Consider the following 71921-nt stretch of genomic DNA (forward strand, 5'->3'; position numbering starts at 1 on the left):
CTTGAGACTTGCTTGTTAGGCACCAACTAGGAATTTCTACATGTGTGTTTGACACTGTGTGGTGATTCTGTATGTATCAGTTGTACTGTCCTGACTTCATGCAGCAGCTCCATACGGTGGGGTACTCAACCGTAAAATACCCGAGTTGTCCTGATGTCCCTGGAGGCTCACAGCATTTGTAGGAGCTTACGAAGAGAAAATGAGGGTTGAAAATAGTACTGGGCACATGACATTCACCAACTTTGAGTATGAGAACCAGTTTATTTTTGCTAGCTACTATTCATCAATAGGCTACAGAATTTCTTGTATTCAAATACGTTTACAAAAAGGTGAATCTTTTTCAGAGTGAATAATCATTGTCCTTTCCCTCAGGAATTTTTAAGAATATCCCTGGAAGCACCACATTCCCTAGAAGCTGTTTTTATGGACACTGACATTAAAAAAAACAAAACAAAACAAAAATGCAGCCATAACGTGGGACTCTCCTCTTATCAATTGCTTTACTGCATTTCTGAAAATGTTCATTTCATATGCTTATATACATCGCATACGTTCATGAAATATATGAGGTGTGAGCCACTTAAGTCATAGGTCCAGCCAAAAAAAGCCTCAAGAAAACAAGTGAGCTCTCAAGGCGTTGCCCTCCGCGCTCAGGCGGTACCGAGCTCACAACCCATCAGCGGCGCCCAAGATGCACTCACAGGCCCCAGCCTAGCACTCAACGCGGCAACACCTCCCGTTCGGCTGGCCCCGCCCCCGCCTCCCGCGGCCGCCAGACACGGGCAGGCGTTTTCCTCACGTTTGCTTCCCGTGTCTCTCCTGCCCCCCTTTCCTTCTTAGCCAATGGCAGTGGTCGCTACTTCTGTCTAGCCAATGGCAGCGTGCTGCTGAGCTATTCCGGCCCTTCCGGCTGCTCCCCCTCGGCGGTGCTGGGTAGCAACGATGGACGCTGAGGTGCAGCAGGTGGGCGCTGGAGCTCCGGGTCTCTCCGCGGGTGTGGGGCTGCAGCCAGCGGGGTGGAGCCTGGGACAGGAGGGCGAGTGGCTAGACGAGGCTGTTCTGGGCTGCTTGGCGCGGGCTCCTGTCGTTCCGGGGTGAGACGTTTGTACGAGTAAACCGAGGCTGCCTTTTCCGCAGGCCCTGCTCAATTACTATTGCCAAGAAGGCTACTTCCACCACGTCCAAGATGCGGCGGATGCGGCGCTGGCTCGGCTGGGCAGCGATCCGGTGTTTCTTTTCTATCGGGCCTACGGCACCCTGAGGGCAGGTACTGCGGGGCTGGGGAGCCCGTTTTTCCAGTCAGTTCCTCCGCCCCGTCCCAAAAGGCTGATGGTCCTTCTGCCCCAAACATCAGTCCTTAGTCTGCTGCACGGAAAGAAAACAGTGTTAGGGAGTCTGAATGTTTCCGTGTTGAGGTTACCATTCTTTTGTTCTATCACTGTCTTCTCCTCCTCCCACCCGCCGTTGGAATTAAGCTGATCTAGACCACATAGTGCTAAAGTGAAAAAATAATTTTGTTGGGTTTTGGTTGGTTGGGTTTGTTGTGTTTTTTGAGGTTTTTTTAATGGTTACACGAATGTATGTTAGATAAACGGATTCCTTGGAGGGAGTTTGGGCCAGATCAAACACCTGTTGCATTGTATCACAACAATAAATTAGTTTGTTCTAGCTACTATCTCTTCCCTTCAATGCAGCTATATCTGGCTTTGTGGTATCCATCTGCCTCAGAGGAGCTGACAGCTAATACCTATTGGGAGGACCTTTGTCTACATTAAACTGTTTTGGAAAATTCATTTAGCTGAACCCATGTTTTAAGAATGTCACAGAATATTCACAATTAAACCAAAGTCTGGGAGGACTGTGGCAGTGAGTTAGGAAGATTTAAAAGATTTTGAGGGGATGTATCTTTTCTCAGACTCCCTGACTTTTGTTTGTTTTACAATCATACATTCCTGTTTTTCAGGATTCTGTCTCCATTGATGTTCAAAAGATTTCCACAAAACAGGCAAAAATCCTGGCTATATAAAGAAATAGGAACAAAAGGAGCTGCTTAATGTCCTGTATAAAATAAATAATAAAGATGTTTTTATCTTTATGGCAGTTGGCAGAACTAGCACATAACTCCTTTCAAGTTCTCTGCATTGAGATGCTTTTTTTCTTTCTTGTGTCTGTTTGAAAGACTTGCACAAACAAGTGAAAATGAATGTATGAATAATGAAGAAAGTTAGAAAGAAGGAATTATCAAAAACAGAGAAGAAAAAATAGAGTGAAAAAATGAAGTCAGATTGAGGTTTGCTGCTGATATTCTCTGTCTTAAAAAATGTTACATCCTATTGTGTGCTTGTTTTCACTAGGTGACATCCAAGAGGGTATTCGACAGTTGGAGTCTATTAAAAATAAACAGGAAGTGTCACTTTGTACAATGATGGCTCTGATTTATGCCCACAAAAAGAGCCCAAATCCAGGTATGGTCATTAAGACAATACTGCTTCATGTTTTAAAAACCTCTGTGTGAAGATCTGAGAGTTGTAGACTAATTCTGCCTAATTTAGAAAGATACACTCCAGCTTTGCATTTTATGTAGTATCCAGTACTGAACTGAATGAAGCCATGATTGAAAAAAAAAAATAACCAAAACATAAAATTAGAAAAGCAAGAATGAATGGTAAGTTAAAACACTAAACCCCCCCAAAATCTGTTTCATCTACCATGAAGAAAATATCTCCTGTGGGAAAAAAAAAATCAAGCTTCTTGTGACTGTTGTTCACTCTTGTCTGATAACTGGCACTTTGAGCAGAACTGTAAATTCAGAAATCATTAAAGCTGCTTCATTTCTGTCTTTGAAGTTAGCCTAACCTTAGAGATGGAGAAAAGAATTTTGTGAATGTTGTTATTCCTTTCTTCAATCTGAAAACTGGGGTTATTTTGCTGAGAATTATATTCCTTAAACCACAGTTTATCTGGTAAAATGAGTTGTCATTAACCTGTTGCCCTTCCTCACTGTGCAGATTTATAGTTGCACCTGATAGTTTTGCTAGGCAGTGTGATGTGAAACAGCTCTGACTAATGATGGCGCTCTTAATTGAGTCCCTGAGGAATAATACTTGAGGGCAGTGAAATCATGTATTTCAGGAGAAAGTCAGTTTGCTAGAACTGGACCAGAAACAAATGTGGGTAAATGAAAATATTTGGCAGCAAGATTTACACATCAAATGAAATTTTCACATGGGATTAAGCCAATGAGATCAACTGACAATAACAGTGAGGATGTTAAGATAACGAGTCTCAGTGTTAAGAAACACCACATGCATTTTCCAGGGATTCTGAAGTTAAATAGGCTTGTGTTCAGTATTTTAGGGCTTCTGTATAGTTAGCTGTTTACTTATTTGGCAGACACTGGTATAGGTGTGAGAAAGCCTTATTGTCAGATTTCCATTTGTCTATTTGATCTCAGCTACAAACCTAAGGTTTAACAAATAGTATTCTTGCACAAATAGCCATGTTGATAGGAACCCTTTTCTGTCTTCTATGTCTTTACCTTATTAAAAATTATAATTGGGAGCAATTGTCTGTGTGCCTGGCAGTGTGTAATACAGAAAACAAGCTTTGGAAGCCTTTGGCTTATGTACTGCTCTTTGGTAATATTTTGAGATGCTATCAACAAAACCTCTGAACAAATTCTTTTCAGATCGAGATGCTATTCTAGAGTTGGATGCGAAAATGAAGGAGCAACGTAAAACAGCAGGACAGCAGGCTCTGTACTTTGCTGGCTTGTTTTTGTGGCATCTGGGTCGTGAGGACAAAGCCCGTGAATATGTGGATAGAATGATCAAAGCATCTGGTGGTTGTAAAGAGGTAATATTTTTTCCCTTCTGTAAAATAGCAATAGTAATGTGTATGCTGTGTAGCTAGATTTATTGCATCAGTGCTATTTGGAGGTTTCCTTTTTAGCTGTTTTGTGTTGAATGTGTCCTTTCTTAATGTCCTAAATTGATTTAACAGTACCAAGTAGAATTCCCATAATGATTTAATTTTTGTCAGCTAAGTATTTATTTTCACTTAATAAATGTGAGGTCTGCATTTACCAATGGAAATAATATGAAGTTATGCCAGTTTTGCTACTTGATCCTGAGCATCATAATTCCTAGCAAAAAAAAAATCAACAGTGTAGTCTCACTAGAGAAGGAGACATCTGTTCTGAATATGAAGACTCAAAAATACCCAGAGGATCAGGGATTTACATTTTCAGAAGTTGTTAAAGGCAAAATTTGCCTATGTTTTCATTGAGTAATCAGTTTTAAAATTTGTATGTTCAATGTGGTAATGTCTTCTGCTTTTCTATACAGACATCAACATTCATGAGAGTCTTTAAAGAGGTTTCTGTTTTATTTTTAGGTTATTTCTACCTAATACTGTATCTGGTATATCTGTTTTACTACCTAGTTAGAGAAGAATTCCAATTTCTATCTCGTTTACAGGGCTTAATTTTGAAAGCATGGCTTGATGTCACCTGTGGGAAAGAAACTCACATTAAAAAAGCTGTGAAATATTTTGATGAAGCACTGCAGGAAGGCAATGATGTTTTTGCTCTGCTTGGTAAAGTAGGTTTAATTCATGAGTTTAATGCTTCCTGAATGTTGCTTTAGTCTTATGGAGTGATTAGAGAGGTGCTGAGAGGAGTTGTTTGTGAGTGAGCTTGTCTAAGGAGTGTAAATCCAACTTAGTCGTACTTTTTGTTCAAAGTAGAAGTGTAGTCTTTAGCAGAAACTATATTTGAAAATATTTATGAAATTAGGTAAGGTGTAAGGAATATAGAACAGGTATTGCACAAATTGATTACCAGCACAAAAAAATATACTGACACTTCTGTTTCTTATGGTAGACAGCCCATTTTAAAAACTAGTAGTTAGTTTTAACAAGTAGCTGAGGTTCGTTGGACTTCTCACTTTCTTTGTAGATTGAGACAGTATTGGTAGACTGTCTCTGTTAGCATATACATAGTAATGATTTTTTTTGCAGTATTCTTGTTGTATGATTACTTTTCTCTAGTATAAATACTGCTGCAGTGGGATATTGATTTACTAAATACAGTTTCCAACTTTTTCTTATGAACTGAGCTTGTAACTATTTCTTCCTGCATGTCTGTATTTTTTTGAAGTATGTTATAGTGATGCACTTTTTCTCTATCTCTTTTTCCTGGTTTCTGTATGAAAGTGCTTCTGAATCTTCTCACCTGCATGAGTGTGCAGGCTTTTGATGTAACTTCCCTTTCTTCTATTAGGTACAGTATTTTGAGGTCCGACAGAATTATTCAGGAGCCCTGGAAACTGTGAACCAGATCATTGCAAACTTTCCAAACTTCATTCCTGCTTTGATAAAGAAAATGAAGCTGCAGCTAGCCTTGCAGGACTGGGAGCAGACAGTTGAAACAGCACATAGGTTGAGTATGAAGTAGTGCGCCACTAATTGTATTGCTCCGATTACACTGTAAGAAAATTTGAAACAAAAGCAGATACATTTCCATTAATTTGTCATGAATTTGAATTAGCTAAAATCAGATGCCTCCACACACATTAAGCACCTGTGCAATACAAGTTATTTTTTTCCCCTTTTAGAATAAAACATGAATGAACAAATGTTTTGTTTTTCGTGTATTCACCTTTTATTTGGCTTTAGGCTATTGCAGAAAGATACCTTCAATTTAGAAGCCATAAGAATGGAGGCCCTGTATTACCTGTGCAGAGAAGGAAATATATCTGTGGTGAGTCTTTTTTAGTAGCAAAGTGTTAAGCATGACCCAGCCTTTGTAGTGACTAGGTACCACATACACTGTCATCGTTAGGTCTTCCCATACACTTTTTCTGGTCCTGTGCTACACTAATTATCTGCAGGAAGAGGTATATTCACCTGTTCTGGCTTAGATGATTTCTCTGGTTTATTATTGGGGTGTTTAACATTACCAAGGGACGCCGATGTGATTTTTTTTTTTTTTTTTTACCTCTATCTTTCTAGAGAATAGGAATCAAATGAAAGAGAAGTCTCTTCTTAAAAGTTAATTAAATTATGTTGACTGAATCATGAAAGCAATGTTCTAGTTTTTAAACGGTCTTTTGGTAAATTCTTAAGTTACTGTAAGCTTTCCATTAAAGTATTTTATTAATTGAAATAAGGGAAATAATGAGGTCTTGTATTGATAAATTTTTGGAAGGGTGTCATAGTCACTTCACAGTCTGTGATGTTAGGTTGCATAAGCTGCTTTGTTAACCCTTTCTTGCCAATTACTGAGAGGTTTTTTTAACTCCTAAGAATTCTCCTCTTCTGCTCCCAAGATCTATGCCTGTAGTTTGTACATACAGTGCTTGTATACATTTTCAGGACATTTTAAAATACAGTATCTAAATTGTCACCAAAAATCAAAAAGATAATAAAAAATACTTATTAAGCACAAAAATGCTGGTATAATGTAAGTAGAATTTTATAAAAAACAAAAAGTAAAGTGTTTTCAGTGTTCCATACGATTTTTTTTCAAGTTCTGGAAGGAAAGATATTTTAGGTTTTTTAATGCATTTTTAGTTAATGTGAAGAACTGTTAAGTCATTAGTGTATTTATAATCAAATTTAAGTCTTGCTTACGCAAATTCATAGGAAATATGGAGATGCAGTAATAATTTCAAGCTCCAATTCAGTAATACCATCCAGGAATGAAACTTGCTGGATGTGGGAAGGTTTAAACAAAAGATTCTGGGTTAAAATGTCATGTGTGACTAAGACCCATGTCTAGGAAAAAATTGTAAAATCTGATGAGTTGATACATGATCCAAGTGTCTACATTTAAAATGGTATTAAAAGAAAACCCCATGTACCTAGTTATTGTAACCCCAGAAGTATCTGAAGCATCTTATGTGGTTTGAGAATCCATTATGTTAAAAGTGGGAGCAGTTGGAAGTGCTTTGGTTTTGAGCCCATGTATCTGTATCACACTGAAGCTTGAGCAAGATTCACAGATCATATTCCTCAGACTGTCTTGGTTTATGGGACTTCTTTTATATCAGATTCAGCTCAAGTCTTTCATGTTTTTAGAAGATGTATGGAGGACACGGGATCTACTATATTGTCACTTTACAATTCCAAAATATTTTTCTAGGAATTCTAAACCAAATCTAACTTCTAGTCCTGACAACTTCTGAGTTTAAGTTTGAAGAGAATATTGCATAGTAAAATACGTGATTAGTTTTTACTTAAATCTGTTCATTCTTTCTGTTACTTACTGTGTTACTCCTTTATCTCCAAGGCTTCTGCAAGACTGGCAGACCTAATTAAAGCACTGGACATGTTAGAACCACGTAATTCGCAGCTCTTCTGTAAAATGGCTTTAGCTTTCAGTAGAACAGTAAGTATGTTTTTTTTTTTCTTAAGCAGCATACAACTATCTATATATCCTCTTTTATTTTCTAGTGGACAGGTGTTAAAAGCCTACTAAAAAATAAAGATTGCAGGCAATTGAAATAGATTACCTTGTGAAGCCTTTAGTAATGACATTTCAAAAGTTTTACATTCAGTGTGAATTACACTACTTAAGCTGTCTCATTCCAAAAATATTTTTACTGCTTGCTTTTAAATGAAAATGCAGTGTCCACCAAACTGGTTCCAACGAAAATACAAACTGTCCACCAACTTTGTTCTTAATATAGGAAAGTGACAAAGTTAATCATATAGCCTTGAAACTGAAGGTCTTTGTATTTTTCATAGCATTCAAAGTAACTATCAACTATTCCATATTGTGTATTTATGTTTAAATCCAGCATGCTTTAATGTTACATTTGTTTAAAGAATTATTGCAGGTTGTATTAGTCTGATGTGAGATGTTGTTTCAACTGCTGTAGTGTGTTTTGCTATTTCTGAAAAACAAGAACTTACGGTTTTAAGATTATTCCTGCCATTAGTGTGGCCGTAACCAGCTCATCCTTCAACATACGCAAACCTTGGTTGAAAGAGCAGCTGACTTGGCACCAGATGATTCAGAAATTGCTACTGAACTTGGCTACCAAATGATTTTACAAGGGAAAATGAAGGAAGCTTTAATGCACTACAAGAATGCTATGACCCTTGATGAAACAAATATTTCTGCTCTAACTGGTAAGGTGTTATACTTTCTTTTGGTTTTACTGGTCTTAAGACATAGACCATGCTTTTTTGATCAAATCCTTCTACTACTGCTGCTAGGAAAATCCAAAACTGTTAAACAAAAGCACTGGGCAGTACTTCTTGCTTCACAATATGCTGTCTTTCTTGTAGCAACAGTTTATTCTCTCTGGATGTGTATTTTGGTCTTCTTTTGAAAAGTGAAAATTTTCTCTTCTAAATTAGAACTCTCAAAATAACGGTAGGGATAGGGATATAGCTGTTGTTTTGTTTTCATTTTTTAAGAATTTATTATATTTCTGTAATGCCTAAGAACTGGAAAACTCTTAGGCAACACAAAAATTAAAAAATCAAGCACATTTGAAATAACAAGCTGTCCATTGCTGCATATGTCTAAATTAGATTGAAAAACATAATCAGGTCAACACATCTGATACTTTTGATGTACATCCTAAATTTTTTTTGGAAAATAAGAAAAATAAAAAAAGCAAAAATACTTGTGATGAAGTCTTACTGCTGCGAAGAACAAAGAGAGTGAATATGGCATACATACGTCATAGATTTTTCCCTGCATTCTTTCTCCTTCTAATCTGCCTTCAAAAAATTTTTGTTCTTGTGTGTGGTTGGAGAGTGTGTGGGTTTTTTAATTTCATTTTATTTCTTGCACTTGTTCTGAATTTAAGAGTCAAACTTTATGCTGGTTCTGCTTAGTCTAAAAGCAGTTGAAGAGGTACTGTTTCAAACTTTGTAGTGTAAGGGAGGTTCTTCCATGAAACTGCTTTATAGCATTGAACCTGTTAATGTACCAATCAGGTATTGCCTAACCTAAGTACATAAAATCTGTATTAGCGTAAGTCTTGATCTATTCTTTGTTCTCATATCACTTTATGAAGAGGTTGAAAAGGGAAAAAGTTGATTCTGAAAAGCATGTACTTGAGTAAGAAGATGAATTTGCAGTAAACTGGTTTAATATGTTACAGGAATTATCCGCTGTCAGCTAATACAAGGGCAGTTAGAAGATGCAGAGCAGCAGTTGGAGTTTCTTAATCAAATTCAACAGGCCATTGAGGAATCTGGGGTAGGAGACATCTTTCGTTAAAATGCTTTGTTTACAATATGAATTGTGGTCTCCTAGCTGCTTCCTATTCTGTATTTCCGTCAATGCAGAGCATTCTTACTAAATACCAGTAAATCTAAGTTTCAGTTTTCCTTCCTATCAATCTAAGTTAGCATGTTGCTTAACTTTGTAACATGAGGCTGTTTGCTTGCAGAGAAAAAGCATCCTTGCCTTCCTGCAGAGCTTTCTCTCTAAAGATAAATTTGAGATGTCAAGAAGGGAGGGATATTAATTATTTTCAGGGTTTTGTATTCAAAAAAACTTAGAGCTTCGAGCAGAAATGAAAGCAATGCATTGCTATTATAATAATCAGTATTATTTACAGTGAACATAATAAATGTCTTGCAGTATCTTTAAATGTAAAGAAGAAAGGGCTAACATTAATAATTGTAGTTTTGTATGAGTAACAGATTAATGTGTCCAGAATAGGGAGAGTGTTTCCTTTCTTTTCTTTTGTTTTTGTTTTTTTCTTTTTTTTTTTTCCTGTAGGAATTGTCTTTCTTGCATGCACTCCTGGCTATGAAAAAATACAAGAAGCAAGAAGAAGTTATTGCCTTGTTGAATGGTGTTCTGGATACTCACTTTTCTTCTTTGCGGGGTTTTCCTCTTGGTGTGGAATATTTTGAAAAACTAAACCCTGATTTCTTGCTAGAAATCATTAGGGAATACCTTAATTTTTGCCCAGCACAGGTAAGCAGCTATATACTACATCTGTCTGAAAGTGGAAGATATTCTTGGATTTCATTTTGAGACTGTTTAATCCTGAATCAATAAATTTAGAAGATTTTACCTCTTAAAATGTGAAATAAAATTGTTTTAAGATATTATGCCAGTCATTAATTAAAATAACTATGAAAATGCATCTTTTTTGAACTGAACAAGTTGCAATGCTGACACCCAAGGAAACTTGGGATATTTGTTTAATGCACTGTGTGTGTATACTTATACTTTCTTAAGTATCTCTTTTGATCAGGAAATTGTAACAATGAACAGAGCTGTCTCTTACTTAGAAAACTAATTTTCTGTAGCTGAATTTCCTTGAGCTAATTTTGGCAGCAAGGTTGTATAGAACTTGAATAAATTGAATGGGAACCTGACATCTGTACAGTGGAAGAAATAAATTTAAAGTTTCTTTAAATAGTGTCTTCTTTAAGTAGATTATTCATCTGAAATATCAGTGAGGCAACTTTTGTTATCCTGTCATTAGCAATTTCTCATCTAATTGCAGAGGCTTCCCATAAATACTTGTTTATATACAGCCTTAAAACAGACAAGCAAGTAGTTTTCCCTTGTTGTGATCTGTCATGCCATCTACAATGAAATGGTTATGTCTGAAAGTCTAAAACGTCTGTAAAAATGCCAATTTCATGTCACAGAGGGAGATAGATAAGAAGAGTCATTTAATGAAGTAGTGTCTTGTCTAAAAATTTCCCTGGGATATATTCTTATCCCTATATACTTACTGGCAATGGTGGTTTTTAATTTGGAGTGAAAACTGTTTTTCCCTGAACTGTTGTCCATAGAAAGATCTGTAAAAGAAAAGATAGGCTTTTCTTGAAGTATCATTAGCTCTTTATTGCTAAAAGAAGTTTGAGGTGTTAGAAAGTGAGGAGTTTAGCCAAGTAGTGGAGCCTTCCAGTTTGATAATGGGTCCTGTAGCAATGTTAGCTGTAAACAGAAGAATCTCTAGATTGCCTTTTCCTTTTTTATGTGTAGCAGTTAGCAACTAGCTGAAATAATAGAGGGAAATAAACAGTTATGATGATGAGCAACTAAAACATTTTACCAGAAGTTTACATGAAAGTAGCTGTTTCTCAGCTGCTACTTGCAGCTAGCAGTGTGATCGTATTCTATGGCATGGAATGAGGGTAGGAGGCACAGGACGAGAATTTTTTCATCTTGTCCTTCTGGTAATTCATTCCAATTTCAGCTCTCATGAAATTTAGTTCAGGTAACCAGTGTATTAGGTGAGTTGGCATGGTAATTCAGAGAATGTCACCAAATACTTAGGGACTGACTTCAGCTTATATGAGGTCTGAAGTGTTTTATCATCTTTGAAGTCCACAAGGCTGTCTTCTGTTCCTGCTGATATCAAGTTGCCCTGTTAAATTAAAAACATATTTTTTTATTTCTTCACAGTGACAGCTTTCGGCTTTTTGGGGTGAATAACAATGCTTTGCTATTGCTCTTTTGACTTTAAAGTGAAGATCAGACTTAATATGAAATCTGAATATGTTAACCAAAGTGTTGGGTTTTGTTTGGGTTTGTTCAGTTTGTTGGCTATTTTGTTTGTTTGTTTGTTTAAACTCACAGCCTGCAAGTCCTGGGCAGTCATCTTCACCTCTTCTCAACCACTGCGCTTCTGTTCTTGAAACTGTGGTAAAAACTGTGCCTGGTCTCCAGCAAGCTGTCTTTTTAATTGCAAAAGTGAAGTACTTGTCAGGTAACAGCTGTGTGAATAGTCTGCTATCCACCTCTGTAGTTTTTTTTAGTATAGAAAAATTACTTTCGCACTTTTCATAATAAATACCTTCTTCTGCTGCAGAGTACTGCATTGCAGATAAGCAAAGAATATTTGCACTGCCTTTGTGATTTGTATGTGATTTTAATTGTACAGACATATAAATACGGTATTGTTTTTATCTCTTGTTCCTGCAAAAAATCACTTTCTGAATGATTACAGATGGAACAATGAGAAAATAGCTTAGCTTTGGCCTTGTTTGGTTTGATTTCATAGTCACATAATATTTTGTATATGCTTTTATTCACTAAAAACTCACTATTTAAAAAATACTAAAGTATAAAATTGGTGAATAATTAATAAACGCTGCATTTCTAGCCTCTCTATATAAACTTTTTCACTTTCCCTTTTTATGTTTCCTAGGGGATATTGAAGCAGCCCATAATTGTCTACGTTACTGTCTTGAAAGGAATCCATCTTATGCTGATGCACACTTACTGATGGCCCAGGTGTATTTGGCTCAAAACAATACTAAATTATGTTCTCAGTCCTTGGAACTTTGTCTAAGCTACAATTTTGAGGTGAGTTGGACAAAAGAATGAAACTTATTCAGTCAATTTTCTGAACTTGTATGTCTTTTAGATAATAATTTCTGCACTTAACATTTTACGACTCTTCCGCTATCATTTTAATATCTAAATGTTTACATGAACATGGTATCTGAATTTTCATCAAAAAAATTACCATAATGGCAAAGCTAATACCTTATTCCAATATATTGAAATTGTTTTGAAATACAGAAGAAAGAAATGGTAGCTTTTCCTCAAATCCTTAAGTAAATATTAAGAACCTGTTACATGGAAAGAATTTGGAATTCCAGATGAACTTTGCAACAGTCTTTAAAAGCCACCATAGAAGGGCTTTAAGAGTGATGCAGTGTTGTTTCTGGACATTTTGCACAGATGTGCAATGATTATATGTACACCTGCACAAGATGATCTGAAAGGATCTGGAGTTGCCTCTTGATGATTCATGTTGCTTTAAGCACTCTTAAGTGTTAAGATCATAGGCATATGCTGTGCTCTCTTCCACTAATGTTACATCTTTGTCCGTCTTTTTTGTCCTTTCAGGAGCAATTCCCTGTTTTTGCAGTGGTCCTCACCAGTTTTATTTCTTGTGGCTAACACATTACAGTATGGGATTTTTGATTGTTGACACTGTGAAGTTTATGTAGGATTAACACTGAGTTGGTAGCCCTTTACACAGCACTCAGTAGGTCTTGAGTTGTGCTGTCTCTTGGCAGCGATTGATTAAAAAGTGACAAACTACCATGTCCTTGCAAGTGTGCTCCCATCTTGGTTCCTTCAACCAAGTGATGCAAGAAAGTTGAAGATTAACTACCTGCTTAGGAGACCCTTACATGCTTACAACTTTATACACAGTTACATTTCCCATATTGACCTTTCATTTTTATGTGAAGTATGTTTGGAGAAAGTAGAGAAATGACAGACAAAACCTGTGCCAAAAAAAATAATTGTATACATATTCCATTAAGAGCCTGATGAAGTGTGTGTTAAGCAGTGTGGGTGATACTCAAAATCCCTAAACATTCAATATAGGTTTCAATAATGCTGCAGTGAATGTGTTTCTGTCCCGAAGTCACATCTCATGTAATAGTTTTTCTCTTTCGATTAAAAACTTACTCAATAACTAGTTTGCATATTCTTTGAAAATTCTGGTATTTTCATAAGTAAATTACTGAAATTGAAATTGTATGTATTTGAAGGAAAGAAGAAACCAAGGTCAGAGCTTTTAAAAAAGTAAATTAAAAAACTCTTCTTTCATGCATAAAGTAAAATTTGGAAACTCCTTATCTCATTATATTTTGTTTTTTAGGTGAGAGAGCATCCTCTTTATCATTTAATTAAGGCCCAAACCCAGAAGAAGATGGGAGAATTATCAGAAGCTATTAAGACCTTGCAGATGGCAAGGAATTTGCCTGGAATGAGAAAACCTACAGCTTCCTCCAAAAGTAAAGGAAAAATAATTGGGATTGATGCAAATGATCGCATGTCTATCTTCCTAGAGTTAGTAGAAGCTCATCGTTTGAATGGTGAACAGGTAACACAGCAGACTTGTTTACATACCTAAAAGCAATTTCCTCTTCACATTAAGAGAAATGTCTATTCTCATTAGTTCAGAATAGAAACCCATCATTTCTTTTACTGAGAAAAATTTGCCACATGCTCATCTATAGTAATAGTTTGTACCTTAAATTGTACAGGAGAGAAGGGACTGGAGAAGCAAACCAGATGGAAAAAAAAAAAACACAAACTGGAAAGACAAACCTGCTTACAGGTGCTCAATTACGAGTCTCTAAAACCTCTTTTCATTTTGCGGAGGAGATGCTATTGGTGTTCATTTGCCAGCATGTAGATATCTGTTTTGCTGTCAGAATACCATTAGAAATATTTTTTGATCATGTCCTTGTTTCTGTGTAGCAACATCCTTACTACCACTACACGGTAGGACACTGCCATATGTGTAAGAATGTAAGAGAAGCCATCATACGATTCTGTTAGTTGGAAGCGACCTCTGGAGGTCATCCTGCTTAAAGCAGGGCCTGTTAGAGCAAAATGCTTAAGGCATCATCCAGTTGAATTTTGAGCGTCTCCTTGTACATATGCATTGCAAATGTTATTTTCTCCGCTGAAACTTTTTCTGGTCGTTCATATCACACAAAATCCAGAAAAAAAATCCCAAAAAACACTTGAAAAGACAAAGGGATACTATGTTTTTTCTTGGTTGATCTGAGTAATACTGACAAACATTCATTTGCTTATGAAGTCTTTATTTTTGAGTGTTCAGCAACAGGAAATACATTAATTCTAATGACTTTATTTGTAGCATGAAGCTGCTATAATACTGCAAGACGCCATTAATGAATTTTCTGGAACTCCTGAGGAACTAAGAGTTACGATTGCAAATGCAGATCTGACAATTGCTCAAGGAGATGTTGAACAAGCCTTGACTATGCTCCGAAATATCACACCTGAACAGCCTTATTTTGTGCAAGCTAAACAAAAAATGGCAGATATTTATCTTCAGTACAGGAAAGATAAGAAGTTATATGCTGGCTGCTATAGGTAAAAGTTTGTTGTATGTATGTATTTTCCTAGATGTTTAATGAGAGCACTGTGAGCTCTTTTTTTCACTTCCTACTACAATAAGTCAAATATTTGGTGACATAACGAACCAATTTGTGTAAGTATTGTAACATTTAAAACAGTAATTGGAAGTCCTATTTTTGAAAGGTGGGTTTTATTTTCAGAAAAAAAGAAAAACTAAAACCTAGAGAGGTTAAAATTGTTGTACCCTGTTTGTTGTTGTTTACGTACCAGTATTGACATGTTAAATACTGAGGAAGTTTCTGTCTTCTTTTTCCAGAGACCTAGTAGAAAAACTGCCAAGTGCTCATACTTTTCTTCTTCTTGGTGATGCATACATGAATATTCAAGAGGTAAGTGTTTGCTAGAGATGAATAGAATAATTGAGTAATTTGTTGACTTTGGCTTGTTGAGACAGTGTAGCATGCTGACTCTTATTGATTGGTAGTTGGCAAACAAAGTACTTTAAGACCTATAAAAAAGACATAATTACTAGTTGAGAATGTAACTGTTCTATGTTCAGATTAAAAATGTTGAAAATGCATTTATTCTAATAACTGACCCAGTGAAAGTCAAGAAGAGAATTTTATCTAAACACTGATCCAGCAGACTAACAAAAATCTAAAGTTAGGGCTAAATTAAGTTCAAAAAGTGCTGGAGATGTTCAGAAGAGTTTTGAAGCTTAGAATAATTCTAAGTAACTCAATTCTCTTATTGCCAGTTTTATTGAAAATTTTTAAGTTATTGAATTCCTGTACCTTTTTTACATCCTTTGCTTTCTTGATAAACTGGAAACGTTGCTCGGTGTTTGTAAAGACAGTGTAGTAAACATAGGAATTTTCAAGATACACATTTAAATTCATATTTAGAGTTCATTGGGTTAGGACACACAATAGTTCAGATTACTGGTTTGGGGATCTGTAGATGATTAAGAGTTGTTTACTTATCAACATTTTTGTAGCTTTCTCTTTAATGAAGAATTATAAAGCAAAAGGCAATGTGTTTATATGTGCTAGAGGAAAGCTATGATCATCCAGCACAGTAATAAGTTTGTGTAAGTTTGGTAACTACTGAAAGTAATAAAGAAATTTCAGTGGAAAAGGAATCAGATAAATTCAAACTCATTTGTTTGCCGAATTCTTTCCATGTTATGTTTTAGCATGGGAATATAAATTTATATTGGCTTTATACTTCCTGCAATTTCATAGTGACCATTGTAACTTACAAACCAATAGTACCTGGCAGTCAGTCATCCAGGTTACCAGACCCATTACCCAATTTTGTTTTCTTCGTATACTTTCTACCTTAATCCCTGACTTCTTTTATCTTTTACTGTTAAAGCCTGATGAAGCTATAGAAGCCTACGAGCAGGCTTTGAAGAAAAATCCAAAAGATCCAGCTTTAGCAAGTAAAATTGGAAAAGCCCTAATCAAAACGCACAACTATTCAAAGGTATTCTATAAATACCCTATTAGGTTAAATAAGGGTTGTGTTCATTATTGTCAACATGTGGGCTTTGCCTGATTTCGTTTTCAGGTTGGGTAGAAAATGCATTTAACATTTAAGGACTACACAGACTTTTTGTTGTGAAAGTAAGTTTGTAGATCCCCCTCAAAGTATCTGGTCAGTCAACTCTGTGGCCATTGCACAGGACAGAGAAGAGAAGTGAAGTGTTTTGGGACAGCCATGGAAGGAAGCAAACAGGACTGTAGCACTGGGGAAGTGGTATGACTGGAGCCTTAGTGCTTATGTACAGGAATCTTGAACTTGGGTCTTTTATGTTTTGTTTATATCTCTCAGCCTTTTAACACAGTGTTCTTAAATAGTCTTCACGTTGCCAAAAAAATGTTTTGTGCTTACGGTATTCTGCATATGTGCTGTGAAAGAAGCTGAGTGTTTCTCATTTTTTTTCTTGGAGGAAGCCAACATCTTCCCAAGCTGATGTGGACATTCTATACAAGTGGCTTTGATGTGGATTGATAGACAAGTTTAAATTGCAGAGAAATCAGTGCCAACTTCCTGACTTTCAGTATCTGCTCTTTTATTCTAGTCACTTGTATCAAAATAACAAACAGTAAATGGGTACAGAAAGTACTTGTTTCAGCAGCACCTCCTCAATAAATGCCTAGTGAAATCTTGCTCTGTACTTAAAGTTATTTCAAACAGTGCTGTCTGTCTCTTGGACCTGGAAGAAGTTAGGAGGAGAATTCTGAAGATGTGCTGGAGCATTTCCCCTATGAGGACAGGATGAGAGGGTTGGAGTTGCTTAGCCTAGAGAAGAGAACACTCTTGGGAGAGCAGCCTTCCAGTACTTAAAGGGGACCTACAGGAAGGCTAGGCAGGGACTCTTTCTCAGGGAGTGTAGTGATAAGGAAAGGGGTAATGGTTTTAGACTATAAGAAGGTAGATTTGTATGAGCGATTAGGAAGAAATTCTTTACTGTGAGGGTGGTGAAGGACTGGAACAGATTGTCCAGAGAAGTTGTCGATGTCTTCTTGGTAGTTTATTGATCCAGAGTATTGCTTCTTTTTTTCTTGAGTAAATATTTTACTTTTAGTTGATATTATTGTCAGTTGTTATGATTATGCTTAGTGGGTGTTTTTAAACTTTTCATTACTTCTTTTATGTTTATGTTTTGCAGGTGGGCTTGGAGAAAATATTTGTCCTTTGTGTAGCGTAAAATGTAACTTTATAACTTCAAAATGACTGAAATTATACAATTTTAGTAGCTAATGGAAATGCAATTTAACTGGCAGTGATCCTGTCAAAGATAGAATGTGATTATGTGGTTAAGCTGCATAAATGCACATTTAACAAAATGGGGGCACTACTTACTCTATTTATCTTTAATTTGGCATTATATTTTTGGATGCCTGAACATGCAATTCAATAATATCTTTTTTTAATTAGAAATTAATTGATTCCAAGAGAAGTGGAGGAAGTGGAAAAATAGAGAATGCCCTAAGCCACATGTTGTTACATACCTTAGTAGAAAGGTTCTTGTCTTTTAAGATGTGTCTTTCAGTGATACTCTCTAATTTTTGTTTTGTCCTTTTAGGCAATCAGTTACTATGAGGCTGCATTGAAAAGTGGTCAACAGAATTTCCTTCGCTATGATTTAGCTGAGCTTTTAATGAAACTGAAGCAGTATGAAAAAGCAGGAAAAGTACTTCAGCAAGCTTTGGATCATGAACCTGGTAAGAATGTTACTAACTTACAGCAAAACATACAATTTCTGCTATTGATTGTGTTTTCTTTGTGATTCTAAAGAATAAACAAGTCCCATACATTTAAATTTTTTTTTCAACTGTGAAATGCAGGAAGCTATTAAATGATACATGGGAAATGCACTCTTAAATAAACTTAAATGCCAGGACTTTAAAACCTGGAAGATCTATGATAAAGTCAGTAAATACTGTAGCAGAACTCCACAGATGCAAGGTTCTTTCTTTTCTGTGCTAATAAATGTTGTTTTTCTGAATTGATAAAGTATAGATGAGTCATTCCTGCTGTCAGGGAATGGTTGTTTAGATGGTAATTGCTACCCAGTATCCTTCAGAGCAGAGATTAGACTGGTTGAAGCTGTCTCTTAAGAGCCTCTTTTAACTATTAGGAATATGCAGTTGCGGAGCTGAAATTTCGGAAATTCTTTTAATTATTTTTGTTAAAAGTCAGTTAACTGTTAAGGTGTTTAGTGTGAGCTATTGAACTATACCCTTAATTAAGGAAATATTTTTGCAGTAGTTTAATTATATTTGTTATCTTGTGGCTATCTGAATACAGAAGCAGCTATTACTATCAGTTGTTTCTGTAAGTTTTTCTTGTGTCATTATTTTACTAGCTTTTCATAATGTGCAGGAGAGTTTTGTATTCATGTCTGTTCCAGACTCTAGCAAAGGAGAAGTGCTTTGAGGTCTGACTAGAAATTTCATCAATCTACCTTGTGCTTTCTGGGTGTACAGTCATGCACTCATAGAATCCGTTTGGACATGTCAGGAGTGGCTTTATTTCCTGTCATGTCAAAAGCTTTTTTCCTCTCTTTCTGATAATACAAATAAACTAGGCAGTCAATTTTTTTTCCGTTCCTTTCTATCTTTCAATGTTTTTTGTCTTAAACCTCACTCTGTTTGTAGATTGTAATGTTTACTCTGACCACTAACAGCACCCCATATCAAATTGCATTCCTAAATACTTAAGATCAATCTGTGAACTTTTCACTTAAGCTCTTGCCTGAAGTATATGGAGAGCTTCTCCTTTTCTTTGACTTTGCCAGGATTGGTGCTTACAAGAATCATGCTTTTTAAATGTAATTTTTACAGTTAATGAATTGTCCTCTCTAATGGAAGATGGACGTTATCAGGTGCTTCTGGCAAAAATCTACAGCAAAATGGAGAGGATTGATGAAGCTATTGTCTCATTACAACAGGTAAAGAAGAAAGCAAAAAAAACGTAGGAAAACTTGAAGTGTCCTCACCTTTATTCCTGGTTTCACTTTCATTCCAGATTCACAAAAACGTTATGGTTAGAATGAGCAAAATGCATATATGGTTGGTATAAGGCACCAGCGGCTGGTGCAAAATGTAAAGAACAGAATTGGTTAGAAAGTCTGATCTTTTTGTGAGCAGTATTACCTGAATTTTTGATTATTTCAGTAGGACTAATGGTTAGTCTTGTTATCACCTCTTCTTAAACAGGTTTCTTCCCTTGGTTTTCAGAATCATAGAATGGTTTGGGTTGGAAGGGACCTCCAAAGGTTATCTAGTTTGACTTTGTTTTGATCCTTCTCTGCTAGGTGAAATGGGGGGATGGTGAGAATAAGCAGAATAGTATTTGTGCTTCCTTCTCTTCCACTTGTGAACTTTGAAATGAGCAAAACAACTTTTCTGAGATTTGATTTCACTTTTAGGATAGTTACAAAACTACTTGAGCAGAAAGAAGGAATCTATGGTGTGATAATTTTAGAATGCCAGTTGAAATCAAAGAAAACTGATCAGGCACAATCAGAATTTAGCATAGCTGTTTCCTTACCTGCCTTTTGGGGCATCTCCTTTTGCCAGAGAGCTCTCTGAGCTTTCTGTGCTTAATAAAGGAGTTAAGAACATACACTTTCTAGGTTCTGACCCTTGAGGTCTTGTTTATACACCTTATTAAAAGCTTAATTTTAAGGAAAAAAAAAAAAAAAAGGCTTGTAACATTTCTATTGATTTTTTTCATGTAGGCTAAGGATGTTCTTTACAGGAGTATGGACACTAAGGAAAGTCTTAACAGGAAATCACGGAGGTGATGATAAAATTATTCTAAGCAAAACTGTGGAACTTGTGTACACAAAACACTGCTTTTTCTCTTCAATAATGAGGCTTTATTCGATTATGTCCTGCACCAGCATGTTTTATGGTTACAACTCCACTAATAGTTATAAACTGTAACATACCCATTTGAATTAGGGAAGAGATTAATTATAAATAATGCAAGGCATGGAAATGTGAGGGAAATTTCGACCAATAAAAATGTGTCCTATTTATTCAAATGAATGCGTTTGACCTAAATATTCCTTAGATAAATAGATGGAGTACTAAATAAGCTTGTTCATACCACCATTTTCTTCAAGTATACAGTGGACAAACTGGATTCCTCCATGTGTTTTTACTTTAATATCCTGATCCATACGGGATTCATGATTATCTCAAAATTGAGTTCTTAAAGAGTGTGTTATACATTATTGGATTAGCATGCAGTTATGCAGTATTTTAGAGAAAATGTGCTCGAATTCTATTTTCTTGAAAGTATTGAAGACTAGGTTGCTTGTCAGTATATTTTTAATGTGAATTCTGAGGAGGCAAGGCAGTTTGAGACAGGTTGTTGAGGGAGAGGTAGTCAGGGTTTGTTTTGCTCATTTTCATTGATGGTATTTGTTATCAGAGACATTTTTACCTGCTTTTGTATTATTTGGGGGCTTTAATCTATAAAATACATGTCATGCTTATGGAACCTTTAAAAAAATTAATTACATTATATAAAAGTAGATAATACAGAATTCATTCCTGTGGAAAGTTTAGACTGTTATCTCGTTTACTCACACCAGGCTCGAGAATTACAAGCCAGAGTGCTTAAACGTGTTCAGATAGAACAGCTGGATGCAGTTCCTGCACAGAAACAGTTCGCAGCTGAGATTTGTGCTGAGATTGCAAAACATTCAACAGCCCAGCGAAACTATGAAAAAGCAATTAAATTTTACAAAGAAGCTCTTGTTCACTGTGAAACAAATAACAAGGTCAGTTCTCCTTCTGACTATTTTGCATTGGTTTTCCATTCAGTTTTGATATCTAGCAATACTTATTTTTTCCAGTTATCCCCCGTGTAGAAGCGTATTTGCAATTATTTCTGCTTTATGATATGCATAGAGCCTTGAACTTTCTACTCTTCATTGATTATCATGATAAAATTGTTGAATGTAGTGCTGATTTCTGTCTTTCCTGATTCAAGTGGTGATCTGTGCACACTCTGAGTGGTGTATTAGATCATACAGTGAGCCTGTCTTCATGTAACGGTTGATGACATTAGGCTATAGCATGGTAATAGTGGAGATTGTTTCAATTTGGCATGTTGCTTGTCCTCTGGAATGAATTCCTAATGATTTCACTGCAAGTGCCTATTGATGAATACTTGTAAATTTGAGCTTATTTTTATTCTCCTCTTGCTTGTTCTCTTTTTCTGGGTTTTATAGACATGCAAAGTAAAAGTGAAAGGCTAAGACATTTATAATTAGCACCAAATCAAGTGTCAGCCTTAGTGGGGGTTTTAGATTAAAAATAAATAGATACAATTTTTGTCAAATTTCCACAATTTTCTAGCATGTGTATTGTATATTTAGGTGTATTCTTATTTTGCTACTTCTTACTGCACAGCTGTCAGATTTACCAGTTGCTAAGTTACCAGTATGTCACCTGGTTTTAATACTTGAAGTCCTGTGTTGTGGTTTCAAGAGTCCAGATACTCCCTAAAGCTGCAACTTCAGCATCTTTGATACAGACTTTCTTCAAGGCATCTTGTAAGAATGATGAAGGAGAAGAAAAATAAATTGAGAGATGAATAAAAACATCCTTAATCTTTAAAGGAAGGTGACTTACCCCATTCTACCTTTAAGAGCAAGGAGACTGCCTGTCATAGTACAGGTACAGCTATGGTATGCCATATGCTTTTGTGGTATGCCACTCCAGTAATTCAGTATCAAACCCTTAGTTTCATTTTTCTTTCACATCACTACTGATGAAATAGCAGCATTCCATTTCTTTTCAATTCCTGCTAAAATCATATTATTAAGAGATTTCTGTTGTTACTAAATCTACTGTGCACTGATATTTGTACTGAATATCTGTTAGATGCACTTACCAGAGATTTTTATTTTAATCCTACTTCAATAACAACACAGAATACAATGACATCTTAGATAATCTAAGACATAATTTCTGTTTAAGAACTTGTTCTCTGCTTAGAGTAGTGAAAGGAAATACTTCTGGTTACCCACAACTAATATAAATCACAGAATCAATAAGGAAAAGACCTCAAGGATCATCAAGTCCAACCTGTCACCAAAGACCTCATGACTACTAAATCATGGCACCAAGTGCCACATCCAGTCCCCTCTTGAACACCTCCAGGGAGGGTGACTCCACCACCTCCCTGGGCAGCACATTCCAAGGGCTAACAACTCTGTCTGTGAAGAACTTTCTCCTCACCTGGAGCCTAAACTTTCTCTGGCACAGCTTGAGACTGTGTCCTCTTGTTCTGGTGCTCGTTGCCTGGAAGAAGAGACCAAACCCCTCCTGGCTACAACCTCCCTTCAGGTAGTTGTAGACAGCAATGAGGTCACCCCTGAGCCTCCTCTTCTCCAGGCTAAACAGTCCCAGCTCCCTCAGCCTCTCCTCATAGGGCTTGTGCTCAAGGCCTCTCACCAGCCTCGTTGTCCTTCTCTGGACATGTTCAAGTATCTCAATGTCCTTCTTAAATTGAGGGGCCCAGAACTGGACAAAGTACTTGAGGTGTGGCCTAACCAGTGCTCAGTACAGGGGCACAATGACCTCCCTGCTCCTGCTGGCCACACTATTCTTGATGCAGGCTAGGATGCCATTGGCCTGCATCATTGAGTCATTCCACTCTGTTTCTATAGAAATAGGCTTGAACTTGGTTTCTTCTCTTAAAAACATTGCTAGTAAAGGTTGGAAATGAAGTCTTTTAGATTACAAAATAGAAATTTGAGCTGTTTCTTGATGTCTTCAGAATTTTAAATTTAAAATTATATATGGAAATACTGGAAATTCCGTTATTTCGTAAGAACAAGATCTCCCACATCATAGCCAAAGTAACCCAAACCAAATTTAAAATGTTGCACTAAACAAATAATTCAGTCAGACATGAAGAGATTGCAGTCCATGCAATCCCTTATAAGGGGTTTGGGTTGTTTTGCTTTGCACAGTTAGATCTAGGTACATAATACCTCACATCATTTGTCTGACCAGTTGAGTCAATGCAGTTTCCAGATGCAGGCTTGAAGTGGATCACAGATGGCATCAAGTGTGTCATTTCACAGTAAGATTGCATTTTGGGTTTAAAATTTAGTGACATCTTCCAGTCCCTAGAAATCAGTGTAGAAGTCCAACTTAACTGTCATTCTTCTCTGACTTTCCCAAGGGTGGGAGGTATTCCTTGACTAGCAGACTGATTTTCTTCTTCCACTGTACTAAGCACATAAGAGCAATGGCTTGAACAAAGCTCTCAGAATTTAAATTTGTACAAGCATGCTCTGTCCATACCATTTTAGTGCTTATCCACCTGCCTTTCTGTTTCAGAATGATATGGTACCTATTTGACTATGTAAATAAAAGAAAGTAGGAGGAGAGCAGTTGTTAAATATTATGCAAGTAGCCTTCCTATCTGTAACAAGATGTTTAGAACACGATTTTGAGTCAGAAGTGCCTTTTACAAGTGTAATGATAGAGGGAACGCAATTATAAATGCCTCCTTTAGAAAACAAAATCAAAACACCACATAAAATTCAGAAGGAGTGACATTGCTTACTGTTTGATTTCACTTTTTGAAGCAAACTCCTGTTTTCTTCATTGGGAACTTGATTAAATCCATGGTAACTCTTATGTTTATAAACTCTCCTGTGGCATTTTATTCAGAATAGTCTATAATAGAAACTCAGACATAAGGATGTTTTCTTTGTACATTTCGGTTTGTTAATATTTATTCTGTGATTACTTCTCAGAAATGGATTCACACACAGTCTTGATATGGTAGGTTTGGAAATGCAAATAAGAAAATTGTTTCTGCTGGAATTTGCTTATACTCCAAAACTAATGTTAATGAGGCTTTTGCTTCTTTCAATGAGATGCACTACTTGCATTTCCATTATTTTTTCCCAAGAAAATTATTCTTCCCAAAATACTGCAGTCTTCAGAACAGTACTGTCACAGCAGTTCTGTTTTCAAGGTACCTTCAGAATATCCCCTTGAAAAAGAAAATATTTTATCTATTTTAAAGTAAAGGGAATAGAAATTAATTAGATTACTTGACCAAGAGCTCACAGGAAGCAACAAAGAAGGAGTACGTTTTCCCAGAGGCTTTGAAAATCTCAGATTAATACTTATATAAACGAACCAGTTTTATTATTGATCGTTAAATTTACACAGTTACGTATTTTCATGTACAGGCAATGTTGGAACTTGCACGTTTATATCTTGCACAAGATGATACTGATGCCTGTCAACATCAGTGTGCCTTACTACTAAAGAATGACCAAGATAATGAAGCAGCAACAATGGTATGTACTATTACATTTATCCTTTTTCAGAATTTTTTTTTTACGTTGTTTGCAATGTAACGGATCCATGAAAGAAAGCCTACAGCTTCTGATTTAAAGAAAAAAAAGTGAGAAATCTATTGCAACAAACTGTTTTTCTCTTTATGCTGGATAATGATTCAGTATGAAGTTTCTAGCAATCATAGCATTTGTTCTATCTCAGTGCAAAGAACTGTAAGGAAACAGTAGTAGTTATAAGATTGACTGAAGTATATCTTGATAAATGTTCTATTAACAATTGACTAATGCTTGGGGAAGAAGTAATTTTCAAAGCCCACTAATATTAAAGCAAGTATCTAAAAAATACTTACAGAAGAACTGTCTACTTAAGGTGATTTTACATCCTTATACAATCATAGTTAATCATATTCCTACTTAACCATTTTTAATCATAGCTGCAGATTCTCCATACGTGATTTGCATACTTATTGGCTCTGTAGAGCAACTTTTAACACATTAAACACATGAGGATCAAAATGATTTTAAGACTGGAATAATTTATTTTCCCACAGCAGTCTAAAATCTAGAATTTATTGTAGCATGGTGCAATAACAAGGGTAATAGCACTTTTAATATATGTTATTAAATCTACACTTTATTAGCTACTTCTTAGTGGAGATAAACTGAAATTAAATCATTTTAGTTTACTTCCACTGCTGAAGTGGGCCATCATCTTTCCTTTAAACTTTAAACTAGCTTTGCTTTTCTATGTGCTTAATCTACCTTTATGGGAAATAAAATTTGGAGTAAAACTACGCAAGTAAATCTGGACATATTTGAAAGGTACCTCAATGTTTTTCATTCTCTTTTAATTTCTACATTAAGTGAAAAATTGGGTATGATGTTGTACCTACTCATTTTTATCTTGTGTGTCTGTATATAGAGTGTTTATTTTCCAGGGAGTAATAACAAAATCCAGTTTTCTTTGCTTCTTATGCAATTCCTGCAGCACTTTAATGCTGTAGTTTTAGTTCCCCACTTTCCAGAACTAGAGTTAATTATAAAACACAATTGATAATATTTGTTTTGTTTTCTCTTAATTTGTCAATATTGTAGATGATGGCTGATCTCATGTTTAGGAAACAAGATTATGAACAAGCTGTCTTTCATTTCCAGCAGCTTCTGGAACGCAAGCCAGGTGAATATTTAGCTGTGATAATTTTAATTCCTTCTGATACATAGTTTTGAAGAGACAGGGGAATAAATACCTAAAAAATACCCTGTATGATTAAAAATAAATGTGCTATTTTTAACATAGTGGATACTAAAACTAATGACCATTGCTTTTTTTCCTTTTTTTTTCCTTATTTTTCTCCTCAAAATTATTAAAGGAATTTGGTTTCAGACAGGAATAAATTTGTTTTTATCAATTTGCAAGTTTTGACCAGAGAAAAAGCTGCTAAAATCTACTAAATCTACTAAAGTACTACTATAACAGTACTACAATGAGCTTTCTAATGGACACTGTGAAAAAAATCCTAAGAGGACAGCAAACTTTTTGAGTGCTTATGAAGTACAATTATAGTTTTTAATTGAAGTATATAGAAACATATAAGCTTTATACAGGTTTTCAAAGAAGTATTTCTATTAGCACCTGATACTTTCATTCTTCTATCTGTGGTTATTATGTAATATGTCTTATGTGTTGCATAGTGTATCATTTTTGTATGTGAAAAAATCAAGGTGCGCTGTTTGTTTCTTAAGCTGTTCATACAGCAAATAATTATAATTACAATGTCCTAATTATTTGTATTATTCAGATAACTATGCAACCCTCTCGCGATTAATTGATCTGTTAAGAAGAGCTGGGAAACTAGAAGAAGTACCAAGATTTCTTTTAATGGCTGAAAAACATTCTCCCAGAACAAAGCTTGAACCAGGATTTCACTACTGCAAAGGACTGTATCTCTGGTATTTGCAATTATAATTAAGATAAACATTATTTGATTACGTAGTACATATTTTAATTAACTTTCTTGTTGTCTGTTGTCATCCAAACATGTTGCATATAGTGTGATAAGCAAGTGCTAACTAGTGTAGCACTGCTTCCCTAATTACGTAAGGTGCTAGGATTTTAAGGTCTCTTTTCTCTTCTGAAATACTTTCCAATGAGCTTCTCTTTAAAATTAAGTTATTTTGTCTCACATACATCTTTCATGTTTCTGATAGTTAAAAGGGATAATCTTGCTGATAAAGTAATCTAATATTTCTTACCAGACTGCTTTTAGCCTGCAAAAACAAATTCCTTCCAATAGTATACATGCTGTTCAAACCTTGCATTTTCAGTGCATGCAGGTGTGTCATCTGTTCTTAAATACTTGAGTGGGTTTTTTTTGATTTGGGTGAGATTTGAGGCAGCAAATTTTAATGTCTCAGATTTAAATATTTTATCTGCCTAGGTATACAGGTGAACCAAACGATGCACTGCGGCATTTTAATAAAGCTCGAAAGGACAATGACTGGGGACAGAATGCAGTGTACAACATGATTGAAATTTGTTTGAACCCAGATAATGAAACTATGGGTGGTGAAGTCTTTGAAAATCTGGATGCTGACATAGGGTGAGTGAATGAAATAAATATTGTCCCATAGGAATGTGCCTTAATTTGCTACAACTTTAAGCTTTGAATATTATACTTACTATATTGTGAGAGACCATTCTAGACTGTAATAAGTCAGTCTTAAGCAAAAAGTAGAGGAGGTTTTTTCTGGAATGCTGGTCACTTGGCATGTTAAAAATAGCTTTTTAGGTTGGAACTGCAGTTGTTTGCGACGATAATCAATGCAGAACACCTGTATAACAGAGCTATCTTGTACAAAATGGCATGCCTTTAGCACGGAATTGCTACTAAGTTGTAATTAGTTTGATGTGTATTAAAGAAAAGCTTATACAAATTCTTTTTCTTAACAGTAATTCAACAGAGAAGCAGGAGTCTGTGCAATTGGCTGTAAGAACAGCAGAAAATCTTCTGAAGGAGCTCAAGCCTCAGACCATTCAGGGTCACATTCAATTGCGAATCATGGAAAATTATTGTCTCATGGCAACCAAACAAAAATCAAGTGTTGAACGAGCACTGAGCACATTCACTGAAATAGTAGTGGCTGAGGTGAGTAACCTTTCTCATTTCCTCAGTCTTTTTCACACTTCCTGCATTTTTGTTTTTAACTAGTCTCACAGTTTACATTCAGGAGTAGTGGCATGTCTTAAAGCTATTTGTTCTAAGGATTGTTTTTTCCTATTAATATTTTGTATAAAGTTTAAAATAATTTAAAAGCTGAAATAGCATCTTTAGAAGACTTCAACTGCGTTGCAAAAACTAAGTTGTAATAATGACAGTTACTGAAATGTGAACAGGCTATTTGGTTTGAGTTGCTGGCCTTTTTTTTTAATTCTCAGGCTTGCCAGCAGTGCATCTGATGATCTAAGTCTGTACAGTGCCTTCGTTTTGTAAGCAAAAATAATGAAGTATAAGCTGCCTTCATTTACTTCATGACAATTTGACAGAATTTAAATTCCAGGGCAAGATTATGCATCTGCTTAAAATTCATCCTTATGATGGAAAGTTTCATTATTTTACAGCTACTTGTAGTCATTAGCTTTAGGATTAACAACAGATGTTCTTGATACCATCACCTTCCAGATTTTATTTAAGCACATGTAGACACGTTTAGACCATCAGAATGTCAATAAATATTTGAATTGCTGCAACCCTTTAACTGTGTGCCAAACGTCTCCTTGGCTGAGCTGAATATACCGATGCTTATCTTGTGTATAAGGCAGTTCTGAGAATCACAGAATGGTAGGGGCTGTAAGAGGCCTCTTGAGATCTGTTCCAGTCCCATACTAACAGGTTCCCTAGAGCAGGTTGCCCAGCATTGTGTCCAAGTGGGTTTTGAATATCTCCACAGAAGGAGACTCCACAATCTCTCTTGCTAGCCTGTTCCAGTGCCTTGTTAGCCTCAAAGCGAAGAAGTTTTCCTTGTGTTCAGATGATCCTTCTTGCATTCCAGTTCATGCCTTTTACTTCTTGTTCTGTCACTGGGCACCACAGAAAAGAGTCTGTCCCTATCTTCTTGACATCTGCCCTTTAGGTATTTGTAAGCATTGACAGGATGCCCTCTCAGTCTTCCTCAGGCTAAACAGCCCCAGGTCTCTCATCCTTGTAATGTAGGAGAGATGCTCACATGGTGACATAGTTCATCAGGAAGAATGTTCCAGTCTAGGTTAGTCTTCTCTCCAGGGTTGTGTAAAATATAGAGTTTTAATCTCTTCAGACTTCAGAGGTTATTGATCCATGCTAGGTGTAACTCTTGAGGGAGAGAGGGTGTGAGCTGATCATGATGTGGAAGATGGGATTTTGGTGAGGTTGGGTTTTTTTTAATTGTTTTCTTAACCCCCTGTGGCAAGCCTATTTACAGTACAACACTATGAAGAGGTGTGGAGCTGGAATACCAGTAGTGAGCCAGGAACACAGAGAGGGAGAAAGAAGCTTCTGAGTGAGCAGGTGACAGAACTACTGTCTGCATTTAGGAAGCAGTTTTGGGATGCAAGACCCATTGTCATCTATTATCTAGTGCTAATAAAGGCAGGATTTTAAAAGTCACACTGAGGAAGATGAATCTCACCTGAGGTCTGAAAGCCTGGTCCTATGGAGGCCATACCATTATCAGAAAAAAACCCAAAATTGTGGTGGTAACACCAGCCACAGAGCCATGCAGTAATAGACTGAGCCCATGCTAATAAAGGCAAGATTTCTGTCAGTTTCTATCTGAAATATTTATTTTTGTATCAGAAGGATAGATCTTGGTGATATCAAAACATTTCCAGTTGAGATGAAATACCTGTGGTTGCATTCAATGTTTCCTGAGCCTGAAGAGGATCATTTTGAGCCCAAACTTCTGTTCAGCCTCTTAATTATTTAGCATGGCATTTATTGTGGTTAATCTTGCAGAAATTAACTCAGCACTAGCTGGGAAACGTGTTTTAAGACAGGCTATTTGTATGATCGTAAGATTTACCACTTAGGTTTTGGATACCTGTGAATGTTGTCTTTGGAGGGGTGGGGGGGGGGCAGAAGAAAAAGAAATATTTTAAAGTAAACTAAAAAAAGCACCAAGCAGTCACTATGTTTTTTTTTTACTTCAGAAAGATCATATTCCAGCACTTTTGGGAATGGCCACAGCCTATATGATCTTGAAACAGACTCCACGAGCCAGAAGTCAGTTAAAACGGATTTCAAAAATGAGCTGGAATCCAATCGACGCAGAGGAATTTGAAAAGAGTTGGCTTCTGCTTGCAGATATCTATATTCAATCTGCAAAATATAATATGGCTGGTGAATTACTGAAGCAGTGCCTTCGTCATAACAGGGTAAGTGAATGCCCATTAAAAGTAACCTTAGTAACCTTCTATTTTAATTCATCTAAATATTTAGTTTTCACCTGAAACATGATTTTGAAATTCTTTTTCCAGTTACCCGGTATTTGATTTATTAAGGAGAAGTAGACCAAAACAAGCCAGGAAACCAGTAACTTTACACTGGAGGGTAGTAATCAAACCTGTGAATGCTGCTTAGTCAGTTTTAGTTACATTCTGTAATACCTTATGCAAGTTTCAGCTGTGGTAACACTAGAAGCTTAAGGTGTTTATTGAATGTCAAAGATGCATTTTACTGAGTCTTGCAAACCTGATGAAGAAAGGTGTAGCCAAATTTTGGAGACTTGGTCCATTTATTAGGTGATTTTTATCTTCATACCTTAAAGTACATTCTTAAACGTTTATGTTCATAAGTCTTCATAAGTCTTCCATAGAGGATTTATCTATTATTTTTAATGCTGGTTTTAAAGTGCTGTGAAGACAAGCCCAAATGTTTTTACTTCAGGGTTTCTGAGCAGGCAAACTGTCCAATACTCTGATTTGACTATAGGAAGCACATGTCCTGTACTTCCAGAGAGATGCCCCTTAAAATAGGATGTACTCAGTTTTGTATTTGCAGAAAATGAGTTTGAATTTAGTTAAGAAATAGAATCTACCTTAAGGTCAGTTACATGTTTGTCCAGATGGCCAAAGGAAGTTGCAAAATCGATACCACTGAGGGATAAACATGAGTCACCCCCGAGATAAAACATATCTTGAAATAGATGTTGAGCAGGTATGCACCACAAATGACAACTTGTTGCAGAAATTCCCAAGCAGCTCTAAAAACATAACCTGCTTGATAGGAAGGAGGATGACACATTAGAAGTCTGCAACTCTGGTTGCTTAGCAAAGCAGCAGAGTAAAGATACTGACTTTTCTCCAACTTGTATGCAAAGCAGTTAAGCAGGAATTGTACTAAACAAATAGGTGTTGAATATTTTAGATTTCAACAAATCTTGTTAATTCACAAGACAGTATTTAGTATGGCATTCTTCAATTTGGAAGATTTTATTAGATCAAGCAAACAAATTACTGTGATGAATTCCTTTTTAGGATTTTTTTTTAGCAGTCAATTATGTGGATAGAGATATGTGATATATGCAGATATTATAGATATATACAATTTATAGATATATACAATTTAGGTAAATATTTTGAGTGAAAACTTAATAAAAGCCTAGTATCTTGTAATATGGATTTCTTCTGATTTAAAAAGAAAAGATCTGGATAGTGAAATTGAAGTTTCCTGTTGACTACTCATCTTCATTTTGAACTTCTTGTTTCATTTATCATAAATGAAGAGGGTGTGTGTATATTTTATCCTCATTTTCCAGGCATTCCCATATTGCTTATCCTGTATGCTGTGATATGCAGTAGATTTTGGAAGTCCTTCTTGGAAACAGTGAAGTTAAAGACAGAATGTAATTTATATTAATCAGCATTTCTTTGCCTATGTGTAAAGGTGCACATTTTCACAACACCTGAATTTTTATCTCAAAAATACTTGACCTACTGACTGCATAGTATAAGCTTTTTGCAGTAAGGGCATATGGTACCTAAGAGTTTCCTGCCCTATATGATAACTGTAAGACTTTATTAATTACTGTATCTTTCATAGCAACTTTTACTATGGAGTTTGACCGATTTACTTGTACATGTAACAAAAGCAAGGCTAGTATTACCTCTAGTGCTTAGCAGTTTTTGTAACCTGTTTTTGAGATGCTTGTAACTTGCTACTTGGAGTTGTACAAAATGATTTAAGTTGATGCTCTCTTGAGGATATTTATGTCTGTCCTTGTAAGTAGAAAATTATAATATAAGAGAGTTTCTAAAAATAAGGATATGAAAAAAACCTTTTCAAGAAATAGTGAAATAAACACATTTGTAGAAGATACAATGCTTTCCAGCTGGACTTGAAATAGGTCTGCTGTGGGGTTATTATTAACTCAGGTATTTACAGGGTTTCTGCATGCTCTCAAAATTTTTCAAAGGGTAGATGCAATGTCCTCTGTGATGAACTCTGTTCTTTGCTCAGTGTAACATAGGAAGTCACTATGCAGAATTCCATATAACTGGTTTTTATTACAGATATTTTAAATCAAGACTGCCTTTTCCTCAAAGCTAACACAAGTATTACTATTGTTTTCCTGTTTTCCAATTACACATATTTGAAACATTTAAGCAATTAAGATGTTAGTATCATTATATATAAGCTTACCTAAATAAAATGTTTAATTAATATTTATGTTTTGCAGTCATGCTGCAAGGCTTATGAATACATGGGGTACATAATGGAAAAGGAACAAGCATATAAGGATGCAGCAATAAATTATGAGATGGCCTGGAAATATGGAAACCAAACAAATCCAACAATAGGCATGTATATGTAGCCTACACATGATTTCAGGCACTACAGCAGGAATGAAACACCTACCCTGTATTGGAAAGACTGCTTTTGATTTTCCATAAAGATAGATTATCATGTAAAAACCTCAGATGTTTAAAGGTGTTCTTAACAGTCACTTTGAAAGACCCAGTGGCAAGAAGTAGCAGCTTTATGATACTTCAAAAGTTTCTGCTTGCTGTTTTAGTACAAGGTTTGGTCCAAAACAGTTTTAGTTTGCTCTCTGTGAACCACTTTTTCTGTAAGTACAGCATTAATTTTTAGTAACATGTTTATGGTAATGCAATGTGTCCTCTATATTAGAGAACTTTTTATAATAGCCAATATATGTCTGATGGTGGCAGATCATTGTTTTATTTCATTGTGATAATCAGACAAATTATCTATTTATATGGATAAAGTTTTATATATATGAGTAAAGGTTTAAAAAATAAATGTCTTTTATATATATCTAGTTTTAAAAAGATGGTTAACTGCAAACTTGGGATACTGCTCAAGTTGCAATTCAGATAGTTAATTGAAGCCTACACTAAACAGTCACCATTTTTAACTATTCTAATGTGTGAAACCCTTTATGAAACAGATACATAGGATAAAATGCACTTTCATACTCAACACCTAGAGTCAGTCTCCAGGTACCAGGGATCGTGATTTTTACAAATTCTGTTCCAAGTTTTGGGCTATGCTTATGGCCCCTCAAAATTACACACAAGTTGTAGTCTTTAATATGTGGTGGGTTTTTTGTGCCCTAGATTTTTAATTTTTTTTTCAAATTTTGGAAATTGCATGCTTATAACCTTTTTATTTTCTTCTCAGTCCTGATCTCTGCCCAGGCTAATACACTTAAGCTTTTATGTTGAAAGTATCAGCCTGACATGTTGCTATGTAACTTAGCCATGTGAGGGGTTTTTTTCATCAATGGTCTGCTGACAGTGGAACAGAACTGCATTTTAATGTCTACTTTGTTATTTCTAGCTGATTCCCCCCACCCTTCTGCCCTGTAATAATGGAATTGCCTTTTACAAAGGGACAGTGTATTGCGGGTCGCAGTGAGAAGCTCTGTGGGGTACCACAGTAATTGAAAGAGGACAACTATTATGTCTTCTCTGTAGTAACACATCCTCTCCAGAATAATGTATCCTTTTGATTCAGACATAGCTATCAGTGTGTAAAGGACTTTTATTTACTACTTGAAATGACTTTCAGTAGAAATTTTGACCTCAACAGGCTTAGATGAGAGACTACTAGAAAACAAATGTACTGACTTTAGAAACATGTGGTGAGCAAAATGAATTTGAGTGTGATATCTTAGTTTCTTGGTACAGAAACTGAAATTGTCACCTTTCTTTTTCTCCTTTTACTTACAGGATACAGGCTGGCTTTCAATTACCTGAAAGGAAAGAGATATGTTGATGCAATCGATGTTTGTCATAAGGTAGAATCTGCATATGTACTTAATACTCTGTCTACAGTAGTAACATTCTTCTGCATAGCGCTCCCTTTTTCATTTGGGTTTAAATTTCTAAAATACGCAGTTTAGTGTCAGCAGGCTGGTTTATTTAGTAAAGTGGATTAAATTAAATATCCTCTATGTAATCTCCTTCTCCTGAGCTTGCTGGCCAGTAGGTAAATAAGAGATGAAGGGGCTGGCTTATTGTATGTAAAAGCATATTCAACTGGCAGCACCTTTCTATTTGCGCTATGATTGCATCTTGGTAAATCAACACAGAAGTATAGCTGAACAGGTTAATCAAATATTGATATCAGAAGACAGTGTTAGAAGGTAACTTACAGTACTATTTTGTATGATCCAAATATAAATAGAGCAGATGCCAAATAAGAGTAAGGGCTGCTATTACAGAAGCAGAGTGAACATTATTAATTAACAGTTATTAGCATTAATAATGAAATAAACGTATTTACTGTTTTGGGGGGAAATAAAAGTAACTGGAAAGGACAAATTGAATGTAAGGATAAGGGAATGGAGGGAATTAAGAGCCAGATGATCAAGTATGGAAAGTAGAGCATAGTAAGGAAGAGCCTGTGGGAGTGAAATACATGAGAGCAGTATATCATTGCAGAGAAAGAATACTTTAAACCTTGGAAATGTCCCCAGAGCTCACTCTTCTGAATGCTTGCAGTTCAAAACACAGAGAGGTTCTATTCCTTGAATCCTGTGCCTTTCACACCAAGGTGACAAGGCAGGGTGCAAGAGAAGCAAAGTGCCTTTCATAAAGCTGTCCTTGCCCTCCATTGTCTGTAGCTACAGTTAAATATTTATGCATTCTTAAAACAAACTTGTCATGTTATTTTAGTTTTAGATTGTGTAAGATAAGTGATAAGGAAGATAATTACATACAGTATTCTTTCCTTTTAGATGCATATCTTTTGGTTGTTTTGTCTTTTGACAGGTCCTTGAAGCACATCCAAATTATCCAAAGATCAGAAAGGAAATACTTGACAAGGCCCGTGCATCCCTAAGAATGTGATGTTTTCTAAATTTTTTTTGGGGGGAGTGGGAGGGGAGCAGGGCAGGGGGCATGTTTTTGTTCATTTGTTTTATATGGCTCATCAACTTGTTTGATTAATTTTACTTCAGAAGCTATGAATGAAATACTGCAGTGACAAAGACCATGTCAGCACAAGTGTATTGCAAATACAATTAACTTAGTTATACTAGAGATCTGTATTATGTTCTGCAGCCCTGAAAGAAATCGCATTTATTCTCATTCTGTGTGCCATGTAAGGTGTCACCCAACGTCACAAAAACATGTTACCAGCATTATAAAAATATTTCAAAACATATAACTCAGTGTTTTGTGTTGTCCATTTGAAACAGCATTTGGAACAACATCCTGTATTACCTCATGCAGGTGCATTGTTAAGGTTCCATATTTTGGTTCATATAAAATATTTATTCATAATTACAGTATAATCTTTATTGCTACAGATATATTTCTAAAGCATGCTTTTTATTTTTGTATATATTGTAAGCACGCTTTTTTAATCTTGTAGAAACAAACATATACATTGTTCTCAATGAAACTTAAATTTTTAATGAAGATCTAATATTTAAAATTAGGACCTTCTGTAAATATTCAGTAAATACTTTTATATACCATTCAAGTGTTGCACAGCATTTATTTTCTACTCATGCTGTCTTATTATCCACTTGTCAGATTTCCATGAAGAGAAATGTTTGACATTTTCAGTTTGGAGTGTTCAGTCTTTCAGCGTTGTATGTGTAGACAGCACAGTCCTATGTGCGTAAGTTAGCATTTGTTTATCCATATGAAACACCTTTCTGAAGAAAACATTTTGATTGCAAGGGGGTTACAGTCTTATCTCATGTACAGAATATGCCTGTGGATCTTTCAAAGCAGCAGTAGCATGTCATGAATGAGAGGAAAGAGATGCATCAGGTTCTGCATCAGGTGCAGAATTTTGGAAAAAAAAAAAACATTATTACACTAATGTATTTAGTTTTCAAGCAGTATTTGACTAGAAAAATAATTTGGGTGTGGAAAAAAATCCTTAATACTAGTGATTTAAAATAACCAATTCCAGTTTCCTCCTTAGGTAATTTTAACTTTTCACGTTGACTTCGTGTAAAGTCATTTGGGTTTTGGATTTCTCTTCTACAACAACTAAATGTGAAAGCTACAAAAATGGAGCCTGTGTACAATCACATCTAATCTCACTTACCAATAATTGGGTGCTGTATCTTGCCTTGTTGCCTAAACAGATTGACATGCATCACTCATGCAGTGATGCTTTTAACTGGTGATTTTCAGGCTCTTTGACAATTGAATATCAGAATTGAGAAAAGACCCAAATAAACAGCCTGTCCTTCCCTAGGGAACCTTGAAACTTATGCCGTAGCCTTCTCCTATCTGAGGACTGGCAATCACTGTGTACATAACTGTCCCAGACAGAATACAGGCTCCTTGGTTGTTACCTGCAAGATAAGCAGTGTAATAGAGCTTTGAGAAAGAACATTTAGGAGACTGATTTAAAGCTAATATGGAAGTGAAATGAGGAAAATGGAAGGATCTGGAAATGCTGAGACTGGGATGAACTATAAGGGAGCTGGGCTCAGGGGGGCAGTAGACAATGAGTTCTTAAACTGATGGTTTTTTGGGGTTTGCCCCACTGTTAAAAGAATAAGTACATAGGCCTTAGCAAGGCAATTTCTAGAAAAGTGGCATCTCTTTGTAGACTGCCCTATTCATACAGGATCAGTGTAGTTTTGCTTCCTCAATAACAAGCTTAGAATAAAAACAGGTGGGGTTATATCAATTCATTCAAAAAAAGCAAGACTAATCTGGTTTTATCATGAGCGGAAGATGAACATTACCTTTTCATAAATGACTAAGATTAGGTCTTGATAATAAGATACAGAAATTAGTTGATAGAGATTGAACTGAGATTTTGAGATTTTAGTGGCTAATTTTTGGTGAAGAGCTTTATTCATAAGCCATGCAGATAAAAGTTTTCTGAATTCCCATTAGTCATCTTGAGCATATCTAGTCACTAGTGTCTTTTTATAGATGAAATCTTTAAGAGAAGAGTGCAAATGAGACTCATCTTTGATTTTTTTTTTTTTCTAAAAAGGTGGCTATAAGTAGTCCTTTAGAGAAAAATATTGCTCTAATATAGTCTTCCCAAAAGAAATAAATGCCATTTCTATTTCTGTTGTCATTTATATGTGCGATTTCTATTTATTTTATTTTTATTTTCTCTGCAGAAGGAATGGCTTGTTTCATTTCTCTTTACTACAGCTAATTGAAAGTGTTAATCTCATGCTTTCCTTCTGCTTTTACAGTGCACGTAGCATGGTTTTTTTTTTCCCTTCTTTCTGGTGTGTGTGTGTGCTTTCTTAATAAACGGTTTTGTATGGAATAGCCTCCTGGGATGGAGGGGAGTCGGTAATGCTAATTTCAAAGAGCTGAAGTCTTTAGTGTGGTGTTGCTTAGCAACCCATCTACCAGTTTTGCCTTTGAATAAAGGAGGAGAGTGAAGCTGTGGTTCCTATTGATTCATTCACTGAAACTGGAAATCTAAGCATCCTGTAGCTATAACAACATGTAAGCCATAGGTATCTCTTCCTCTCCTCTCTTGCCTCTCTTTCCCCCCTTTCTCCGCAGGTACAGAATGCCTAGATTATCTTCAAGAGGATGTGTAAACATTTTTGGTAACAGCGTATTAAGTATTCTGGTTTTAATTCCCCACTGTTCCTTTCAGATTTATACTGATACTAAAAAGATGATCTAGAAGGTACCATTAGATAAAATAATGACTATAATTAGCTATAATAACTAAACTAGCAGCACTCGTGTAGAAAAATAGAGTGAAAGTAATTTGCAGATTTTTTTTCCCCTGTTTTTGGACTACTTTTGACTATCAAAACTTAGCTCTCAAATGTGGCTCCAGCAGTTTTTAGAAAGGCTCATAAACAGGCAACTCTGGTTCAGTAACTCATTCCATTGATGAGTAAGTAGCTTTATAAACATAATAGTTTAAACTCTGCTTACAGTATTAGAGAATTTGTTGAAATTTCTTCAGAGAATTTATCTTTGAAAGTCATCCAGGAGACATTTCAGGAAAGTCTCAATTAGTGGGGGTGGATTCTGGCTCTTGAGAAGTTGATCATAAAGAGCTCATTAGTGTGTTCCATATACGATCCTGAACAGGGAAAAAAACAGGAAAAGAAATTAAGGAAAAATTTTACTAGCAAGTATATCTTCATCAGTTTGTGACTGCCACTTTTTAAGAAGGATTAGTATTTTGTTAATTGTCAGCTGTGATTTTGATTTCTGGCTTCATTCACTCTATGGTTTTACCTTTTGCTTCATCTGACCGTGAAATCAGAAACATTTTAAAGCAGTCCAGTGTTTAAAAACCAAATGTTTAGAATTGGACTGTTCCTGCAAATATCATATGCTTGGTTTGGTAATTATGCAATATAGTGCTTGCTGAAAGAGGAATGAGGTGAGTGGTTTAAGTGAATAGTCTAAATCTTGGAATAATAGAGTTGCTTTGTTTGGAAAAGATATTTAAGATCATAGAGTTCAACATAACTCTACAAAGTCAGGTGCTAAGCTATGTCCTCAACACCACATCTGTGCATCTTTAAACATTTCCAGGGATGGTGATTCAACCACCTACCCGGGGAGCCTGTTCTGGTGTTTGTGATAACCCTTTCAGTGAAGAAGTTTCTTCTAATCTCCAGTCTAAACATACCCTGATGTAACTCATGGCCATTTCCTCTCATCACTTGTTGCTTGGGAGGATCATCAGAGAATCATAGAATGGTTGGGGTTGGAAGGGATCTCCAAAGGTCATCTAGTCCAATGCCCCCTGCCATGAGCAGGGAAATGAGAACAGGCTTGAGCCCTGTCAAGCCTGACCTTGAATAACTCAAATGATGCAGCCTCAACCACCTCCCTGCGCAACCTGTCCCAGTGTTCCCTTATAGTAAAGAACTTTTTCTTACTGTCCAGCCGACATCTACTCCCCTCTAATTTAAAACCATTGCCCCTCATCCTGTCACTACAGGCATTTGTAAACAGTCCCTTTCCAGCCTTCTTTTAGGCTCCCTTCACGTACCGGAAGGCTGCTATTAAGTCTCCCTGGAGCCTTATTTCTAGGGTGAACAACCCCAGCATCCTCTGCCTGTCCTTGTAGGAGAGGTATTCCAGCCCCCTAGTCATTTTCATGGCCCTCCGCTAGACTTGCTCCATCAGGTCTGTGTCCTTGTGTTGAGGGCACCAGAGCTGGCCGCAGTACACCAGGTGAGGTCTTAGCAGAGTAGAGTGGCAGAATCACTTCTCTTGTTCTGCTGGCCATGCTTCTTTTGATGCACCCTAGGATGTGATTTGCCTTCTGGGCTGCAAGTGCACACTGTTGGCTCATGTCCAGCTTCTCATCCACTGAAGCTCCCAAGTCCTTTTCTACATGGCTGCTTTCTATCACATCTCCCAGCCTGTATTGATAATGAGAAGTGACCTTTCAGGTTGTTGTAGAGAGCAATAGCCTCCCCTCAGCCTCTCCTCTTCCACACTAAACAATTCCAGTTTCCTCAGCCTCTCCTTACGAGACCTGTTCTCCGGACACATCACTGGCTTCGTTGCCCTTCTCTGGACATGTCCCAACACCTTAACGTCCTTGTAGCAAGAGGCTCAAATCAGAACACAGTACTCATAGAGTGACCTTACCAGTGCTGAGTCCAGGGGCACAATCACTTCCTTGGTCCTGCTGGTCACACCTGAACCAAGCCAGCATGCTGTGGGTCTTCTTTGCCACCTGGGCACACAGCTGGCTCATATACATTTGGGCATTGATCAACATGCCCAGGTCTTTCTCTACTGGGCAACTTCCCAGCTGTGCTTCTCCAAGTCTGGAGTGTTGCATGGGGTTATTGTAACCCAAGTTCACAGACCCAGTACTTGGCCTTGTTGAATCTCATACAATTGGCCTTGGCCCATCAATCCAGCCTGCTCTGGTCCCTCTGCGGGGCCTTCTTACTCTAAAGCAGATCAACAGTTCTTCCAAGTTTCATGTCATCTGCAAGCTTTCTGATGATGCACTCAATACCCTCATTGATAAAGATATTAAAGAGAACTGACCCCAGAACTGAGCTCTGGGAAACTCCACTTGTGATCAGCAATCAACTGGATTTAACCCCATTCACTATCACTCTCTGGATCTGGCCACCCAGCCACCTTTTCACCCATCCAGGCTTTGAGCAGCCAGTTTCTCCAGGAGGATGCTGTGGGATACAGTGTCAAATGCTTTACTAAAGTCCAGGTAAACAACATCCATAGTTCTTCCCTCATCCACTAAGCAGGTCACCTTGTAGAACGAGATCGGGTTTGTCAAGCAGGACCTGCTGTTCATGAACCCATGCTGACTGGGCTGGATCACGTGGTTGCCCTGCACATGCTGTGTAACAGCACTCAAAATGATCTGCTCCCTGACTTTCCGCAGCACCAAGGTCAGACTGATGGGTCTGTAGTTCTCTGGATCCTTTCTGGCCCTTCTTGTAGATCGGCATCATATTTGCCAATCTCCAGTCAACTGGCACCTCCCCAGATAAGCAGGAGTCAGTATGTCTGTGAACGCAGGCTTTATTCTGGAAACAGCAGCTTTTAACACATTCAGTCTAGAAACTTACTTGAGTTTTCTGCTACAGCAAGCTGAGTGTTAGTTATGCTTGTCTTAGGTGCTGTAGTACTTGGTATGTTTCAGACCTCAACTTCCAAAGGCATATGGGAAGATTTTTAACATGCTAGAAATACCAGCACCTTAGCTATGATTGATTCTGCTGTATAGTTTCATTAAGTGTTCCTGGGTAAGAACAGTCATAAAATGCTGGTATTAAGAAGTTTGTCGCTGCTGTAGAATCAGTATAGCTACTGTCATCTCTCCATCTATTTGCTGAACAAATTCAGCTACCTGCAGTTCAGCAAGCTGAGATCCTCTTTGGAGCACTGGGCTGAGACTAGGCTAATGCTGCTTTTATTTGAAAAGAGGAAGAGAGGGAGACTGTACACTCTGTTATAAAGGAAGTTAGTAGCAAACTCGTGATGATTCTTTTTCCCCTCCCAAAAATGAAAACACGTTTTTATAGAAAAGTGATTTTTTTTTTTTTTAAATCTATCCCCCTGGGAAGCTGCATTGTAAAGGAAGGGAGCTCAGTGTGATATCCTTTCTTTCAAACTCTGATCTCACCTCTAAGGGATTTTGTGTTCTGTTTCCCAGCAACGTGAGCTGGGAGTGCTTGGTCAACCATGTCTTGCATGACATAACACTTAGGTGATTGAAGAAAAAAACCACAGCACCCTGCCGGGATGCTTAAATTGCAATCTGTAATTTAGATGTTAAAGCATGCATCGATCGTCGTGCCCTGCTGCGGTGAGCATTATGTCACTGTCTAAAAATGTCATTTTCACTGGGATACACAAGGCGGATGAGTACGGTGTTCTGCTCCAGAAGCCGGCGTCCTCTTGAATTCCTTCAGCAGGATCTGTCGCCGAGGACCCTTGGCCCCCGCCGCCGAGGGGCTCCTGTTGCGCGCCCCACCCCGGGGAGCTCTCGCTCCCCATCGCTGGGCGACGCAGCCCGCCGGCGCCAGCTGCCTCGCGCACCTGGGCGCCAGGTGAGGGAGGGGCAGGGCCGGGTGTGGGCGCAGGCGCAGAGCCGACCGCGCGCACCTGGCGGCCGTTGAGCGGAAGCCGTCGTAGCCCGCTCAGCTTCAGTCTCCTCGCGTTGCGGCCGGCCTCCCGGGCGGGGCGGGGACGGTGGAGGACGCCGGGCTCTCCCTTTGCCTGCAGCCGCTCGAGCGGGTAGCGCCTTCGTCTTCGTCCCGCTGGACGAGGTGAGTCGGGGAGGCGCGGGGAGCTCGCTGACCTTGGCGGGGGGCCGGGACCAGCTGCGTTTCAGCGCGCGGGTGCCCGTTCTCCACTCACTACCAACCGTCCAGGTCCGCGCGAAACTACAAGCGGGGGCAGTCGTGACATGCGGGCGAGGTCCTAGGATAGAGGGATCCGGAGCTTGCTCATCGGATGAATTCCCCTCGAACTTTCATGCGCAGCTTTCTCCAACCACACACGTTCTCACATCCACACACGTCGTTCCCTCAAGTCACACCAACGTAGCCAGCAGCAGCGGCCTTCCGGAGGGCTGGGGACCATCCAGCTCTGCATGGCCCGCTCTGGGAAACGTGAAACGGGGCGAGGAGTGCCGTCTGCGGAGAAGGGCGCTGCTGTTTGGCAGGAGGGCAAACTGGTCTCCGGGAAGTGCTGGCCAACAGCCGGATACACTGTCCAAACCAAAAGTATTGACTGAGGGAGGTGTCACTTGCCAGGTACTGAATCCGCCCAAGTATTTGTCCACAGTACCGCATTGATTCGATTACTGCAGGGTGACGGTTTCGTTGTGTACGTTGCCAGCTTCCTCTGGTATGTTTCATCTTGCATTTCCAGCTTCCTCTGGCATATTTAATCTTATATAAAGTGCTTTTAAGTTACTAGATTCGATCTTTTCTCAAGCAGTTTGTTAACCTTTTTGCACAGCAGGTGACAGTACTTAGTATTTTCTTGGCTGTGGAGAACTTACCAGAAAGGTGAATTATAGATAACCTTTAGTGTCATGGAATTATTTTTAACTTCATCTAAAACGTGCTCATACAAAGAAGTATTCATTAATGCATGTTTTTATTGGTTATATTTTAAAAATCTTATTGAAAATATGAATTTCATGTGTGCATTTCAGTACTGTTTTAAATGCCAGTCTACAAAACAGCATTTTTAAAAAAAATTAAAGAATCTCCTGAGTCTTGACTAAAGCCAGTGTGAGGCTGTAGAGCTGAGCAACACAGTTAAAAACTGAGACAGAACAGCCAGCTTTGTGGCATTTTGTTTCTTTTTTTAGCTAGGTTTACTCAGTGGCCTGGTCAGTTTGGCATCTACGACTATCATCTCAAGTCTGCTCAATAATATAGGAGAGTAAAAATTAAGATTGTCATTTGGGCCTCTCTATGACTATTTTTGTTGCACTGTGGGAAGGAGCAGGGGATTAGTTTCCCTGCTCCTTGTAGCTGCTATTACCATTTAACTTTGCCCCTTTTGTTTGGGAGGTGGGGGAGTGGCATAATACCAGTGGCAGCCCGGATATCTTGACTTCTGTCAAAATAAGAACAAGATATAATTGCCCCCTCTGTGACATCTCCTCAAAGTCTAGTTCTAGATGACAAATTGTTTTCCTTTCAGTCATTTCTCTTTCCTTTTCATAAATTTGTTGCCTGGTCTGTCTGTTTCAATAACACTTAATGGGGGCTTTCCCTTTTTTTTGAATCAGTGTAGAGAACCATAATACGAATTGCTGATCAGGTGCCTGCCAGCACTGATGAATTTCTCTTCCTAATCTGCTCATTTCTGTGATTTTCTTCTAGAAGACTTGAAAGTGTCTCAAGTTCCTGGACCATGAAGTACTTGATTTTGTCTATTTCTGTAAAGCCTGATTTTATTTGCTTGCTGTCTTACACTTGTCTGATTTTTACTGGGATTTGTTGATATCATGTGCCATAGGAAATAGTTCTGCTTTTACAGATAGAAAAATCGTGTCGCAAAACTACTGATAGTGACTTAGTAATTAAATTATATGGTCAAATTACTATTTGTTGTTAGGCAAGATTATTTAGCAGTGAAATGTAGCTGGAAAAGAGGCAGTCAAGTGGGGGAGAGGAGGAAATTGAAGACACCTTTGGGAGATTTTGACAAAGATTAGTTTAGCAGTCCCTGATCCAGTAAACCTAAGCAAATCTCAAAAGATCCATGAGGAAACTTTCTTTGCATTACACTTATAATTTAAACAACTTTTTAAGACCAATTAGGAGTTGTGATTTCATGCCCTGCACTTAATACTCAGATGTTTTTATTATCTTAGGAATATTACTACAGTCAGCAAAACAGCAACAAAAAATTCCCTTGGTTATGATCCAGAGATTATTTTCTGGTGCTTAAGTGAAAATCAGATACTAACCCTTTGAAGGTAAAACAGCACTTTACAGCTTCTTGGTGCTCACTTGTCACTAGGGAATTTTTAGGACAGTCTAAAACTGTTTTAAGAGACCCAAACCAATCTGACTAAAATAAAGGAAGCTAAAGAGTTTAATGAAATTTAAATTTAAGTTGCATTCAGTGTTTGTAGTGTTTGTAGCCCTAGGAGTACAAAAACAAGTCATAAAGACCTTTTATAATGCCTGGTTAGTGTATACTTTTAGTATGCTATTTCTCCTCACTGGTATGGTCTGAAAAAATTTCGGCTGGTTTGGGTTATCTTGACATTTTATTTAAAAAAACAATTAAATGGTTATCGACAGTGTTCAGACCAAGCTACAGTGTTCAGACCAAGCTAACAAAACATCAGTCATCTGCATGCTGACTACTGTAGTGAAGTATTTTTGCAAGCCAGAGTTTTTGCAGACAGTCTGACATCAGTTAGTGGGTGGCAAAATGTAGCATAGACTGTGTATTGAGTTAACACACTACCCATGTGATGTGGTTTGAAGTAGTGTAGCAGCTGCTTTTTGGCACTTTTAGAAGACTTTTGTGGTACATAGTAGTTTTCTGGTTATTTTCTTAATTTTTTTGTTGTTTGTTTTGTTAAAACAAAACAAAACCTAAGGTCCAACTTCTGGTTAATTATTTCAAAGTGCTTCAAGAATGCAGGCTACTATTAGTGAAAATAACACTAATGAATAGAAGATAAAACAGTCACCTCAGGGAGTTTAATCATGCCGCATATTTCTTCAGCATGTCCTGGAGGATGGAACAGTAGCTTGGTCTGTGCTTGCTGACACTGCTATGCCATAAAAATGTGAGGCATTTGTGAGTTGTAAAGATTGTATTTCTGACTACAAAATTATGCTGGTAAAATCTCTACGCTTTCATGGCAAAAATTCTTTGGACACTTTAGTCTGTCTTCTAGAAACTGCTACTATTTTGTGTGACAAAGAGCTCCTCTCTTATTGTTAGCAATGTCCCTATCAGATATTTTGTCATTAAAACTACAGTCAGCATTTGTCTATATCAAACAGATTTCTGTATGTTTTTGGCAAAGGATCCCTTGTTTGTCCACATCGTTTCTGCTGTGTGTATTATACCAAGGCTTTCACTTGATTCTTTCTTTACAAAAGAAACATTATTTGCACTTGTTTCTGTGCACAGCATGCTGCCACGTTTGCTACTTGAGTGTACTAATCCACATTTAAAGGGTTAAATTATGTTGCTGTCTTGTGCAACTTGCTCACCTCAGGTGAGTTGTCTTTTCATTTCTATGGACAGACACGTGGCAGCCTGCTGTAGTTAGGCCTGAGCAGCCAGGACAGATGTATCCAATACAAGGAAATATGTTGTCAAAACGAAGTCAAAGCATGTGTAGATAAAAGTGAATATACTTACATAGAAAAACAAATACCAACTGAATTCTCTGTGTGCTTGGCTGCTCATTAGGTTTGTTCTTTATAGTCTTTAATCATGTATGTGTCTGAAGACAGATGTATGCAATACATAAGTAGTGTAAGAAATATTCTGAATGGAATTTAGGTTTTGGTTATTTTGATTTGCAGATATTCTGACTATTATGTTGATGATAAGCATTCTATGTATTTGTTTATGCTTAATTTGTACAGGAAATAATCCCAAATAAAAATAACAATAATTTGATTTAAGGTTATGGTAAAACTTACATATATACTTCTAATGTTTTGTGAAGAATAGGTTAGTGTGTCAGCATCCAAGCTGGCAGCAACATAAATCTAAAGTATCTGCTAAAAACCTATGAAAGAAATATGTGGCGTTTTCTAGTCCATTTTTCCTTTTTCTTGCTTGAAGTAATGAAGCTGAAGTTCAGGTAGTAAGCATAAAAGCAGGGGAAAAAATTTGGTGTAGTGAGCTTAGCATGAGTAAATATTGCTGCATTCATTGAAATGCTGAAGATGTACAATGGAAATCTGACAACTGCAATTTACTCTTTAATTGTAAAATTACTTTAAAAATCATTCTGGTACTAAGACAGTTGACAGTTACATGAGCCATACCATGTAATTTTTCTTTAAGTAGTCTCATCCCAGCCCATTAAAACAAACAAAAAAAAACACTTGTAAATATTTGACTCAGATACTGATGAAGTTCTCAAATTTAAACAATCTTGGTGTTAAACAGTCAGCCTTGCTGTAAAGAACTAACTTTAAAATCTCTTTTCTTGACCTATTATGTACCTAACATTCTTTAAAGTTTAACTTTTCTCGTGCCATGGACAAATTTAAGTCTCTTTACCAAGAGGAACCTAGAGAACATTCTTACCTGTTTAGTGATGTAAAAGGACTTCAAGGGCAACAACGTTTGGAAACAAACCAGCCAGTCAATCAATGCTAATGCACCCCTCTCCAGTTGAGTGCCTGGTTGACTTAGCCTATTGTCTATATGCGAGATAAGTTGCCAGACCTCTCTTAATAATATTAAGGACTTAAAATATAAAAAAATACATGTTTTCTCTTTTTCTATTTGAGGAAGATATATTTGTATGGCCTATTGATTCCTAAGTGTGTCAGTGTGAGCTGAAATTCCCCCCCACCGACAATAACCAGGCTAGCCCAGTCTGGAAGCAAATGAAAGCTGTATATACAAAGCAGAATCTACAATCTATGATGAAATGCAATGAATATGTACAAATATACACAATTCACAACATTTACAAATATATACAATCAACAGAAAAGCACAACCAATCTCCCTTTGCTTCCCCCCAAAGGGGACCCTTCCCAAAGGGGCCTCTCTCCCAGGAGCTTCTCTCCCAGACCCCCCTGGACAGAAAGTAGAGAGTTAGTTAAAGAAGAAAGTTGTTAACTTAGCTGCCAAGGTCAGTGTGTTATCTTCTGCCAGAAGAGAAGAAGAAACAGTAGCCAAAGAGCGCAGCAACTGCCCCGACTGCAGAATGCAGAGAGTGCAGAGTGCCTACTTTGTTTTGGGTAATAGTTTTTAAACATTTCTATCTATCCAATGGAAGTGTTTAGAACAATCGTTATTTTGCTTTCTTACACCCAATAGTGACTTATTTACACTCTTTCACTTTCTCTGTTTTGAACTTTGCAAAGAAAAAAATTAAAAAGACAGTTTCAAACCATCACAGTCCACCCCTTCTAAACAATTCCATTGGCTGCTACTATCATTTATCTAATCTAAAATAATATCTACAACAATAGGTGAATAAAGACCATAGTCCATTCCGGCTATCTCAGATGTAGATGATTCAAAGGAGTCAAATCACAGGAAAAACAGCAAACAGCTTGTTTCCTCGCAGATGGAGCGAAAAAAGGAACAGGGACTCGCAGGTGACTCAGGGCTCTCAGGGCTCATGCACCGTAGATCTCATGGACTCTCCTCTTGGGTGTGATGTTATATCTGCACAATACTCTGAATTTAACCTCTCTCAGCCAAAGTTAGATCTCTTTGTGGAATACACTGAGTTTCACCATTTTCTTGCATCACCCAATAGGTGTGACCAGGACCTTCAGCAGAAACCACCCCTCAGACAGGTCTGGCCTCTCCTGAAGGAGAAAATACCCAAACAGTTTTGCCTAACAGATTATTTTCTCTAATAACAGGAACTCTATCACCTTCCTCCTTTTGCAACAAATCTGATTGGGCAGGTCCAGCTCGATTCACTGAACCTCTACTATTCACCAACCAGGTTGCTTGTGCTAAATGCTTCTCCCAGTTTTTCAAAGATCCACCCCCGATGGCTTTGAGAGTGGTTTTCAGCAAACCGTTGTAGCGTTCGATCTTCCCTGCAGCTGGTGCATAGTAGGGAATGTGGAATATCCACTCGATGCCGTGCTCTTTGACCCAGTTCTTTACAAGATTGTTTTTGAAATGAGTTCCGTTGTCTGACTCAATCCTCTCTGGAGTTCCGTGTCTCCACAGGATTTGTCTTTCCAGACCAAGAATGGTGTTGCGTGCAGTTGCATGAGGAACTGGATAAGTTTCCAGCCATCCAGTGCTTGCCTCTACCATAGTCACCACATACTGCTTACCAGATGGAGAACGAGGTAGAGTGATGTAGTCAATCTGCCAGGCTTCACCATACTTGTACTTGGACCATCGGTCACCATACCATAAGGGCTTGATCCGCTTTGCCTGCTTAATAGCAGCACAAATGTCACAGTCATGGATGACTTGTGTGATAGCATCCATGGAAATGTCAATGGATCTGTCACGAGCCCATCGGTAGGTTGCATCTCTGCCTTGATGTCCTGACGAGTCATGGGCCCACCGAGCTAAGAACAACTCACCTCGGTGTTTCCAGTCAAGATCAGGATCAGAGTTTTATGATCTTCATACATTACTTCTCTCACAGCAAACTCTCTCAGGCGCTTGATTCCCTCATCTATTGTGGTCCAAGGCTTAGGGTTCCATGGTAAATCATCTCTGCTGGGGTACCTCAGCGAGACTGCCAGTAGGAGGCGTGCCCACAGAGAAACTTTACCAATGCACTTGCCTAGATGCCTGTCTATGCCTGTATCCTTTGAGAGCATCCCCAACTAGGACGCCAACTTGTCGCCTACCACCAAGGCTGGAGCTCCCATATCAAAACACCTGGCTAGTCAAGACAGGACTGGCTCATTATCTCCTCTGATGTAATCCTTCCTCACATGTCTAATTTCCTGTCTGGGTACATTAGCTGACTGTATGTCATCCTCATCCTCATCATCATCCTGAGGTCGCTGTCCCCATATTCCTATTGTAATCCTCCGTTGAATTTCCTTGAGTTCAGAGGCACTACCAGCAGTTGCTAATTTACCAGGGTCTACATCCTGACCTACATCTCCATCATCCATGTGGGGTCTCAAGAGGTCTGCCAGAGTTTTAAGACTAACCTTCTCTTCCTCACCAGAAGGATCTTTCTTAACAGAGGGACCCTGAGTAGAAGGACCCTCACCTCTATCTGCACCATCTGCACCATCTCCTGCAGCATCTGCATCTCCTCCTGCAGCTCCTTTGTGCTTTCTGGTGATAGTGGCAACCAAATTTACTGGATTGGCTTTCACATTCACAGCAGAGTTAGCAGGAGCAGAGGAATTCTGTGCAGAATTGGTGGGTGCATTTTGAGATCCTGCAGCCACTGCTGCGTCCATCCCGGCAGCAGAAGGAGGAGGAGGAGACTGTGCTTCGTTAATGGTGTCTGCCTCTGTAGCCCTGTCTGCCTCTGTAGCCCTGTCTGCCTGTGTAGCCCTGTGTAGCCGTGTCTGTTATCTCAGATTCTGGCAAAGGTCCCGCAGCTACTGCTGCTGGCTCTGCGTCAAGACTATCGGTAGCTTTCTCACAAACCTTAACTGTGATCTCCTGGTCGCTGTAATCAGAACCAGAAACTAATTCTGAACCTCTCTGAGCTTTTCTATATTTCTTCTTACGTCTACGCAGGTTGGAAGAGCAAGTAGCCTTATGTCTTTCTTGATACGGTGCTACCAATAGCCATATGTTTACTGCCACAAGCACCAGAATCAAGATGAGCATAAAAATCACTTTGGGATTCCACTGATTCACATAATTCTCCATAAGAGGAATAGCAAACTCAAATGCTTCTACTGGCAGATTTATAGTTGAGTTACCGTATCTCCCTAGCCCGATAAGACCACAACAGAAACCAACCATATTTAGCAACTTGTTCTTAACCCAAAGAAACGATTTGTGTGCCACATATCTCACAACCTTGTCTATCATGCAGGAAACGGCCCATCTATAGACAATCACACTGATAACAGAGGAAATAAAATTACTCAGAATCCAAAACAGCTTCATTTTGCTTCCTAATCTGAGCAGGAATAAATCATACAAGCAATTGAGCCCCACGTTGGATGCCAAAAATAAAAATGTGTCAGTGTGAGCTGAAATTCCCCCCCACCAACAATAACCAGGCTAGCCCAGTCTGGAAGCAAATGAAAGCTGTATTTACAAAGCAGAATCTACAATCTGTGACGAAATGCAATGAATATGTACAAATATGCAAAAATTCACAACATTTACAAATATATACAATCAACAGAAAAGCACAACCAATCTCCCTTTGCTTCCCCCCAAAGGGGACCCTTCCCAAAGGGGCCTCTCTCCCAGGAGCTTTCCCCCCGACCTCTCTGGACAGAAAGTAGAGAGTTAGTTAAAGAAGAAAGTTGTTAACTTAGCTGCCAAGGTCAGTGTGTTATCTTCTGCCAGAAGAGAAGAAGAAACAGCAGCCAGACATCCCAGCAACTGCCCTGACTGCAGAGTGCAGAGTGCCCCCCTTTGTATCTATGCAATGGAAGTGTTTAGAACAATCAGTATTTTGCTTTCTTACACCCAATAGTGACTTATTTACATTCACTTTCTCTGTTTTGAACTTTGCAAAGAAAAAAATTAAAAAGACAGTTTGAAACCATCACACTAAGCTTACAGATGTACTAGTGTCATGTGCTTGTGCATGGTGCACAGAGAAACAGCAATGCAATTTTCTTTTTCATGGAGTTACAAAAACATTCCTGGTTCATGGGTTGCAGAGGCTGCAGACTCAGGCAGAGCCCTTAGCGATTTAGCAATGGTAGCTTCAGAAGTTATGATCTTCTTGCTAGGTGCTGAGCTGTATATGCTTAGAATTTTACATTGTGTATTGCATGTACACGGCAAAGTTGGAAGGTCACAACTGGCTGCAGAGGTGGCCTTTGTGAGATGAGACCAGGGGCTGCTTGTGTGTTGGACACAGCTGTTTCCAGCCAGCTCTAAAATGGACCCACTGCTGGCCAAAGCTGAGCCACTCAGTGTAGCAGGTGGTGCCTCTGGGAGATCTTGTTTAAGAAAGAGTAAAACATGATGCACAGCAGCTGTGAGAGAGGAGTGAGAAAAATGTGAGAAACAGCTTTGCAGATACCAAGGTCAGTGAAGAAGGAGAGGAGGTGTTTCAAGTGCTGGAGCAGATGTTACCCTGAAGACCATGGAGGAGCAGCAGGTGGATATGCCCTAAAGGAAGCTGCATCCTCTGGAGAGCAGGATCAAGATTCTGGCAGGAACTGTGACCTGTTGATGACCCATGCTGGAACAGGTTTTGCCTAAGTACTGTACCCCACAAAGAGGACATGTGTTGGATCAAGGGAAAAGGATAAGAAGGAGTGGCAGAGACAAAGTGTTACAACTGTCATTTTCCATCCCCTCCACACTGCTCGGGTGAAAGGAGATAGAAAAGTTAAGAATTATGGAGTGAAGTTATAGGAGGTGATTATAGTTTTGTCTTTTGTTTCTCAATATCCTACTCTGGTTTTAGCTCAGTAAACTCAAATCAGCAGTACCTCAAATTCATCATCCTCAAGTTTGTCTGTCTTCCCCGTGACAGTAAATGATGAGTGATCACACTGTCCTTGTCTTGACCTATGTGCTGTTCCATCTTACTGATGGAATGGAATTATTCACATTGAGGAGGGGAAGTAAGAGAGCATCTGGATGGGTGTCTGGCAACCAGTACAGATAACCCACCAGCAACTGGGAGAAAATAAGGTGTTTTTTAATGTGGCAGTTTGGTAAATTGGTTGCAATTCTTTCACCTGGAAAGAAAAGAAAGTTTTTATTCTTAGTCCTGTAGTGTTATACGTGTGTCGGTATTGTAGGACAAATTTTTTGGCACTGAAGGAAAAAAAAATGCGAAACAGAAGTGGACTGGATTTTTTTTTTTTCTGAGACTTGTGAAGTTGGTGGGAGGTTTTAGTTTGTTTTGGTTTGGTTTGGGTTCTTTTGGTTGGGTTTTTTGGTTTTAATTTTTAGTATCTATATGGTAATGCTGTACTGAGCTTCCCTTCTGCATTCCTGTAACATAGCTCTATGGTAAAACTACTGTGGTTTGAATGTGTGGTTTTATTAAAAACCTAACATAAGCTTTGAAGTAAACTACGATGTGAACAAGTTTGATGCTTAACTTATCCTGCAAATTCTTGAAGGAAATCAAGTGAAATTGTTTTTGGTAAGTTCCATCTCTTCCTGAGTAATGTGTTTCCATTTAAGATGTACAGACTCTATTTGTATTTTAAATTAATAAATAGAAAATTGGTGTTTTGCAAATCTGTGGTCAGTAGTTACCATGAAGGAATTAACTATGGCTTTTTATCTATATGTCGTTTATTTCTTTTCTCACTTCATATACATGCAACTTACACAAAAATAAAATTGTGCTTTGAATTCAGGGTGATTGCTATTTTTTCGCTTCTGGTAAAGTGCAGAGATGATTTAATTCAAATCACTTGTATTCTGATGGTTCTCAAATGTGCCTAATAGTTCTCCATCTTTGAACACTGCTGAATAATTGCTTGTCTGTGAAAAAATAGTGGCAGAGTTCCTGAAAGAGGAGAGTTCTCTGACATGCTCTCTTGATGAGTTGCAGCAGCACATGCCAGAAAACAGAGTACAAGTGAATGAAAAAAATACATGGAATGAGTACTTGATCCTTAGGCTAAATTAACCTACTCCAAAATACCTGTGTTAAGTCTGCATTGAACATGCATACTAAATACCTAAATTAATCTAAAGATTTCACTCTTGAAGTCCAATTACTTAGGTCTGAAATGGATTTTTATTTATTTACTTTTATTCTTGGAAATTTGACTTGAAACAATTTAATGGAGAAGTCTTTCCCATCCTTATAGTTTACTTTTTATGTGGATCTTTCTAAAATGTCATTTGAACTTATGATACTTATTTCATGTTTTCCTCCTATCCCATCATTGAGCTAAAATTCTGTGCTTCTAGAACATTTAAAACAACAATTTCTTCTAATTTTAAAGAAGTTAATTTTCAAGATTTGGAAGAAAATTAATGTGAAGTAGTGCCATTGTGTAGAAATAGTTTTCTATTCTTAGTGGTGTGTTTGCTTTCTGGTTCTTCCTATTTGAAGAAGTATATTAAAAAAAAAAGGAAAGTGCATTTTGGGGGTCTTACAGGTTTGATGTACCTTTAAGTGATGCACACAATGTTTGTCAGTTAGGAATCGTGAATTAATTCCTGCCCCTTTTTTTTTTTTTTTTTTTGGTTTTACATTGTTGAAGTATGTTAAAGTATTAATTATTACTTTTTGTTTTAATTTACAGGTGTTAAAATTTCAAGAAATGCTGTGACCTATTTGACTAACCTCATTCACAGAAACTTTTGTCTTGTGATAATTTTTTTAAAACTAGAATGGCGTTGAAAAAAATACCTAAAATATTCAAGAAATTTTTTCAGTGGAAACTCTGGAAGTTTAGCATTATTGTGTTAGTTTTTCTAGTATTTTTATTTTTATTGCAAAGAGAAGTGGGTGTTCAAGATTTTAAAGATGAAACTGGCATTGAGCCAGCTGTTGGAAAGAAAAGTCACGTATTGGGTCTTGTATTAAATGCTATGAACAATATCAAAGGTGCAAAGCCAAAAATGCAGATAAAAGCACCCGTTAGGCAAACTAAAATTCCTGGAGAGAGACACTGCTTGCCAGGACACTACACTGCAGTGGAACTAAAACCCTTTCTGGATCGACCCCTTCAAGATCCTAATGCTCCTGGTGCTTCTGGTAAAGCTTTTAAAACCATCAACTTGAGTCCAGAAGAACAGAAAGAGAAACAGCGTGGAGAAGAAAAACACTGTTTTAATGCATTTGCGAGTGATAGGATTTCTTTACACCGAGATCTTGGACCAGACACTCGACCTCCTGAGTACGTTGAAATGTGTATGTCCTGATAATTGAAAAACTTGTCAGAAATGCAGACTGCAAAATGATTGAACTTCAGCATTAGCTGATAGTTTAGGAAAGTCTCCCAGCTATATACATAATTATTTGCTGTACATTACGAGCCACAAGTGCCAAGGGCAAGAATGTTCAGAAAGGCTCACTTCTTTCACAGTTTTAAATGCAAAAGCACCACATTTAAATAAGGTTTTCTTCTTTTGCCTTTAAGCTACAATTTCCAGAGTCTCTTTCTGGAAGTCTGCTAAATTTTACTTAGGAGAAACCCAAAAATGTTATTTCAACTTTTTCCCTATTTAAACACCATTTTCTTAATTTTCTTCCTTATTGTTCATTCCCCCCCCCCCCCCCCCCCCCCCCCCTTTTTTTTTTTTGACTAGTCAGTATTCATACAACTACCAATGTAGTTTAATAAATTGGGACAATGGTCCATCTCAACAATCTTGTAGTATTGAAAAATGATATTAATGAAGATAGTAGTACTTTAGCAGAGAGGATTTTGGTTACAAGCAGTCTCTTTCAGTGTCAGATTGTGTTCTCAGCTATGTCAGAAGTGACAAACCTTACTGAGCTGTTGCTGGTAGTATGACTATCATGTTACACGTCATGCAGCTCACAATAACCTTTGCTGGAGCATAACCGTCAAGTTTTTGCCGGTGTATTTTGTGAGACAATGGCTGTGATAATTGCCCTGGGAACCCTTCTAGTCTCTAAAGCTGAGACAATAAACAGTAGGTGTGCAGTTTATGAATACAGAAATATAGTCATCTTGACTTGTGATCAGAATATATATAAAAAACCCCATTATTTAAATGAGTTCAAAGTTGTTTCCTTTGAATGGGAAATGTTGCCCTAAGGATTATATTTTCTATTTCTGGCTTTTAACAGTAATAGTGACTTCAGTAGAACAAACCTGGGTGCTATATGAAACATACTCAAATGTTTGTGAGACAGAAGCAAAACTGAATCAGTTGTTCCAAGTGGAATTCTTATTCATAGTTTTAAGAAAGTATTCTGTATGGCTTCTCCAGTGGGAGAACCTGTCTGGACTCCAAAGCCAGGATAGAAAGTGGAGAAGATGAAATATGTAATATCCATACTTACAGACCTTTGTACTAGAAATAGAAGAGTTTCTTTTAAGAATCTGAGTCAAAACTTTTTGTCTGTTTTGTAACATTTGACACTTTCTAATCTGTAGATGTATTGAACAAAAGTTTAAGCGTTGCCCGCCATTGCCAAGCACAAGTATTATAATAGTTTTTCATAATGAAGCATGGTCCACTCTACTGAGAACTGTTCACAGTGTGATGTATACATCTCCTGCCATTCTGCTCAAGGAGATTATTTTGGTGGATGATGCCAGTGTAGATGGTAAGAAGTCTTTTCTATTTTCTATGGATTTTTTTAAAAATTTGTGTTGGAATTGTGGAGAAATTGGTTAAAAGAGGATATCTCTTTCCCACCACTAACATGTATAATGATATTCTAACTGGTTTTGTTCAGTTTTCTGTAAAATATAAAATAGTTCTTCCCTATCTTTATTTTTATAAGGTAGTCTAATAAGAAATTCTAATCCTCTAAAAGGCTTTAAAACCCCATTTCTGATTATTCCTATTCTAGTCCTGCTTAAACTGCATAATTGGTTGCATGACAAGTAGTTCTCTGTAATTTGTGCTTCAAACTAATTGCAATTTATGGAACAAAATATGTAAGGATAAATTAGCCAATGCTTGTAGAAATTTGCATTTTATCATTGTGATTCTTTATGCAAATTAACTTCATTAATATGAAGGAGAATGTCTTTCCTAGAAAGTAAAATTATTTGATGGACATTAGTATTCAGTACTCTGACTGCCAAAAAGAACTTAATACATACTGAGTGTGATTACAAATGCAACTTAAAAACCCTGCATGTTCTTAACTTCAGATGAACATATATACCAATACATGCTTATATTAATGCATTTGCACTCTTTGCAAGTCTATAGAATACTGATGCACTTGGATGTAAATATGTCCAGTAGTACAATTTGATACTAAGGATGAACAGAGGAAGGAAGATTGAGATGTTTAATGAGGAATGTAGGGTTATTGCTCAAATTTTGCATGTTTAAAGAGTGTTTTATATAGCTTTGTTGCTGTTGTAAATAATGTAGTCTTTGAAAACAATGTAAAATGTGCTGTCATTAAGGAAAAAATGTGCATGTTTGGCAGATAACTTGAGTAAGTAGGTGCATGATGATCTGCTTGCTCTGAAAATGGATTTTGAATTGATAATCTGTTATTACTGCAGAAGAGATGTACTAGCACCTGTCTTTTCTCTTTTAGAATATTTTAGTGTTCCATCTCCTGTTCTCTGCCAGTCACCTCCTCCTACGCCCCCACCCCCAACAAAACTCAGCCCCTAAAAATAGCGCTCAACAGTCAGGAATTGTTTACTGCTTTGATGTTGAGGTAATTCCTCTGATTAGTGTGAATTGTTTATCCTCTTAGTTTGATAATGTAAAATTTTGGGCAGTGACATGTATATGCACTGAACCTGAAACCCTTTTCTCTTTCTAGAATATTTGCATGATAAACTAGATGAATATGTGAAACAATTTCACATAGTTAAAGTAGTTCGCCAAAAGGAAAGAAAAGGTCTAATCACTGCACGGTTGTTGGGAGCTTCCGTAGCAACAGGAGAAACCCTTACCTTTCTGGATGCTCATTGTAAGTGTAACCTGAAACTATGTCAGGTCTGGTTTATGACACTGTTGTCTTTGATTTTGGTGTGGCAGAATTTTTATGAATTGTTAGTATTAGCAAGGTATTATCTTTCACATTGATATTTTATATTGTTGAAAGTATAATTACTGATGCTATTTAAAACCAGTGCATGCTGGCTTGCTGTGGGCATGTTAAAATACAGCCAAGTACAAATTCAGTGTTTGCTCCCATTTTCTCCATAGGTGAATGCTTTTATGGCTGGTTAGAGCCATTATTGGCAAGAATAGCTGAGAATCCTGTTGCTGTTGTAAGTCCTGATATTGCTTCTATAGATCTCAATACTTTTGAATTTAGTAAACCTTCTCCTTATGGGCATAGCCACAACAGAGGAAATTTTGATTGGAGTTTGTCATTTGGATGGGAGTCTCTTCCTAAACAGGAACGTGAAAGAAGAAAAGATGAAACCTATCCAATTAGGTAAACATAATTTAAATAATATTTTAAATCCTTCAGTTTTCACTTTTTGTTTGTTTGTTTGTTTTGGTTTTTTTTTGTTATGGAAAGCAGTTTGTAAATGAGTCAAGTTTTTCAGATGGAATCATAAAATTATTTTGGTTGGAAAAGACCTTTAAGAACATAGAGTCCAACCATTACCTACCTCCACCAAGTCTGGTGCTAAAGCGTCTCCCTTAGCAGCACATCAATGCGCCTCCAGGGCTGATGGTTCAACCACCTTCCTGAGCAGCCTGTTCTGGTGTTTGATAACTATTTCTGTCAAGAAGCTTCTTCTAATCTAAACCACCCCTAGCACATCTCAAGGACATTTCCTCTCCTCTTATCACTTGTTACTAGAGAGAAGAGACCAACACCCACCTCACTACAACCTCCTTTCAGGTCATTGTAGAGAGTGTTAACATCTCCCTTCAGCCTCCCCTTTTCCCTACTAAACAATCCCAGTTCCCTCAGCTGCTCCCTATAAGACTAGCTTGTGGACCAGCCACTAACTGAATTTAACTCCAGTTGCTACCACTCTTTAGGCCCAGTAAAGCATCCACCCATCAAAGCCATGATGGGTATGATCACAAATCTTAGCATCTCAGGTGCTTTTTGTGTAATACTTTCTCTAAGAACCACATTGTAAATTTTAAAGCTTTTATAAAAATATATCCTCCTTAAGTCAGTAATTGCTCTGAATATATCTTATTTTTTCTATATATGCTGAGAATGTAATAAGAAATTTCTATTGTTTTTCACCATGAGATGGACAAGGGGATTATAAGCAGGTTTTTTTTTCAGACAGTACCACAGATTATGCTTTGTCATTCATCATCCCTGAAAGGATAACAACAATTGTTAAGAGCACCAAAATGCTAGACTGTTAAAGTGGTGCATTTGATGATAATTTTATGTACTGCAGGCAGATTACTGGTCTGGAGAAGTAATAACTTTGCTCCATATCTTCCATACAGGGAAAATGTGGGTTTTTTTTTCCTTTTGCTGTCTTTTATAACAGCAGTCATTAGTCTAAAACAGTTGTTAATAAATGACAATAAAACTGTCAAGTAAGACTCATTGTGGGCAGATTTAATTGCTTTTGAGTATTATCTATGCCAGGCAAATGTATCAACGTAGTGAAACACTGACAAATGCATGCAAACTTCCTAGAACAGTTACACTGTTTTTACACCTATGTTAAAACAAAACAAAACAAACCCTAGCTTTTTGAATCCTGTCTTAGTAAATTTCACTTTTTCCCCAGAACACCTACTTTTGCTGGAGGTCTCTTTTCAATATCAAAAGACTACTTTGAACACATTGGAAGCTACGATGAAGAAATGGAAATATGGGGAGGTGAAAATATAGAAATGTCTTTCAGAGTAAGTTTAGTATTTAATTAACCATGGTCTCTACACTGACAGTGCACAGGAATTTTGAGGAAAAATTAGTATTATGTCTTGAAATCTCTGCTGAATTAGCCAGCTAGGACATGGAAATGAATTAATAATGATCTATGAAATAAAATACAGTCATGCTCACTAAACTGATTTTTTTTTTAAATGTGTTTAGGGTTGATAACTGAAATATAAATTTCTAGAGTTTACCTGATCAGGAAATTCACTTATAATTGATACATGCATTCTTGTTAATGGTTTGGGGTTAGTTGTGTTTGGTTTTTTTTTTTTCCTGGTGAACAATAATATTGCTGAATTTTTTTTCCTACCTCCTTAATTCTTATTGCAGTGCACTTACACAAAAAATGTTATTATTAGGTATGGCAATGTGGTGGACAGTTGGAGATCATGCCTTGCTCTGTTGTTGGCCATGTCTTTCGCAGCAAGAGTCCTCATACTTTCCCAAAAGGTACTCAAGTGATCACACGTAATCAAGTCCGCCTTGCAGAAGTGTGGATGGATGAATATAAAGAAATATTTTACCGAAGAAACACAGAAGCTGCAAAAATTGTGAAACAAGTAGGTGGTGGTGGTGGTATTAGAAATCACACTTGCTGCGTTGAAAGTTTTGGTGAGCAAAAGTTATTTATTGACAAAGTACGTAAGGATTCTAGATTATGAAAAGACACAGTTCAGTTTGCTTAATGATGTAACCCTAACAAATTTGAGCAAACTTAAGTGTTTGGGTGGTCATAATCTTTTTTTTGTATGGTGGGGCGGGGGGGTTTATTGGTAAGATTTTTTTCATATGTTCTCTGAAATCCTGGTTTGTCTGCACTAAATAGTTACGGAACTACAAGAAATGAATGAGAGAAGTTACTGGGCATAGGAAATGCAAACTAACCTATTTATTGGAGGGTGAAATGTAATATCTCATTAGTCTCAGTTGTGTAGTATTTTTACTGAAAAAGCAGGTTTTGTTCTTTAACTGCACAATAAACCTTATCCAGTAATAGAAACAGGGTGGTTATCTGTCTGCTTAAAACTTAAATTTATTTAATTTTGTAAGTTTTCTCAGACTCTGGTCTTTCATCATGTGGAAGCTTTTTTTTTTTTCCCTACCTTTGTATGATAAACTTTTATTACTATTTTATCATTAATAATAGTAGATTTCCTAAGCATGTTTAGCAGCTAGACAACTGAATTTTGTCTGGGAGGTTCTGCATTGTACTATTATGCAAATTATTTGATTAATCCAATTCATTATTTCAGATCACTCTTTTTAGTGATATCAGTTGGCTTTATAACTGTCATCAGTATAGTCTTGTTTGTGCTTTCTCACTTCATGGCACTGTGTTAAAACTGTCTTGGAACTAAGGATACTTCTATTGCTTCCACATCGTGATGCAGTTTTCTTGCATGTGCTTTAATATGCTGTAGGGAGGTAGTCAGTGGGTTTATAACAATGAAAAACAAACAGCAGCAACTGTAATAGGACTGTATTTTAAAAATCTACAAATGAAGCTTAAAACTTGTTTAATACTAAAGTGCAGAATAACATGTATGTATGACATTGGTATTAGTAAGGCTAGTAATTAGTAATGCAATTAGTAATGCTTGCTCTTCTTTCCTTCCTTTCACAGAAAGCATTTGGAGATATATCGAAAAGACTTGACTTAAGACAGCGTCTTCAGTGTAAAAATTTTACCTGGTATCTCAGTAATGTTTATCCAGAAGTCTATGTGCCAGACTTGAATCCTTTGTTTTCTGGATATGTAAGTTTAATCTTAATTATTTTCTGTGGTCTTGCATAATAGAGGATGTTTGGTACTCTTTTAGGCTACATTGGCCATAGCATTTACTTTTTAGCCATCATTAACAGCTCTAGGTTTTTCTGTCACTACTCTCGACAAAGAATCTGTTCTGTGTACATTGCTATTTGAATATTTGTTTGTTTGTTTGTTTTGTCAATGGTGATACAAATTTAAGCAAAGTGACCTTGCTTAGTGGGATCTTATAAACTGCTACGTTAAGCATTATTCCTCCTAACACCAACAGTTAAAATGACACAAAAAGTACTAAGCCACCGTTAAGACTTTCCCTGAGTTATCAAGGTAAATTTAGCTTTACATAGCAAGAAGTTTGAGAGAATTTTAACTTCATGTTAATGAGGAAAACTGGACAGATGTTTGCCTCACAGAATTAGGTTTATGATGAGGTGTGTTTATAGAGATTCATACTGGTTTTTCTAAAAGACCATTGCATTTCCTCTGCGACATAACTTCTTGAGCATTAATTACTAAAAATAAATTTAAAAATATTTAATATCTAATAAGTCTTAGTTTGTAGTGATTGTGAATATTTAGCAAATAAAATGTCCCCCTCCTCTAATTTTGAATATTTGATGTGTATTTGTTCAAATTGTAATTGGAATAACAGTAACTTTGTACACCAGTAGCCTAATAATTTACAGTGTGTGGCTTTGGATAACCCTAATGTCATTACTAGGCTGTTGTTTAGAAATTAACAACTGTGACAGACCAGGATTTTTAGGTTTGAGTGTAGCAGGAAGTAAAAATGAACTAACATCTGTAACTGTTGCTAAACCAAAAGTTAGTTTTGTATTGAATTGAGACGGTTTAATTCTCTATCATCCCTAAGCTTCTTCCTTTTTTGTGATAACACCCATTCTTTAGTTAAAAAATATAGGGAACCGCATGTGTCTGGATGTTGGTGAAACTAACCATGGTGGCAAACCATTGATTATGTATTCCTGTCACGGACTTGGAGGAAATCAGGTAAAATATTTTTATGTCTGTTTTTTATGATCTGTTCAGCTGAAACTTTACTATATTAAAGTTTTTCATTAATTTTGAAGAGATTGACACATTTTTGTTTAATATGGGATTTTGGTAGGAATTTTTTTGTTCTTTGGTTGTAAGAGGGTTTTTTGAGTTAATTCCTATGTATATTGCTCAAGGAAAATGTCATATTGTTATTCATGTCTTCTGACATTTTACATTCAGCATACAGATTCAGATTTCTAAAGCAGTTGTACTGCTTCACTGCTTCATCTCTCGTTTCTGTGCAAAACCTTTTCATCCTATCCCTACTACTTTTTTGTAAGTGTTGTCTTCCTAATTCTTCCTTTCCTTATGCTTCCTCCTATTGCTTCTTTCTTTGCCACTAGGACTCGCATTGTCAAGGAAGATATTGATGGGAATCCAACCAATGGGAGACAAGTGGCCAGGCCTGAGCCACCTTCCCTATCATGCTTGCAGCCTCATAGAGTGAGGTCAAAGTGATCTATCTTACACTGGCTAATGAAAGTAAATAATATGATTGAATTTGTCCAAGAAGAGCTCTCTTTGATGAATAGCTCTTGGAGACGGCAATGGTGCTCTGTTTCTTCTACAGTATTATTTACAATAGTTTTCAAATACTGAATCCTTCAGGCACTACTGTAATACTAGTAAAAGGAACATCTCCTTCCTTTTCCAGAAATGAACACTTCTCTGTTACCCTAAAGAGTTGCTTGGTGAGCTGTACATCCTTAATAACTAAAGGTTTAAAAGTTTTTATTAAAATCTAAATCTAGTTGTAATTTTTTTCCCTCCTTTTTTTTTTTATCTTCAGTCTTCTAAGCCTGCCATTGATGATCCCAGTTAGTTGATGCTTTCTTAATTTTGGGGGGAGATGGAACACTCAGATTCTTACAATATTTAACTTTTTCTGTTTTGTTGTGGATTAATGCTTTATTAGCCTTTTTACATTGTCACAGCGATTAATGTGAGAACACTGTACCAAGACACTGTATTAAGAGATCTGCTGTATGCTTCTGTTGTCATCTGTCTCTAAGTTATCTTAGACTGTACTAAAACTCTACACTTAAAAGTGTTGTGTTTTTTGTTTTTCCTTCTGCCATAAAATAGTCTGAATCCCTTTAAATGCTAACCGTCAGAGAATTTTAGTATAGATTTTGCTGGTAATGCTCAGGAGATGTGCATATTTGCTTTTTTAACCCTTCTCATTGCAATACTCTATTTTCAAGGTTTTTTTATGTTCTTTATCAGGCTTTAGCAGTGTAGGCTGAAGTTTTCCATACCACATGTCGTCATTATCATCCATATATTCTAGAAGAGAGAATGGAATGGAAAAGAGAACCTAGTTTTCAGAGTTGTACATAAATAGTTTATCATTCTTCCTTTTTAGAATATTCTGGATCTGGGAACACATCCATCTCAATATCCAAAAATTAATGAACTTTTATTGTAGCTTTTGAGTTGTATTTTCAGAGCTCACAGGGATTTTGGAGTTTAAAAGATAAATGGGAACAGAATAAGTCAGATGAGCATAGGGTAAATTATGTCTGAGAGCTAAGTGACTAAGCAGGTCATTTCCTATCAGTACCTGTTTCAGGGAGTAATTGCATATAGAGACTTTAGAGTGAGAAGGTAGTTTGTTCTTCAGTGCTATTCCCAATGATGCCAAGGAAATGAGGAGCTGGAAGCTGACCAATTGGACAGATAATTGAAAGTCAGAGAGCCAACTGAGCCTGTTGTTAATAATCAATGGAATCATGGTGAAGAATGCTGACATACAGAGCCAAGAAACAGTGGTAGTAAGATGTAATGGTGGGAACTCTGCTGTTTAATGAGAGAGAAAAGGAGGAGACCAGGATGGTAGGGTATGACCCAGAGGTATGAAGGGACAGCTGTGTCTGTAACTCAGAATTAAATTCCTGTTAAGACTGGAATTATAGCCTCCAATTCCTGAGCTTTAAGACTTCTTTGCTGTCAGGAAATACTGGTAAAGTTCACTCACAAAATACACGCATATGTTACTTTTTTAATGGCTAGCTTACAAGAGAATGTAACAGGATCCTGTCTTTAACATTTGTTTAGACAGCCAAAGTTGACATACAGCAATCAGTATTGTTGGTGTGACATTTTTATTTGCCCTAAGGAAAAACAAAATCCAGCAACAAAAGTTGACTAAAGATTTTTAAAGTAGTAGTCTCAAATTGTTGGATAACAAAATAAATTGTGTACTGGAATTTCAAAGGGTTAATTTAGTTTGATACTATTGATTGCTTATTTACTTAAATTTTTGAATTATTTAAATAGTACTTTGAATATTCTGCACACCATGAAATTCGACATAACATTCAGAAGGAGCTTTGTCTGCATGCCTCTAAAGGACCTGTGCAGCTTCATGAATGTAACTACAAAGGCCAGAAAACCCTTACTGTTGGAGAACAGCAATGGCTGCATCAAAAGGTATTTAGACTGCGTGATGAATTGGCATTTTTATCAATGATTTTTATATGAGGTAATTGTTGTTTTCCAGTAAGGGAGGAAACCTGAAAGAAACAGAACTCTGAAGCCAAATAGGAATATGTTTATTTCTGGGAGAAAAATTCATATAATCTCCACTTTTCAGTTACCAGATGAAAAATTGATGATTTTACTATTTTAAAAATAAAGTCGAAAAGTCACTTACAAAATGAATTGGTGTCTTTCAATGGGTGTCTTGGATCCATCTGGAAGTCAATCCAAATGTGTTGTACCTTTTAAAATATTTTTTTACTTCCTAAGAAAATAAATTGCACTTTCATGCTGTTCATATTTGTTTACTAGCCCCTGTCTGCACTGTTTTTAGTACCTTATGCTTTAACAACAATGAATTTGGGAAAAAATGAAGAGGCAGGGAAGTAGCATACTCATTGTTTGTTCATTTTCTTTTCCTTCTTTTTTTCTGCTCTTCAGGATCAAACTCTATACAATACAGCACTACACATGTGCCTTACAGGAAACGGCGAGCATCCGAGTTTGGTACCCTGTAATCCATCAGACTCCTTCCAGAAATGGATCTTTGGCCAGAACAATTAAAATTTGATATTTATAGGCCAGGAATGTTTTATTAAGAGGGAAGATCCATTCTAAACTGTGATCAAATACGTATACAATGTTTTAAAGTGATAATACTTTAAATGAAAAATGTTTCAATGCTTTTTCTTTTCCCTTTTATTTAAGTTGGATATAAAACATGTCATCGGGACAGGAGTCTGTTATACCAAAGATGACTGAGATTTAAGAAAAATGTTTACAATATTTCTGTGATAAGACCTTTATATGTTGACCACTGATTTGTGGATCCTTTGTTCTCTTTCACCTCGGGGACCATGTGTATATTGTTTTTCTGCATAGTGTAAATACTTCAGGACTTCTTTTCTCTGTATAGTTACGAAAAATTACTGTATACTGCCTAAAACCCAAGACACTCTAGATGTATATTTTTACGCTTGGTTGACTCTTTTTTTTAATCACATCCTTAGTGAAGATTTCTCAGTATTTTTAAGTTCCTTCCCTTGAAAAATTAAATTATTTGACCTTCAGGTTAAAGCAAAATAGGCTACCACACTGTGCTCAGCTTCTAGCAAGTCAGTTCTTTTGCAGAAAAAAATAATAGAATCCTTCTTACTGAAATACGCATGCATGGTTATTTTAATGGAAAATCTACTTATTCTTATATTAACTTCCTTTTGTTTACCCAGAAATTTAGTATAGATTTGTTAATATTTCATTAGCTTTAAAATTTATGACAAAGTTAAATTGAACCAGATTTTTGAATTGCTTAACACTTTTGTAAAAAATACTACATGTTATCTACTAGATTAATTTCTTTCCAACCTTTGCATGAATCACTGTTTACCTAACAGCTTTCTATTCTTTACATAGTTTCTTGTGTGAACATTTGCATGTTGGTTTTCTTTTTTTCTCTTTTCTTGTTGTTGCTGTTCCCTTTTTACAAAGGACTTACCTCTGTTTTATCAGTCCAAGTGAGACTTTGGCCTTCCTAACTATTCTGCTAGGTCTTTTCATGAAATACGGTATTCTTGCAAGCATCCACAAATATATTTCAATAGATCATGTAGAGCTGTGACTTCATAAATAGCTTTCCTTTGATTAAGTATTTTTAAATATATTTATATTTCTTTGTTTATTTTACTGGATGCATAGTTCTTAAACACCCTGCACTTAGTCTTCCATTGCAGTCACCAATCATGATTATTTTCTGACTGTGATTTTCTGAGTCCTTCTTTAATGAAGGAAACTATTCTGTGTAAGAAATGTGATCTTTAGGAAGAGAGATGTATGCATACTTGAAAATGTCTACTTCAGGATATGAATAAGAGATTAATAACCATCCCACCTTTAAGGTATCTAAGATCACATAAAATTGCACTTTAGTAAGGTAAACTCTATTTAATAATAAACGTTTACATTCTGGTTTGGAGAAGAAAGACTTAATTGGTTTACGGAAATTATAGAGGTTTAAAAATAACCTTAAATTTGCATGTGTTAGGAAAATGGTTGTGAAATTAATGAACTTCTAGGAATGGAAGGAAGCAGCAGAATAAAAGCAAGGAAGAGACTTATTGTTGTCTAGAGTTGCCAGGGTTGTTATTAAGAGAAACATTGATTCAAGGTAAAAAGATACTTAGACTTGGCAGCTTGTTGAAAGAGTTGTGTGGAATGTGTAGTATCTATTCAAATGGAAGAAAAGAAGAGATGTAATACCAACCAGCTTAATAATGAACTCCTTAATGATCTGAATGTCAGGAAAGGTGCATGTAGCACTGGAAAGCTGAGTAATACACGATCAGGCCTGGTTAGATGTAGCTAGTAACAGTATTTTAGAAAATGCTTAGTGTTTCCTTTTAAGTAGTGTACTCACAAGAGGAAGGAGATTAAAGAAAAGGTCAATCTGACAAAGGAAAAAAAATCAGTTTTTTTAAAGTGAAGACAAAGGAAAAATATTTGCTGCATGATCAAATATAAAGCTGAGAATAAACTTGAAAGGGTGAAAAAGTCCTTGTTGTGGAGGCAGCCACAAAATAAGATAGCAACAGTCACCTGAAAACTGTGAATTTATTACAATTAATCTGCTCTCCTTCCCATGCAATAAAATTACAGATTTGGGTGTCAGTTGGGAGTATACTTCTGCACAACCACTTAAACTGTTTGGGAGAGATGACCCAAAATGTGCACACACTCAGAAAAGGAAAATCTCCCCACAGGTACCCAGGATATATGTATGTATAAACACTCACCAAGGTGGGGTTGAGGACTCCTTAAATGAGGTCCTATTCTAAGGGGAGAAGATCTGACTGCCAGCCCGCTTCTGTGTAGAGAGAGCCCTCTCTGTAGCAGAACTCCATTTATACCCTGTGAATTGCATACCTCCCAATCAGTTTCTTAATTGTTTGGAGTGCCACAGCAGAGGCACTTCTGGACCCAGAGGCATCAGTTAATGTCTGGGTGCATCAAGATGATCTTTATCAGCTCCCAGCAAGCCTCTGCCCTTGGTGCTTGTGGGGTGGGGGTGGGTTGTACCTGCCATAGTCCTTTTGTCCTGATAGATAAATAAATAATATTGTTTCATATAAGAGTCTGGCAGGTGAATAAATGGATGATGTGGGTTTTTTTATTTCTAATGGGCGAAGGGAGCCTGTCTTTGGGTAACACTATCTTCTGAAGAAATGCAAGTAGAAATCCTTTCAGTAGTTCTAAGTCATCTGAAAGACAAGAAATGAATAATCAAGGACCAGAAATAATTTGTAAGAATCATTAACTTAAGTTCTTTTTCTAGCTTGATAAGCATGCCTATGAGTCATGTCTTGGCTTCTGTAAGGCTTTTGGTGACACCTGTGAGAATACTCTAAGAAGTTAAAGCTGTATGACTTAAAACAACTTGCTACAGCGTGAACATCAACTGTCGAAATGACTGTGCAATGCCATTCATTACAACCACCAGAAGGAATGGCATTGCACCAAGATCTGCCTGTGCCCACTGACGAGAGTTTCCATGTTTCAGTAATAGAATACAAAGTCAAGATCAAAGTAATATTGAAAGGGCAACGAATACACTCGACAAACTGGAAGAGTTGAGAAAAAGTAGGATGAGGGTCAACAAGAAAATTATTCGACAAACCTGAATACAGGATGGATATTACAGAGCAAGTATGCCATGATGACCCCTTAGGAATGAAATGGGAACTGAATGAAATGTTCAAAGAACCTGTTCTACAAAACAAGGTATTTAACATAATGGCTTTAAAAGGACTTCTGTTCTTTAGTTCCTGTTTAACAGCAAATGATTCTTGTGTTGTTTCTTGGGTTTTGGTTTTTTGTTTGTTTTTTTTAAATAACACTGAAGAAATTCTTTATGCAACCTGTTTCTTTTACAAATTTGTCAGATTGTAATTTGCATACAGGAAAAGTAATTTATCTGCTCATTAACAGTTTTCTTTTTAGAGGTAACATACCAAACCAGGGTAAAATTTAAAATGCAAAGAAATGAGTGTTCTGCTGCACTTGGAATTAGGAATATCTTCATAAGCAGTGCTAGAGAACCTCCACTTAATTTTTTTTTTGTTTTTCTCCTTGGTAATCTAAGATCATTTTATAACAGATATAGGAATATATGTATTTTTCACTGTTTTCTACTAAGATTAGCTATTGCAAGTCACATAGCTTATTATAATTTTTTGTTCAGTTTTAGCTATGGAGGTAAAAATTTATTCTGTGATCTAAAATTTTCTGGAAGATTTTTTTTTTCATTTTTTGAAACTTTTCTGGCCTACAGGTAAATACAGGGGGTTTTAACCATTACTACTACTGAGACCACTCCAATTTATTTATTTTTTAGTTTATTTTTAATATGCCTACTATCTGCTCCTTAAACTGAAAGATAATTTTACTCCGTATTTTTTGCAGTACAACAATAATCGAGTCTTAATTTGCCTTCATATTACTTTTTGTTCTGGTTGAATATCTGAAATTACCTTCAGTGTCTACACTGAATATTGCACTTCTCAATATTCATATATACGTGTGTGTATATATAGATACCCATACAATTTCAGAAGAGTGACATGAAATATGTAAATATGATTTGAGATGTATAAAAACTATTTTTTTTTTTTCAAAGCAGCAGTCAGAAAATTTGCAAACAGTTCAAGGATTAGTTATTGTGTATCTTTTCTCTGCTTTTCTAGCATAGTCTGGCATCAGCAGATGTTCTCCTTGGTGTAGCTTTTCAACAATCTGGTACAGAGGTGCTGCTGTGGCTTGGTGGAGCCAGGTCCTTCCTTCCTTCCTTCCCTCCTTCCTTCCCTCCCTCCCTCCTTCCTTCCTTCCCTCCTTCCTTCCTTCCCTCCCTCCTTCCTTCCCTCCCTCCTTTCTTCCTTCCCTCCCTCCTTCCTTCCCTCCCTCCTTCCTTCCTTCCCTCCTTCCTTCCTTCCTTCCCTCCTTCCGTCCTTCCCTCCTTCCTTCCCACCTTGCTTCCTTCCCTCCTTCCTTCCTTCCCTCCTTCCTTCCCTCCTTCCTTCCTTCCCTCCTTCCTTCCTTCCTTCCCTCCTTCCTTCCTTCCCTCCTTCCTTCCTTCCTTCCTTCCTTCCTTCCTTCCTTCCCTCCTTCCCTCCTTCCTTCCCTCCTTCCCTCCTTCCTTCCCTCCTTCCCTCCTTCCTTCCCTCCCTCCTTCCTTCCCTCCTTCCTTCCTCCCTCCCTCCTTCCTTCCCTCCCTCCTTCCCTCCCTCCTTCCCTCCCTCCTTCCCTCCTTCCTTCCCTCCTCCTTCCCTCCTTCCCTCCCTCCTTCCCTCCCTCCTCCTTCCCTCCCTCCTCCTTCCTCCCTCCTCCTTCCCTCCCTCCCTCCTTCCCTCCCTCCTTCCTTCCCTCCCTCCTTCCTCCTCCCTCCTTCCTTCCCTCCCTCCTTCCTCCTCCCCTCCCCTCCTTCCCTCCCTCCCTCCTTCCTTCCCTCCCTCCTCCCTCCCTCCTTCCCTCCCTCCTTCCTTCCCTCCCTCCCTCCCTCCTCCTCCCTCCCTCCTTCCCTCCCTCCTTCCCTCCCCTCCTCCTTCCTCCCTCCCCTCCCTCCCTTCCTTCCCTCCCTCCTTCCTTCCTTCCCTCCTTCCTTCCTCCCTCCTTCCTTCCCTCCCTCCTTCCCTCCTCCCTCCTTCCTTCCCTCCCTCCTCCTCCTCCCTCCTCCTTCCCTCCCTCCTTCCTTCCCTCCCCTCCCTCCTTCCCTCCCTCCTTCCTCCCTCCCTCCTTCCTTCCCTCCTTCCTTCCCTCCCTCCTCCTTCCCTCCCTCCCTCCTTCCTTCCCTCCCTCCTTCCCTCCCTCCTCCTCCCTCCCTCCTTCCTTCCCTCCCTCCTTCCTTCCCTCCCTCCTTCCTTCCCTCCCTCCTTCCCTCCCTCCTTCCCTCCCTCCTTCCTTCCCTCCTTCCTTCCCTCCCCTCCCTCCTTCCTTCCCTCCTCCTCCTCCCTCCCTCCTTCCTTCCCTCCCTCCTCCTTCCCTCCCTCCTCCTTCCCTCCCTCCTTCCTTCCCTCCCTCCTTCCTTCCCTCCCTCCTTCCTCCCTCCCTCCTTCCTTCCCTCCCTCCTTCCTTCCCTCCCTCCTTCCTCCCTCCCTCCTTCCTTCCCTCCCTCCTTCCTTCCCTCCCTCCTTCCCTCCCTCCCTCCTTCCCTCCCTCCTTCCTTCCCTCCCTCCTTCCTCCTTCCCTCCCTCCTTCCCTCCCTCCCTCCCTCCTTCCTTCCCTCCCTCCTTCCCTCCCTCCTTCCCTCCCTCCTTCCTTCCCTCCCTCCTTCCTCCCTCCCTCCTTCCCTCCCTCCTTCCTTCCCTCCCTCCTTCCTTCCCTCCCTCCTTCCTTCCCTCCCTCCTTCCCTCCCTCCTTCCTCCCTCCCTCCTTCCCTCCCTCCTTCCTTCCCTCCTCCTCCCTCCTTCCTTCCCTCCTTCCTTCCCTCCCTCCCTCCTTCCCTCCCTCCTTCCTTCCCTCCCTCCTTCCTTCCCTCCCTCCTTCCTTCCCTCCCTCCTTCCTTCCTTCCCTCCTTCCTTCCTTCCCTCCCTCCTTCCTTCCCTCCCTTCCTTCCCTCCCTCCTTCCTTCCGTCCCTCCTTCCGTCCTTCCCTCCTTTCTTCCCTCCCGCCTTCCCTCCCTCCCTCCTTCGTTCCCTCCCTCCCTCCGTCAGTCCCTCCCTCCCTCCTTCCTTCCTTCCCTCCCTCCCTCCTTCCCTCCCTCCTTCCTTCCCTCCCCTCCCTCCTTCCTTCCCTCCTTCCTTCCCTCCCCTCCCTCCTTCCCTCCCTCCTTCCTTCCCTCCCCTCCCTCCTTCCCTCCCTCCTTCCTTCCCTCCCCTCCCTCCTTCCCTCCCTCCTTCCTTCCCTCCCCTCCCTCCTTCCCTCCCTCCTTCCTTCCCTCCCTCCTTCCCTCCCTCCTTCCTTCCCTCCCCTCCCTCCTTCCCTCCCTCCTTCCTTCCCTCCCCTCCCTCCTTCCCTCCCTCCCTCCTTCCCTCCCCTCCCTCCTTCCTTCCCTCCTTCCTTCCTTCCCTCCCTCCTTCCCTCCCTCCTTCCTTCCCTCCCTCCTTCCCTCCCTCCTTCCTTCCCTCCCTCCTTCCCTCCTCCTTCCCTCCCTCCTTCCTTCCCTCCCTCCTTCCTTCCCTCCCTCCTTCCTTCCCTCCCTCCTTCCTTCCCTCCCTCCTTCCTTCCTTCCCTCCCTCCCTCCTTCCTTCCCTCCCTCCTTCCCTCCCTCCTTCCTTCCCTCCCCTCCCTCCTTCCCTCCCTCCTTCCTTCCCTCCCCTCCCTCCTTCCTTCCCTCCTTCCTTCCCTCCCCTCCCTCCTTCCTTCCCTCCTTCCTTCCCTCCCTCCTTCACTCCATCCCTCCTTCCTTCCCTCCCTCCTTCCTTCCCTCCCTCCTTCCTTCCTTCCCTCCTTCCTTCCTTCCCTCCCTCCTTCCTTCCCTCCCTCCTTCCTTCCCTCCTTCCTTCCTTACCTCCCTCATTCCTTCCCTCCCTCCTTCCTTCCCTCCCTCCTTCCTTCCCTCCCTCCCTCCTTCCCTCCCCTCCTTCCTTCCCTCCCTCCCTCCTTCCCTCCCTCCCTCCTTCCCTCCCTCCTTCCTTCCCTCCCCTCCCTCCTTCCCTCCCTCCTTCCTTCCCTCCCCTCCCTCCTTCCTTCCCTCCTTCCTTCCCTCCCCTCCCTCCTTCCCTCCCTCCTTCCTTCCCTCCCCTCCCTCCTTCCCTCCCTCCTTCCCTCCCTCCCCTCCCTCCTTCCCTCCCTCCTTCCTTCCCTCCCTCCTTCCTTCCCTCCCTCCTTCCTTCCCTCCCTCCTTCCTTCCCTCCTTCCTTCCCTCCCTCCCTCCTTCCCTCCCTCCCTCCGTCCCTCCCTCCTTCCCTCCTTCCCTCCCTCCTTCCTTCCCTCCTTCCCTCCCTCCTTCCTTCCCTCCTTCCCTCCTTCCCTCCCCCCTTCCCCCCCCCTCCCTTCCCGCCTTCCTTCCCTCCCTCCCCCCCCGATGTTAATCTATTCCATGCCACTCCTCACCCATTAAAATGCTACCTTATATCTTGTGTTACCTTTTTTTCTACGCTAGAAAACATACGATCTTTATTAGTTTTGTAAATGGAAATAATT

General features: G+C 38.1%; 2 protein-coding genes across 2 annotated transcripts; both read left to right on the top strand.

Annotated features, from left to right (window-relative positions):
* The first annotated feature begins 226 nt into the window (after positions 1-226).
* On the top strand, positions 227-35061 carry TTC21B (tetratricopeptide repeat domain 21B). Its single transcript, XM_054381227.1, has 30 exons — positions 227-329; positions 893-963; positions 1138-1267; positions 2355-2465; positions 3689-3855; positions 4479-4601; positions 5282-5439; positions 5677-5761; positions 7292-7390; positions 7944-8136; positions 9123-9220; positions 9749-9949; positions 11573-11702; positions 12144-12301; positions 13617-13841; positions 14628-14866; positions 15168-15240; positions 16229-16339; positions 17946-18084; positions 19207-19313; positions 20970-21158; positions 24600-24710; positions 25806-25887; positions 26510-26660; positions 27149-27310; positions 27661-27856; positions 29896-30120; positions 32424-32544; positions 33940-34007; positions 34984-35061. Exons 1-30 carry the CDS (start codon positions 227-229, stop codon positions 35059-35061), a joined length of 4104 nt encoding a protein of 1367 aa, XP_054237202.1.
* An 18261-nt stretch (positions 35062-53322) lies between these two features.
* On the top strand, positions 53323-64355 carry GALNT3 (polypeptide N-acetylgalactosaminyltransferase 3). The gene is made up of 10 exons (XM_054380846.1): positions 53323-53831; positions 55062-55234; positions 56426-56575; positions 56815-57049; positions 58332-58449; positions 58843-59043; positions 60108-60239; positions 61161-61262; positions 63591-63743; positions 64233-64355. The coding sequence occupies exons 1-10, from the start codon at positions 53323-53325 to the stop codon at positions 64353-64355; spliced, it is 1896 nt and encodes a 631-aa protein (XP_054236821.1).
* Positions 64356-71921: the final 7566 nt, after the last annotated feature.

This window comes from Indicator indicator, chromosome 5 (assembly GCF_027791375.1).
Source record: "Indicator indicator isolate 239-I01 chromosome 5, UM_Iind_1.1, whole genome shotgun sequence".
Taxonomy (NCBI): domain Eukaryota; kingdom Metazoa; phylum Chordata; class Aves; order Piciformes; family Indicatoridae; genus Indicator; species Indicator indicator.

Coding starts and splice junctions, on each gene's coding strand:
- GALNT3 (XM_054380846.1), top strand. CDS start 53,323: ATGGCGTTGAAAAAAATACCTAAAATATTCAAGAAATTTTTTCAGTGG. Junction 55,235..56,425: donor GGATGATGCCAGTGTAGATG/GTAAGAAGTCTT, acceptor TTCTCTTTCTAG/AATATTTGCATGATAAACTA. Junction 58,450..58,842: donor ATATAGAAATGTCTTTCAGA/GTAAGTTTAGTA, acceptor TGTTATTATTAG/GTATGGCAATGTGGTGGACA.
- TTC21B (XM_054381227.1), top strand. CDS start 227: ATGACATTCACCAACTTTGAGTATGAGAACCAGTTTATTTTTGCTAGC. Junction 25,888..26,509: donor GCTTCTGGAACGCAAGCCAG/GTGAATATTTAG, acceptor TGTATTATTCAG/ATAACTATGCAACCCTCTCG. Junction 26,661..27,148: donor TGCAAAGGACTGTATCTCTG/GTATTTGCAATT, acceptor TTATCTGCCTAG/GTATACAGGTGAACCAAACG.